Source organism: Girardinichthys multiradiatus, chromosome 23 (genome assembly GCF_021462225.1).
Source record: "Girardinichthys multiradiatus isolate DD_20200921_A chromosome 23, DD_fGirMul_XY1, whole genome shotgun sequence".
NCBI lineage: Eukaryota > Metazoa > Chordata > Actinopteri > Cyprinodontiformes > Goodeidae > Girardinichthys > Girardinichthys multiradiatus.
The window spans coordinates 48,053,300-48,114,247 of NC_061815.1; the positions used below are offsets into that span (position 1 = coordinate 48,053,300).

General features: G+C 39.1%; 4 protein-coding genes across 7 annotated transcripts; 3 read left to right on the forward strand and 1 right to left on the reverse strand.

Annotated features, from left to right (window-relative positions):
• Positions 1–6,832: 6,832 nt before the first annotated feature.
• Positions 6,833–12,633, forward strand: tdo2a (tryptophan 2,3-dioxygenase a). Its single transcript, XM_047354501.1, has 12 exons — positions 6,833–6,960; positions 7,089–7,188; positions 7,288–7,378; positions 7,559–7,629; positions 7,956–8,083; positions 8,164–8,350; positions 8,501–8,608; positions 8,719–8,830; positions 8,995–9,052; positions 9,588–9,667; positions 11,069–11,159; positions 11,416–12,633. Exons 1-12 carry the CDS (start codon positions 6,926–6,928, stop codon positions 11,567–11,569), a joined length of 1,215 nt encoding a protein of 404 aa, XP_047210457.1. The 5' UTR covers positions 6,833–6,925; the 3' UTR covers positions 11,570–12,633.
• ctso (cathepsin O) lies at positions 12,555–27,257 on the reverse strand. Of its 4 annotated transcripts, XM_047354503.1 has the most exons (8): positions 27,007–27,257; positions 25,895–26,000; positions 25,518–25,642; positions 22,257–22,424; positions 21,916–22,037; positions 13,599–13,762; positions 12,836–12,928; positions 12,555–12,748 (listed from the first exon to the last, which is right to left on the reverse strand). In XM_047354503.1, exons 1-8 carry the CDS (start codon positions 27,175–27,177, stop codon positions 12,714–12,716), a joined length of 984 nt encoding a protein of 327 aa, XP_047210459.1. In that variant the 5' UTR covers positions 27,178–27,257; the 3' UTR covers positions 12,555–12,713. The 4 variants fall into 4 exon arrangements, with proteins under 4 accessions (XP_047210459.1, XP_047210461.1, XP_047210458.1 ...); XM_047354505.1 differs by having other exon boundaries at positions 12,555–12,928; positions 25,895–25,907; XM_047354502.1 differs by having other exon boundaries at positions 12,555–12,928.
• An 895-nt stretch (positions 27,258–28,152) lies between these two features.
• On the forward strand, positions 28,153–36,728 carry asb5a (ankyrin repeat and SOCS box containing 5a). The gene is made up of 7 exons (XM_047352813.1): positions 28,153–28,526; positions 29,668–29,747; positions 32,011–32,118; positions 32,358–32,508; positions 32,911–33,045; positions 34,386–34,577; positions 34,683–36,728. Exons 1-7 carry the CDS (start codon positions 28,322–28,324, stop codon positions 34,808–34,810), a joined length of 999 nt encoding a protein of 332 aa, XP_047208769.1. The 5' UTR covers positions 28,153–28,321; the 3' UTR covers positions 34,811–36,728.
• Positions 36,729–36,849: 121 nt separating this feature from the next.
• spata4 (spermatogenesis associated 4) lies at positions 36,850–41,700 on the forward strand. The gene is made up of 5 exons (XM_047352814.1): positions 36,850–37,075; positions 38,335–38,464; positions 38,692–38,810; positions 39,025–39,245; positions 40,726–41,700. The coding sequence occupies exons 1-5, from the start codon at positions 36,978–36,980 to the stop codon at positions 40,812–40,814; spliced, it is 657 nt and encodes a 218-aa protein (XP_047208770.1). The 5' UTR covers positions 36,850–36,977; the 3' UTR covers positions 40,815–41,700.
• The last annotated feature ends 19,248 nt before the right edge of the window (positions 41,701–60,948 follow it).

A 60,948-nucleotide genomic window follows, 5' to 3' on the forward strand; every position in this document is an offset into this window, starting at 1 on the left:
GCACGTGGAGGCCACACACAATACTGAGCCTCATTTTGACTTGTTTTAAGGACATTACATCAAATATTTCTTTCTTTCTTTCAGATCTAGGATGTGTTATTTGAGTGTTCCCTTTATTTTTTTGAGCAGTATACTGATCCAACCATTTCATTCTAGCTATGAGGCTCATTCTCCTATAGTAAGGTGAACCTCCACCCCAGCCTCAACTTTTTGCGGTCTCCATGAAGCGACTCCAGCTAGTTTCAGCACAGTTTTCCATGTTGCTCTCAGAGTTTTATTTTGGTTTGGTCTTACCAGACCACCTTTTCCATGTGTTTGCTGTGTCCCCTGCATGGCCTGACGGAGATGAGGTGTCTCAGCTTACTTTCAACCATTCAACAATGTTTTCCCACTTCCATAAAAGCCAAATATTTGGAGGGACCAACTAAGTCGTCATGTCAACAGATTCTCCCACCTGAGCTGTGGATCTCTGCAGCTCCTCTGGCCCTTCCCACTGGCCTTCTGACAGCCTCTTTGATTGATAGTCTTCTTTCCAGGCCTGTCAGGTTGAGGCCATGTCTTGGTAGGTTTGTAATGTTTGGGTTTTTAAAGCAGGGTTTTAACCTATCCCTGCTTTATGCATCCATACCAGGCCTATACAGAATAGCTATATTAGAACGGAGATTAAATTACACACACATGTGGACTATTATTAGGGGACTTTTGAAGGTAATTATTGGATTTTATTCAGGATTAAAAGTAAAGGTTCTAATACTTGGTGTCAGTCTATTAGATGAAATCCCAATAAAATATATTAAAACGTGTGGTTGTGTATTGACAGAAAGTGACAAAGTTTTAGGAATATAAATACTTTTGCAAGGCGCCATAAGTCCATACAAAGAGTTTTAAATCATACCAAAGCCCCACAGGGAAATGCTCTCATTCACGCCAAGCCTTGCCAAATACGAAGCCCTGAAATATTACATTTAAGCCCTCTGATGCTCTCTAGTGGTACAAAGTGCATAGATCAGACAGTCATCCAGCAGGCTCTTTATCTACATATCACATCCTAACTCACCTGTAACGGCTGCCAAAACTACACTCTCAGAAAGGTCAGAAAACGGCGCTGCTTTGAGCTTCAACTTCAAACAATCACGTCAACTTCTTGTGATTAAAGAGCCAGATGTTTGGAGCTAAACAATCACTTCTGGAAACTTCAGGTTAATTTAAAGAGACATCAAATGGAATAGCTAAGCCGGTGATATTAGAATAAACCGCAGTGCTGCTGCAGTATCTCGCTGTGACCACACTAAGTACGGCCAAGAAACAGCGGGCTAAATATCACCATGCACTGCAACTAGACCTACTTCAAAGGCATGGCACTTCTTTACAAAAACATCAAAGAACCCAGAGAATTGTGCAATAACCACAGCAGAGCAACTTGAAAAAACCTAGCATGTTCATGCTTCAACTGAGCCAGTTTTTTAAATAAAGGGTAGCCACATAGAATCACACTTCTGAACATGTAAATGATTTTACATCTTTTTATTTTGTGGAGTTACCACAGGACTCAACCTGAAGCTATTCGTGGTGTCATAAAGGCTTAACTCACAAGATAAAAAGCTTGCATTTATTTAGGAAACTGATTTGGACGGGTTGGTCGCAGTGTCACGCAAGTTAGAAGCAAAGCAAATAAGACTTTTCATTGATGCCATTCGAAAACTTGGAAGTTATAATTATAAGAAAAGTAAGAGTAAGCAAAGCTATGTGTTATTTAAAGTGAAGCAGAAATTACAGCTCTACAGGACTCATTAATGTGAGGCTGGAAATATTTCATTATGAGCAAGAAATCTCCAGTTATATGAAATCAGAAAAGAAAACAGATTGAGTTTTTTTTTTTTTATAAAACAATATTCAGATCTCAAAAACAACTAAAACATCCTAATATTAAATCCAAATTTATTTCAAAAACTCGATGTCAAACTTGTGCATGTTTTAATGGAGCTTTATGGTACTTATGTGACAGATTTATTATTTTATTTTGTTAGCTTTCTGCTTGCAACTGATGGTTTTACAGTTCAACAAGCAGCCAATGCAAGTGTGATTTCATTGTTCATTCACTTTTATGGGACAGATTGTGGACCCACTCCTTTGCACACACTTTCAGGAAAAATTATTCATTTAGGTGTAATAATTGGATCTAAAATGTTTTTTTTAAATATTGGAAATATTTCATTTACTTAAAAGAAAAAATCTACAGAGCTACACCCACTACATATTTTTGCAAATGTTTTCCGAAGAGGTGACAAAAAGCAGGAAAAAACCAGCACAAACTTCGCCTCACGCACAGACTGTGCGAACAACAGATGTTCAGAGAAAATCCAGCTTTGTTTACTTGTGATCACAAGCTTTCTGTTAGTCTTTGTTGCCCACATGGTAAGATAACATTATACTTTTACAATACATATTCATAGATAATTAAACCTTAAAATATGCAGATCTAAATATCTTATTTTTTAGGAAACAATAATATTATCATAACAGACAGTTTCTTATAATACAAAGCAGTGAAAGAGTATTTGAACCTTTACTGATTATAATTATTCAAACTTAAATGTTTCAGATCATCAAACAACCTGAGTAAATTAAAAAAGCCATTTTTGAAACATGATATGATTTATAAAAGGGAAAACTTTGTTCAATTTCCCTAGCCACGCCCAGGGCTGATTAACACCTGACCTATAGATTCAAAGAATCACTTACACAGAACCTTACTGGAAACATGAAGTATGAACACGTCTTGTCCTGATCTAAAGGCAGAAGAGAAACAAAGTTAGCAACATCCATCAGTCTGGAAAGGCTTGGAGGACTATTTCTAAAGCTCTGGGAATCCACCTAACCACAGTACGAGCCATAACCCACAAACAGTGATGGACCATCAAAATTTCTCCACAAGAACATCAACAACTCTTATAGGAGGTCACAAAAGGACCCAGAAGAACATCTACAGCACAGCAGGCCTCAGGTAAGATCAGTGATTTTTATTTAATGAAATTAGTGCCAAGGCCAAAACCACCACTGGACAAAAACAATATAATTTATAATTTGCCTAAAAACATCTATTTAGAAGATATGTGTCCCATTACGCTTGCCATAAACCTAGTACAGCATTTTAGAAAAAGAACAACCCACCATTAATCAAACATGGTAGTGGTAGTGTGATGCTGTGGGGCTGTTTTGTCATAATTTAAGGATCATAAATTCTGCTCTCAAAAAGTAAATGCTGAAGGCAAACATCCAACAGTTTGTGACCTTGGGACCAAGCATACTTTCACAGAACTATGACCCACATCCCACCAACCTGACTACCTAGGAATAGCTACAACGAATAATAACAATAATAATAATAGATTATAGGCTACTAAAATCTTAGCATGTTGTTGCAGGCTGTTCATGCTTGGAAACCCTCCAGTGTGGCTGAATGAAATAGTCTGCAAAGGAGAATGGGCAAAAGTCCCTTCACATTGATCTAGAACACCAACTACCAATTATTGCAACTCTTTACATTGCCACAACAACCTCTAGGGGCAATTGCTTTTTTTTTTTTTTTACTTTCAGGTTGGTTTCCTCATTATTTGAAAACTGCATTTAGTATTTACGCGGGTTATCTACAAGGGGTTAAATACTTTTGCAAAGCAGTGGATGTAGCACTCCCCTTCAGCATAATGACTCCTAACAGAGTGGAAAACGTGCAGAATGAACATGCAGGTCACATGCTGACACATTTGTTTTTTTATTTTTTCTGTTTTATTTTCACGGATAAGATTGTTGACATTTAAAATGATGGGCTGAGAGCTGAAAAATGATTAAAAGTTATATTAAGATCACAAATCATAGCTCAAGGCAAGGTGCGCCGCTTGATAAAAACATCCCCACAGCAGGAAATTATGACTGCGGAGTTCAAAGACACGGAGGGGAGACGAGTTATACGAGTAAACTTTCACAGGAAGAGTTCACATGGCAGGGAGAACAAAAACAGGACATTTCCCCCAAGTCCATTTCATCTGTCTTACTCAGACCTCATCGATAACTCATGCAGACACCTATGTCCTTCCAGCATGATGGACGGGATTGTTAAGGCTCAGAAAATCTACAGTGATGGTTTCATGTCATCTCAAAGACTTCCTCTATCATAACCCGTCTCCAGTAGAGTCCTATTTATCCCAGCTAAATGGGAACAAGAACAAAGCATTTTGGGGCTGCCACTGCTCCTCATGCTAGGCTGGTACTTTGTCCCAATTCAGAAATAGCTGCTTATTACCATCCCTCTGATCTCCTTAGGACTGCTGCACACACGGATGGGACTCAACTCGCTAAGTCCACAAACAGCAGCAAAAAAAACCCAAAAAAAACACACCAAAGCTAAGGATCTAGGAGGTTTAGAATGCGGACCCAGAAATCTTAGTTTATTGCCGATGAAACTGGCTGAACAGTTCTTCAAAAGGATTCTGCCAGTTGTGACTGGTGGTGTGTGGTGGTGCAGCTCAGGCGTCGGAGGGCAACAAGCTTGTTATTATTTTCAACAGAACCTGCCACCTGTGACTGAAGGCAAACAAACAGTTCCCATGGACTTTGTATGACAGCTGATGTTGCAGGTGTAACAAGGCTGTGTTTCCAACACACGGCGCTCAGCAGCACTTTCTATAAAACAGCCACCCAGTTAATACAAAACAAAGAAGAATTTTTCTTGGAAACTGTCAGCAGTCCACGGAATAATGTTAGAGCCACTGAGCTCTAGTGATGAGCTCAATTAAATATTAACCAACGTGCAAATATTTACAGATGAATGACCTGCAGACTGGCAGCAGTGATTTTCAGAATGCCTGTGGATGTGTTTATTAAAGATTTAAAACACACACACATGAAAAACTTCTAAAATTGCACCCGGTTCAATGTTAAGTCCTGAATGAAAATGATTTAAAAACTGATTTTTTCCAAGAAGAAATTAGATTACAATCACAGTTAAGACCCGTAGACGAGGCATTTCTGTAACATCTGGATCTGTGCAGACTGGTAGGTCTTACTGAGTGATATGTACAAGAGAAGGTCTTTCTAACTTATGTAACCCCGATCATCACGAGATAACAGCAAACAGTAAAGACACCCTTTGACCGGCTCAGAGATTTCCAGATGGAGGTTTACTGGTTGCTATAAAACAGCTTTACTCAACTGTAAAGCTGCTGTCATCTTGTTCAGGACACTGTGAGAAATCAGACTGATGAGTTTTCTTCTGGGTAAATAAAGTATAATGAAATAAAGTTAATGTATATGATTTGCAAAGGAAATAGATTTCATATTTGGTGTAAATGTGCTCACATTGTGTTACATCACAGGTATATTCTGAAATAGATTCCAGCAACATACATCATAATCACAAGGCAAAAACTGCTTTTTAAAAAGATCTGCCATTTTATCATCCCCAAAGTTTTATTAATGTAGTGTTTCAAACCTGCAGCTTGATATGATATTGAAGCACCTTTGGCCACACAGCTTAGCAAACCTGTTTTATGTATTTTCTCACATTGTTCTCTGCAGAACCTCTGAAGCTGAGTCAGGTTGGTTGGGCAGCGTCCGTAGACAGGAATTTTTAGATTCAAGTCCAGGTTCTGGCTGGACTTGACAACGTATGTCGTCTGAAGGCACTTCTGCAAAAAAGTTAATTCAAGCGAATCATACAGATTCCAAGTTAATACAGTACACGCATTCCGAAATGTTCCTTATTGATCCATTGATCAATCTTGATATTCTTCAAAGTTTCTATCTTAGGAAACCCAGCAGAGTCGCTGACTTGCAGCATTCACTCTTCCTGGATGAGCATGTAGCGACAGTGGAGAGGAAAACTCCCCTTTAACAGGAAAAAACCTCCAGCAGAACCAGAAACTGGCTGACTGTGAGCGGCCATCTGCCATAACCACCCAGGGGTTTGAGAAGACAGAGAATACATAAAAAATTAACACAGAAGCACTGATCCAGGAGTACTTTCTATATTCTATATTACAAAAAGGAAAAAGGTAACGACACTAACAGACTCCTTCTGAAGACACTGTTATTATGGCCGTGTGCTTTGGATCATCACTGTGTTCAAAGATGAACTGTCGGCCACCACTAAGATTTTCCATGGTTGCAAAATCTCTAAGTTGCTTTTTGGCAAAAACCAGGAGGTGCCTCTTAATGATGGATGAGTCTCCACACCAGAACACTGGCACTATATGCAAAACAATCTTGAAACATGTCACTACCAGATAAATCAGAAACCTACACTCCAATTGGTTTTAGAATACATGTGTAACATAAGAAAATGTGGAAAAAGTAAGGTGTAAATACTTTTTGGTGGAGTACTTTTTGCTCTATTAGGAACCAAACCCACCACCAAAACAACCAGGAGTTAAACAGAGGACAGAAGGCGGGAGGTTTTTAACAGGCCAGATCCATCTCCAGACTGAAAGCCTAACAAGCTACATTTGACCTGCTGAAGAAACACATTTGGAAGAAAAATGCAAAAATATGATATACCTTTTGTTTTCTGTTGCAGACAACTAAGCTGCATAGCAAAAAAAAACCTTGTTTCTTCCTCAGCTTTTAATGTCAAACCTAAAGGTTTTCAGTGAGCAGAAAAATAATCCAGTTCAATTTTGGAAAAAAAAAAGCAGACCCCATGAACCTTTGCAATTTTTTTTTTTTTTTAAGTTAGTAACACAAAGTCCAGAATGTAACCACAGTTTAAGATAAACACTGACTGCATGGGACAAATAGAGGTGGGTCGGATGTGACTGTATCCTCGTGACTGATTGGATGAGTTACATCTTTAAAAGTTCAGACTGCGTTGATGACAGTTTTAGTAAATTTTAGTAAAACGAAGGAGAGCCCATACTGACTCGGATAAGCCATGAGTCAATGCCCGTACTTTGAGAAGAGGCATTTGTACGTTCCAATTATCACATTCAAGGACTTTTTATTATTTTTCCCCATATACGTTAAAATGCAAGCCTTTTCAGTTCTGTTGATAAAAAACTCTAGTTGACTAAGGGCTGCCTTCTTTCATATTGCAGGTTATTCAAAAACAAACCTATTGAAGAAAAAGACGATGCCTCACAGGCAGGGGTAAACAAGGCCAGTAAAGGAGGAATCATCTATGGAGACTACCTGCAGGTAACAGAACAACAAAGACTTATATTTTATCTTTAGGACTTATCAAGCAATTTTAAGAGTCTCAACAACATATTTGCTTTATTTCATTCGAACTCTCAGCTGGACAAAATAACCTCAGCTCAGGTGTTGCAAAGTGAACTGAAAGGCAATAAGATCCATGATGAGCATCTTTTCATTGTCACCCATCAAGGTACGATTTTATTTCTGTTTTACTTGTGTTAAATCAGACAGAAAAAGACAGATTACACTGGATTTTGAGGACTTATACCTGAAAGTTGATAACCTAATTCACTGTTGACAGATTAACGTCTTAACTTTCTAATATGACACAGAAGCATTCATGATGTTTAAACCTTTGATTTTATTTTAGCCTATGAACTGTGGTTCAAACAGATTCTATTTGAGCTCGATTCAGTGCGGGAGATCTTCGTCAGCGGGCATGTAAGTCACACAGAAAAGAACATTTTGTACCAATAGGTTTAGATCCTCAAGTGTTTAGGATTTAAAACTGTTCACAAGACTCTGATCTTTTAGTGCCGCTGATTAAATGAAAGATACATTTAAATTTGGAGCTCAGTCGGGTGAAGATCAGAAAGTCATCTGATCAGCCAGGTTCACGTTCTAGATTAAAAGTAGAGTGGTCATACCTTCTCTATAAGTCTTTGATCAAAAACAGACACATCTCATTACTACCATTGTTTCTTTGTCTTAGGATGTTCTTTATTGGAATTATGGGTTATTTCATTTTTTTTGTTTTGTTCCCTCAGGTCAGAGATGAACGCAACATGCTCAAAGTCAACACTCGGATCCACAGGATCGTAATGATCTTTAGACTGTTGGCCGAACAATTCGCAGTTCTGGAAACAATGACAGCCCTGGATTTTTTTGACTTCAGGTAAACTCATGAATAACTTATAACATGTTTATAACATTCTCGTGTTACGAGTGGATGTGTATTCGATCTTGTGTCTGCAGGGAGTACCTGTCTCCCGCCTCTGGGTTCCAAAGCCTTCAGTTTCGGCTTCTTGAGAACAAAATCGGGGTGCCAGACAACATGAGGGTTCCTTACAACAGACGTCATTACAGGGACAACTTTAAGGGACATGATAGTGAGATGCTTCTAGAGACAGAACAAGAGCCAACGCTTCTGAAGCTGGTTGAGGTTTGTCTCAGTGCCTCTTGCATAATACTACTGATTTAGCCACCAAGTTAATGGACATGAGTTTACTGTGTGGTTGGACCTGCTTTGGAGTAGCTTAAGTGCAACTGTGCAGGGAACAAATGGCATAAAATCTTTGGGCCATTCTTTCAGGAGTGGCTGGAGAGAACGCCTGGCTTGGAAGAGGATGGATTCAATTTCTGGAAAAGGCTGAAAGTAAATATATTTGATGGGCTGAATCTCGAGGAGAAGAAAATCGAGGTAAGAAATTACTTCAACTCCCTGAACAAACTTTTCCAGCTTCGCCCCAGAGTGCATGGATGATTGACAGAACTTGGATTTTTGTTTGCGGGCATTGTTTATTTTTGCAGAAAATGCCAGAGTCGGAGGAGAAAGACGAACTGATGGCTGAGCTCGTCAAACAGAGAGAGCTCTTCACGTCCCTGTTTGATGAAAAGCGTCATGACCACCTGGTCAGCAAAGGTAGCTGTTTAATCAGACGTCACAACAGTTAGAGATGCTCTGTTTGTTCACAGCTTCCTCTGAATGGCGTCCTGTGGAGTCTGAACTTTTACTCATAATGCAGCACAAATAAAGATAAGTAACGTTGCTTTAAAATTAATGTATTTTTTACTTTTGCAACCAAGGAGAAAGGCGGCTGTCGTACAAAGCTTTACAAGGCGCTCTGATGATCTACTTCTATAGGTGAGATAAGCTCTTCTTTGTGTTTCTCCACATTTCTGGTGAAACTGCAGCATTTATTCCGTATTATTGCAATTCATACATTTTATATGAGGAACGTGTTGGCACCTCCAAAGGGACATCTAACTTAAGAACATCTCAGTGCAAGTTCCAGAGGCAGGGGTGCTCATTAATTCCACCCATATAACATTTCCATATCACAAGCCCGGTTCTGAAGCCTTGTCAGCCAGGCGACACCTACAGCAGTTGTAAAGAGGTCTTCAGGAGGCTTCAACAGTCTGAGCATGTCTGTCAGTTTTTTCTAAAGATGTCGTAGCTACGTAACACATGTGATAAGGACAGAATGTCACATGAGGCTCATTAAGGCTTCAGCAGAGCTAACAAAGTCCTCCGGCAGCAACTGGAAAGTGATAATTAGTGCAAAACTGCCGGGGTGGTTGGTAGTGCACAGGTGACAGCCGCTCCCATTTTACACCCATTAAAATTTAGAAGGATTTTCATGAGATGTTTAAGACATCAAACCTTCCCTGCCTTACAGGGAAGAGCCAAGGTTCCAGGTTCCGTTCCAGCTGCTCACATCCCTCATGGACATCGACACCCTCATGACAAAATGGAGATGTAAGTATTATAACCGTTTCTGGGACTTTCTGCATTTACCGAGACAGCAACAGAGTGTTTGAGTTTACTTAAAGCCAGAGCTAGACTACCAGAGACTACACAAAGTTAAACAGTGAGTTAGATCTCACTTAGTCATCATCATATTACCACCACAAACTTTTAAGTGTAAAGAAAAAACAAAAAGTAGAAAAATGGTGTTAAAAGGAAAATGAAATAAGGTTTCAAGATGCTTTTAACAAAAGATTTGGTATGCTGTGCATTTGTATTCAACCCTCTTTACTGAGATACCCCTCATTAAAATCCAGAGTCACCAACTGCTGTCAGAAGACACCCAATTAGTAAATAAAGTCCATCTGCTCCGTTCCTGGCCTCAGTGGTTTGTTGGAGAACATTAATGAACAAACAGCATCGTGACCAAGGAACACAACAGTCAGGTTAGCCGTGGAGAACTTTAAAGCAGGGTTAGGTTCTAAAACAATATCCCAAGCTTTAAACATCTCACACAGCTTTGCTCAATCCATCATCTGAACATGGAGAGAGGATGAACCAACTGCAGACCTACCGAGTACCAAGACGCATGGATGTCCACCTAAACTAACAGGATGGGGAAATCAGAGAAGTAGTTGAGAGGTCCATGATAGGAGAGACCCACAGCTCATGTGGGAAAAGCTGTTGACAGGACAACTATCAGTAAAAAAAAAAAAAATAAATAAAAATCTGACTTTTATGAGTTTCAGTTGAAAGATTTCATTAAAAGAAGGTCGTGAAAAGTTTGTAACAAGCCACACAGCAAACATGGTGGTCTGCTCAGATGGGTCCAAAGTTGTACCCACAGCAAAATGTTATGTATGACAGAAACGTAATAATATTAATTACCCTGAACACATTAAACATGGTGGTGGCAGCATCATGCCATTGGCATGCTTTCCTTCAGCAGGAACAGGGAAGTGGATAAATCCTGGAAGAAAACTTGGTGGATAAAGCTTGAGGCTGAGGTGAAGGTTTACCTTCCATCAAAACAGCAACCCTAATGAAACACAGCTACAGCTAGAATTGAATAATTTAGTGCAAAGTACTGGAGCTGAAATTTTCTATTTTGCAAAAAGGAACAGGCAAACTGTTAGTGTCTAGTTGTGCAAACATGGTGGAGACAAAATATCTGTAAATATTTAATACAGTGTTCTTTTCTTTGTAAAATAATTTTAAAATTGATTCATTCTTTACAGTTATGCACTGCTTTGTGTTGTTGTGTTGGTCTCCCAATAAAATATACACAAGTTTGTGGTTGTAATGGGAAAAGTTCAGGAGATATAAATACTTTAGCAATGAACTGTAAGCGGCAACTTAAATGAAACCAAATATAACCAAAGATGTTTAACTTTTTTCTCCTGTCTCTTCAAGACAACCATGTGTGCATGGTACATCGAATGATTGGCAGCAAAGCAGGCACAGGGGGCTCATCTGGCTACCAGTACTTAAGATCCACTGTCAGGTATTGTTTCATTCCAACTTCAGTCTCATGATTGCAAACAACACTCTGCAAAGCCTATCCAAGCTAATTTAGATAAGGACAGCGCAATGATGCTCTGCCTAAGATGAACCTGTCACTCGGGTATTGTTTCCTGGAAAACCTAGAAACAAAACTTTAAAAGTTATTTTCGGAATAACTTTTAAAGCAGCTTTTTTAAGCGATTTAAGTTATGCTTGAGCACCTAACTTCTAACCTACATGATGTTCTTTCCCTGTAGTGACCGCTACAAAGTGTTTGTGGATCTGTTTAACCTGGCCACATTCCTGGTGCCTCGTCACTGGGTGCCCAAACTGAACCCCAACGTTCACACCTTCCTGTACATGGCTGAGTGCTGCGACAGCTCCTACTGCAGCAGCGAGGACTCGGACTAGGAGAGCAACTCCGCCGTCTGTTCTGGCTTCTCATCGCTGTGACAAATGTCATAGCCATGAATTATTTGCCCAGTGTGTAGGTGTAGAGCAGCCTCCTTGTTGGGCCAATAGATGCAAGAGTCAGAGTAACACTTTGACATAAAATATATCCAACTTTACTCAAGTCAAGCCAAGTCGAGTTTATTTATATAGCGCTTTTCAGCAACAAGGCACTCAAAGCGCCCAATAAACACTGTAGTAAACTTCATGTAAGAAAATAAAATGATGAATTTTAATATTTTTTACCAGGTGATTTCCTGGATGTATAAAGAAAAGCTTAAAGAGCATAATTAGGCTTATAAATACTAAAGTTTAACAAGTGTAAGAAATAAACCATAAAAATAAAAATAATTTCAGTTGCAGGGCTTGTGACATAATGTCTGACATTAAATATTTCCCGATGCCGTATCAAGCCATTTTACTTTAATCTTGTCTCTGAGTCACAAAGTGCCGCAGACGGCTGCTTGAGAAGACCTGCTTAGATGTTGCCTCAATAACTCTATGTAAATGAAAAGGAACTAACCTGGAGACAAGCAGATCATTGGGTGGAATGATCAAACCTTGCACAAAGGGACAATGCTGCTGGGATTTTAAATAACGGCTTTCATATCGGACTGTCACAGTGGGCCACTTCAGACAACGGAGATGCACCTTAAGTGGAAGAAAGTGTAAATAAGATGAAATCTGAAGCATAAAAATGTCAACGTGTAAAGCAGGAAGATTCGCACTGCTTAAATATACATAATGTTAATGATGTAGATCTTTTAGAAATATTTTGTAAAGTATTCTACATAATTTTGGAATGTATTTATGGACTAATTAATGAGATTTTTGTATAGAAGAATTATAAATCCTGATATATGTTATGTATTTAATAAGATGTCTATTTTGTACAGTGAAAATACTTGAAATGTGTTGCAGTTTGTTGCTCTGTTACAATGCCACATTTGCAAACATATGAAGGGATTTATTTGTTTTAGTGACACAAGATGGCTACATTTTAATAAAAGCATTATCCACAGTGACACTGACGTTGAATAGATTAGTTATTTCATTCTGGCAAAGGGAAGCACACACACACAGAGCTGACTCAAACAAGCTGCTGTCACAGAAAAACAGCTGCAACAGAGTCTGCAATACCTGGGAAGAAACCCAAAAGAAGAGTGGTTAACAACCAACAGGACACTCTAATAATGCATAAAAATGCATTAAAGTGGATGAACTCACCACAGAGGTTGCTATCAATTTTTATATAAACATAACCCTGATCCCCCCATGTAGTTCCCCAGGAGTTCTGCACAATCCAGTAAGGTAAATCCCCTATGAGAGAAAACATGCATTACATGAGCTTAATTGTGTGTTTGTGTTTACCCTTTCACATAATCACTTTTTCCTTCATGACACACTGAAAACAGGACTGTGTGAAATTATAAATGTTGAGAAATATGAACTGGTGTTGGGAGTCACCTATGTTATGGGTGTAATATTGGGATAAATGGCTGCAGGTAAAAAAAAAAAAAGAAAAACCTTCAAACTGCAATAAATGTAAAGACAATGATTTTATGTAATAAAGTAACATTTAACCATAAATCAGACAAACTTGCTCTTTCAGGAGTCAAATGCATCAACTGGCCGACTGGATGGATATGGAACTAGATCCATACTCAAGTATAAATGATTAAAAATCTTGGTAAAAATACTGTCTGAAATAAAAGAAAAATAACATTCCCTTCATTTCTCCCCAAAACCATTTTTCAAAACCATCCGTTTCATAAACATTTTAGATCCACGATCTCTGGCCACTGCTTGCTTATGATGACACGATCGAAATGAAACCCAATATTTCAGTAGACAATAATTAGCAAATGGTCTTAATTAGCACTTAATATTTATAGCTTTCACAGCCCACAATGGAAGGTACTAAAACAGCATTTATAAAGTAGAATACAAAATCACATGTTCTCATTCAACATTGTGTAGGAGTTTGTACCAGTCGTGTCGTATCCAACAACCAGAACAGCATGGTTGGACCATTGGCTGGAGCAGTGGTGCTGGATAATGCCTCCAAGGTAATCCTGCCAACTGACAGCATCCACAATAGCAGCCAAAGGACCAAACTGCACCAGCTGACCCATCATCGCCTCCTCTTGACCACTGCGGAGAAAGAATTACAGAAACATGTTCTCTCTCGGTGGCTTCTTTGACCCTTAGATTAACTTATGTGTAGAACAAAGTTAAGTTAAAGATATGAACAAGGATATGTGCTGAAAGCTTTAAAGATTCTTCGAACACTTTAAAGACACACGTTTCTATCCATTAAAGTCAATCTACTATCCATATTTCTCATTAGCACATCTGCTTTTGAACAAATATGACATATATTCATCTTTTCTTTTATGGTGAACATATGCAGGCCCCCTTCTGTTACCCCTTCCTGTCAACCTGCCATATGATACCCACTGGGGGTATCTGTGATGCCCTCGGCTGCCGGGCTCATTATATATCATCCATAGGGTCTCTTCCTATGAGCCGAACTATTTTGAAAAGCCACTTTGACTTTGTGATCGTGTTTGTCTTTCTTTATGCTGCAGTAAAGATCTGACCTCCTGATGACACCACTTCTAGGAGACATCTGACTCCTGAAAAAAGAGACATTTTCATGCTGGATCAGAGGATGGTTGAAAAGGGTAAAACAAGTAATTCAAGTGGTACCAAGTCATTGACATTTACTCAGACTAAAGATCATCTTCACTGTGCTTCACTTTAAAGTTGTGCTCAACAAGTTGAGGCTGTATTTCAATTTCAAATTTCAAAGTCAGAGGAATACAAACAATAACTTGCATCAGGAAAAAAATCTAAAATAAAATTAAAACATAAATCTTAATAAATTCGATTCTCATGCTTACTGTAAAAACTGTAATGACCTTGTAGCAAATTACAAAAAGACCGAAATAAATCACAGACATACAGAAGTGGGATTTAATAAAGTTTGACTTTAAGCAGCCTTGGCCTGTTTGAGTTAGATTTAAAGTACTCTGCTTCCATTGGGGCTCAGAAACATATCCTGCTATTATTTAAGAACCTGAAGTTCAATTATTACTTGAAATTACGCCCTCGGTTTCCCTTAATCTTCTCTCAGCATGAGATCTCTAAATCTTTCTAGTTATTATAATAGGAGAGCTCTTAATGTGCCTTGGAAAAGTAGAATAAAATAAAAAAAACCTTCATTGTCCCTCAGTGGGGAAATTCAGGTATACCAGCAGCAAGTAACAGGAAAGTTGAAGCATGCAGATGCACACAAAGGTAAAGATATAAAAGCAGAAAGTAACAGTAAGGGCAAATTTACCACATAAGGAAAAACACTGTGCCGTTATTAAAAATAGTATAGTCAGATTCAAAGAATTCTAAGACTGAGTAGGATGATTAAACAAAAATGTATAACATTTATATTTGTGCATAAAAAACATCACCAGACTATTTACAAGAATATGGAAAAACTATGCAAATAACAGCAGGGATGTTACATTATACCGCTAAACACTTGTTGAGTTTGTTTGGACCAGTGATGATTAGAAAGTCTAACAGCAGCTGGGAGGAAGGACCTGTGATAATGCTCCTTTGTGCAACTAGGATGCAGCAGTCTGTCGCTGAAGGAGCTCTCCACTTCGGCAACAGCTTCATGCATGAGGTGGGGGACATTGTCCAGCAGTGATGTTATTTTTGCTAGAGTCCTTCTGTCTACCACCACCTGGACTGAGCTGAGGGGCCATCCTCGGACAGAGCTGCCCTCCCTGATGAGCTTATCTAACCACTTCCTCCCAACTCTAGATAACTGCTGCTTCAACAGACAACACCATACAGTACCTACAGTAGAGGTACTGTATGAATAAAATGACTGAATGTCCTCACATGTTGTCACATTAAAAACACAAAGTGTGATAGATGAACACAAAGTGGTGCGTCAATGTAAAGCAGAAGCAAAATTACACATTCTTTTTGAAATGTTTCACAAAGATCTGAAAAATGCGCAGTGCATTATTCAGCCCCCCTGGATACTTTGTAGAACCACATTTTGCTGCATTAACAGGTTCAAGTCTTTTGTTTTATTTTTCTACCACCATATCTACAGACTTAAATGTTTGCCCTTTTTTCTCTGCATAACAGCTCAAGCTCAGTCAGACTGAATAGAGACCACCTTGAAACATCAGTCCAGTCTTGCCACAGATTCTCAATAGAATTTTGGTCTTGACTTTAACTAGGCCATTCTAACACATGAATATGCATTGGTCTAAACCATTACATTGTAGTCAGGCTGTATCTATCTATCACCCTGTTTTTCAAACATTCCCCACAGCATGATGCTGCCACCACCATGGGGAGAGTGTGTTTCAGGTGATGTGAAGCATCGCCTTTTTTGAAGCACAAAACATTTTAAATGAAACCCAAAAGTTCACTCGGACTCATTTGACCAGACCACCTTCTTTCACATGTTTGTAGCGCCCCTACATGGCTTGTGTTTTTCTCTAAATAATACTGTTCTTGTCAGGTGGATGGCTGTGTCTTGGTATGTTTGCAGTTATGCTATGGTATTACCCTTGGATCAGAGCTCTGTGAGATGTTCAAAGCTTGGGATATTGTTTGAGAACCTAACCCTGTTTTAAACTTCTCCCCAACGTTCTCCCTGACCTGCTGTCTGCTGTCTTCCCTGGTCTTGATGAAGCTTTTTATTCTCTAATGTCCTCTAGCAAACCTCTGATGCCAGAAACAGAACAGCTGCATTCATGTCAGGATTCAATCAAACACAGACAGACTACTTACCAATTTGGTGACTTCTGAAGGTAACTGGTTGCTCTGGGTTTTATTTCAGGGTATCAGAGTGAAGGGGGTTGGATACATATGCACAGTGCACTGCTCAGATTTATTTGTCATAAAAAAGTGCCTTCCACTTCACAATCATATGCTTTGCTTCTTTGTGTTGGTCAAGATCCAGAATAAAACACATAGACGTTTGCAGTCCAGTGAGGAAATCTGAAAAGGTTAAGGAGGTATTTTACTTACGTAGATTTTAAATTGTGTTATTAACCATTTTCCTCCAGATGTTGGGACCACAGCCATGGTTACAACGTGAAAGGCCAGTACAGACTTTCCTGGAACTTTCAAAATAAATTGCATTAACCTACTTCCGGCACAGCCAGGAAACGGGGTAACTGCAGACTTCCTGTGACATCACTGTCCAAATAAAGGGACCACTCTTGTTACATCCTGCCTCTTCCACCCGGACTCTGTGCGAGGCTGGCCGGAGAGGCAGCGCGCTAATGTTTCTTTGCTGGCAAAAAGACAAACTCTTCAAACTGGATCCAAGGGTGTCATAAGATCACGCGATCATATGCACAGGTTAAGTACTGATGAATTACTGTTGAAAGAATACGTTATTAAGGTATAAGCATTGCGTTACTTTCTCTCTGAGGCCTGCAGAAGCAAACTGTGTTCCAGAGAGTTCCCTGCAGAGACGCGGTCTCTACAAGCCGAGTCTGAAGAAAGGACAACGGCCCTGCATCACCGTGGTTACGGTAACGTGCAATTGGTTGGTGGACAGAACGAGCAGTCTTTCATCCACAGCTATGGAGGTTAGCTGGAAGCTAACCCTTTGTTCACAGAGCTTTCTTCAAACTTCGTCGTCGCCCGGACAACTCCTCAACACATTCATACGAGGTTTGGTGTTTGGGCAGACTAAAAGAGAAAGATTTATGATCTGAACGTTTTTCATTTTATCAAGTTTGGTTTTGTTTGTGTGAAACTCAGCTATCTTAGTGCTAGCAGAATATCTGCAGCACACGTGCTCAGGTTGTGTTCTGTGTTTGTGTGTTTTTAAAGTTAAGACAAACTTTATTTAAAGGGTGATTTTAAACACAGAAGATCGGCCATAACGCGCTCATGCATTTTAACCTTTTTATTAACGGTATTTTAAAGGTGTGTGTTTGATTCTGGTGCTAAGCTATCAGCTTGCTTTGTTAGCTTTCACTGCTAACAAGCTAAGAACACGTGCTTGCTACTAAAGAGTATTTAACAGAAAGGTTGTTAGTTTTCAAGCTAGTGAATAATAGTCCCTGAACATCATTTACTAGATTTGATAACTAAGTAAATACAATTAAGCCCCATTTCTCCAGAATGAATTGGGTCTTTTCCAAAATATTCCCTTAATAATATTTCTTTAAATATTATTTTAATAAATAAAGGCAGCTAATGAGACCCTGTTGAGAATGAGTCATCCAGAAGGTTGGTTTTATTCAGCAGATCAATGCAAGATCAGATAAAACATTATTTTATTAAAATAATATTTTATCTGATCTTACATTGTGAATGGTTGTCTAAACGTTTGCTGATTATTGTCTAAGTTGGTTCCAAGACTAACTTAACTTCATTTCCAGATTCTTCAAGATAATCCTTGGTTCTCAAACATAAACATTGCATGGTAATGTTGCATCACTCTTTTTGGTCATAATTTCCAATCATCTTTAATCAACTTGTTTATATTGTACATAGTCCATTAGTCTTCATTATTCTTTAATTCTGATTGGTAGTTTAGTTGTATTGTTTTAGCAAAGTAAAGAGTTTGTTGATTGAAATATGTTTGACTTTGAGTTGACTTTTTTTTGTTAATAAATTCTTGTATTTTAAGAAATTGTGTGAATTCATTCCATATATGTGCAGAGTTTATGCTGTTCAATAATGTCAGAGCTCGTCTCACACCTTTCTATTCTGTCCTAATACCATCGCCTTAATGGGCTGGTATTCACAGGACAATCCTCAACAGACCCAAATATTATTTCATAAAATATTAAAATATTGATATTAAATATTAAATAATATTCTCAGATTCATAATCACAACACAAATATAAAGGAAATTCTGTCCACAGATCTGTTTATCCTGACCATCCTCGACAAACACGGCTGTTGATAAACCCCACAGTGAACTATGCTCAGAACTATGAACAGATCAATATAAATTCTAGAAAATCTGATTGTTGCTTGGCGATGTCATCAGTCTCTGTGTGCACATGCTGGTTTTTTGAGCTCAGACTGTAGCCGTAGAAGATGTATGAAGATTTCTTTGACATCTAACAGAACACACCCCTTGAAAAGGGGAACAACTTTCTAGTTTTGAATGTTTATCCTTTTTATTTTTTGCAGCAAGCTCACACATTTTCTGAATATTTGAGTTTTTCTTGAATCATTTTGCTATCTGAACACAGATGAGAGGTGAACATGTCATCTGATGGAGAGCCAGGGTGCTGCAGTAGCAGTGCAAATCTGCTCACATGTGAAACACTTGAACTCTCCCTTTTTAGCTGCCAATTGCCGTGTTCTGCTTTGCAGAGGCTTATAAGACTCTTTGCCTGGTTGACAGTACAGGCCAGCTGGTAGCAACACAAACCAGTGGGCATTTGGCTGCGGTCATCACTCATCCTCCCATTTCCATGGTAAGTAATTTATGCATCACTCCTTGTTGTATGTGAGATGATTACAACTTGCAGCTTTATTACTATTTATTACTATTGTTGCTTTTTCACTAAATGTTACCGTTGTTTTTATTTTACATCTACAGTGTTTTTACATACTTTATCTATGATAAAATATGTAAAGTCATATCAAAATATGTCCAGGATCTTTGAGTTCAGATGTCGTCACCGTCAGTGAAAATTATCATTCAACATAGATGTTTTGAACACATAAACTTCAAACTACAGTTGAGGAAAGATGTGCTAAAGAACATGTCAAATGAAGTTAGAAGATATACGATGCCTAAAAGCTCAACTCGATGTAGCATTTGATCTCAGTTTCTATGGTGGAGGTTCAATTACAACCATCTTACATATTCATGAGTAAAATCTTATTCAAAATATTACGTCCATGTGACAGTTCCCCTCTTGGCCATAACCAGACAGAAATACCTTTGTTCTACTGAGCTGTCCGAATGTTTGTTGACCAAGTGAACATGGTGGTCCGTCATTGGACAGGACAATGACACCCACCGCCCTCTGTACTTGTTCCTCTTTGACAATCAAGTTAAAACTCCTATTATTACAGTTAAATACAACATTCATGTTTAGCTTTAAGTACATTAAATCATACTAAGTTTTTTCTTTTTTTAGGTCAGTTAGGGTTACCTAGAATTAGAATTTTTGTTTGCTAAATGCCAGAATAATGAGATAATTGTTATTATTTTCTACCTGGGTCAGAGGTTTACATACAGTTCTTCAGTACATTGTAGAATTTAAACTATGAGTTGGATCAAATGTTTTAGGTTTCCTTCCATAACCTTTCTTGTCATCATATCTAGATGGATATCTTTTTTTTCTATGATGTCACAGAAGGAAGAAGTGTGTTTGATGGGAAGCCTTAAAATGCATCTCCAGGCGTGCCTCCATTTAACTCAGATGTTCTGTCAGAAGCTTACAGAGGCATGATGTCATCATAAAGGTTAATCAAATTATTTAAAAGGCACGGTAATCTAAGCAATCTGAATGTAAGTAAACATCTGAATGTGATGAAAGTAATACAAATATTCTGGCATTTTCCAAACAGAAATGATTTTGGTCTTTCTAACTGACCCAAAGCAGAAAATGTTTAGTCTGATTTACTGTGAGAAATAAAAAAGGTCATGTGTGTTTAATATAGTACAGGTCCTTCTCAAAAAATTAGCGTATTGTGATAAAGTTCATTATTTTCTATAATGTAATGATGAAAATTTAACATTCATATATTTTAGATTCATTGCACACTAACTGAAATATTTCAGGTCTTTTATTGTCTTAATACGGATGATTTTGGCATACAGCTCATGAAAACCCAAAATTCCTATCTCACAAAATTAGCATATTTCATCCAACCAATAAAAGGAAAGTGTTTTTAATACAAAAAACGTCAACCTTCAAATAATCATGTATAGTTATGCACTCAATACTTGGTCGGGAATCCTTTGGCAGAAATGACTGCTTCAATGCGGCGTGGCATGGAGGCAATCAGCCTGTGGCACTGCTGAGGTCTTATGGAGGCCCAGGATGCTTCGATAGCGGTCTTTAGCTCATCCAGAGTGTTGGGTCTTGAGTCTCTCAACGTTCTCTTCACAATATCCCACAGATTCTCTATGGGGTTCAGGTCAGGAGAGTTGGCAGGTCAATTGAGCACAGTGATACCATGGTCAGTAAACCATTTACCAGTGGTTTTGGCACTGTGAGCAGGTGCCAGGTCTTGCTGAAAAATGAAATCTTCATCTCCATAAAGCTTTTCAGCAGATGGAAGCATGAAGTGCTCCAAAATCTCCTGATAGCTAGCTGCATTGACCCTGCCCTTGATAAAACACAGTGGACCAACACCAGCAGCTGACACGGCACCCCAGACCATCACTGACTGTGGGTACTTGACACTGGACTTCTGGCATTTTGGCATTTCCTTCTCCCCAGTCTTCCTCCAGACTCTGGCACCTTGATTTCCGAATGACATGCAGAATTTGCTTTCATCCGAAAAAAGTACTTTGGACCACTGAGCAACAGTCCAGTGCTGCTTCTCTGTAGCCCAGGACTGGGGAACACGGCACCTGTAGCCCATTTCCAGCACACGCCTGTGCACGGTGGCTCTGGATGTTTCTACTCCAGACTCAGTCCACTGCTTCCGCAGGTCCCCCAAGGTCTGGAATCGGCCCTTCTCCACAATCTTCCTCAGGGTCCGGTCACCTCTTCTCGTTGTGCAGCGTTTTCTGCCACACTTTTTCCTTCCCACAAACTTCCCACTGAGGTGCCTTGATACAGCACTCTGGGAACAGCCTATTCGTTCAGAAATTTCTTTCTGTGTCTTACCCTCTTGCTTGAGGTGTCAATAGTGGCCTTCTGGACAGCAGTCAGGTCAGCAGTCTTACCCATGATTGGGGTTTTGAGTGATGAACCAGGCTGGGAGTTTTAAAGGCCTCAGGAATCTTTTGCAGGTGTTTAGAGTTAACTCGTTGATTCAGATGATTAGGTTCATAGCTCGTTTAGAGACCCTTTTAATGATATGCTAATTTTGTGAGATAGGAATTTTGGGTTTTCATGAGCTGTATGCCAAAATCATCCGTATTAAGATGATAAAAGACCTGAAATATTTCAGTTAGTGTGCAATGAATCTAAAATATATGAATGTTAAATTTTCATCATGACATTATGGAAAATAATGAACTTTATCACAATATGCTAATATTTTGAGAAGGACCTGTATGTTTAAGTATCTGGTTTCAACTGCATATTGTACTTTTAAAGATTTTCCTTTTACCTGAAGCTATGCAGGGTAAAGTTCTTCACAGCAACACCCTCATGAGACTGGGAGAAGAAATGACAGATTCCTGTTTTGGCCTCATATGGATACTCTGAGTGCCTCACCAGCTTCACTCTGCTCTAGATTATAAAGAAAATATCCATAAAAACAGATAAATGAATGGATATAAGATTCATTTACATTTGATTATTATACAGCTCGTAATTATGGTTGCTTACTCTAAAATACATCAACACTCACCTGATAAAACTATACTAATATTTCTTTTTACATTAAGCCTTTAACCATCACGTTAGGTTGAACTTTTAACGTAGCGCCAACCTCAAACATCAACACACCTGTTCTAACCAAGCAAAGGCGAGGGAGGGGGAGCCTCCATTGCAGCCCTCATTTTTATAGGAGCAGTCCAGAACCTGCTGCACGCTGAGCCGCTCCAGTTGCGAGCCTCCCATAGCATGGACAGACTGTATGGCACCGACTGTGCTAAACGCCCAGCAGCTCCCACACTACAAAACACAAAGACAAGGAAAAATAGAAAAAAGGGAAAGAGCTCAGCTTAAATGAGAAAAGTAGCTTTTATTTATGTTCTCCAGAATCTATGTAAGTAGGAAAGCATTTATCTTCCAAATAATTATGGAGTCTTAATGCAAAAATCAGTCCCACAACCTTACACTTCAACTAGGTTTTGATATAAAGTCTAAACATTTAATCTGTTTGTAGCAGAGAATATTTATTTCAAATTACAATAAATTAATATTAATAATAATGCATTTTAAAATCTAATTATATTGTTATTTTGCATGATAAAGACGAATGAAATGACTAAATGAAATGAACTGTGTCTAATTGCTTTCTGCTGCCACCTACTGACAGAAACACTTTATGCCTAAATTCTAAATTTCTATGAATAAATTTACTCTCATCCATTAGCATTAGCATTAACATGATGAAGAAATACAAAGGACCAGCTGTTACTCAAGCCTTAGAGAGACAATTATTTCTAATATTCATCAAAAATGGCATATAATTCTTGCAATTAAAAGGACAGAGACCAGTATCTATTTCATTCAGAACATGCAACGCTTTATTATGTAGTAGAATAGATCTATTTTTCTCTCTCTAATATTTTAGCTAATTTTATCTTGACATTGCATCGGTAAACTGTGTTCTCTCCCTCACCATAAATTCTCATAAATATGATGAACATCTGAGTTTGCTGTCTGAAACACTTTTTTTTTTAATCAAAATGGTTCCATGGCTTAAAATCAATACAGAAACAAAATTCAGTCATGATTGCCTGGACTGGAGATAAGTATGCACCAAACATACTAAATATTAAAGCCATCTGTGGGCACTGAAATGCACCCAAGCTATAAATGAGGAATCAAGACAGGGAAATCGACAAGTTTATCTGATGTAATTGACTTGATATTTTGTGTCTCTGTGCATGGCATCTCGTATCATCTTCTGTCTATCCATTAATCTTCTGTGGGAACCCAGCCCAGGAAGGTCCACAGACCAGCCAGACAATAAGAAATGTGAGCAGATAAACTGCAGCCGAGCTGAGGTAGGTGAATGCCGAGACTCCGGTCGTTTATGGACTCTCCCAGGAGCACTAAACTTTCCCTGTACTCAAAAGGATGAAATACACACCATGTTATCATGCTGCGTTCTCCTGTACCCCTTAGGAGAAGTGCTTTAGAGTGAAAATATCATCCCCTGCAGCAAATTGACTTACTAAAGAGATAAAGGACAAAAAGAGCAAAAAGTGAACCTTCATAAAGGACATGGAACAGCTCCATTTCACTAAGCCTCGTTCTTTTGTAGCCCAGGTTCCTCGTGCTCGTTGAGTTTAAGTCTCAAAGGCTTGGTTTGTCATCGTTTCATTGGTTTTCCGTAACGATTGGACTCCCCCGCCACTCAAATATGTATTCTGTCCATTACTACTTCAGATGATTGTTTGACCTCCAGCTGAACTCTCCGAGACTAAAATTGATTTGCAGAAGGGAGAATTCTCTCTGCACCCATTGTAAATCTGAGCTGGAGACTATATTTCCAAGATGCAATAAATGTTATTTGGTGTGAAAATGTGAGGTTTTCAGCACATATTCATTTGAGGAGAACTATTCAGATGACTGAGTCTAAACAGTAATTATTTAAATGAGCAACATTAGTTTTTTTCTAAAGAATCTAAGACTACGTGGAACTCGGGTTTTTGAAAAGCGGAACTATACTTAACAGTGAAGCTGTCAGAGTGTTTAAGTTATTTCTCATGACAATTATGGGACGTCTGGAGCCTTCTTCAGTATGATCAAAGCAAACATCATCCTTACTGTGGGAGCTATGGGTGCCTTATAAATAGCTGCATATCAGATATTTGCAGGTTTATCATGGGCCCTCCTGATATTGAAATGGACACACAAATCTGGGGCTGAGAAATACAATCCCTGTTTCTCACATGATATATAAATACAGACTTAATATGCGAGAATGCGTGCACCTGTACAGAACCACTGACCTACGAATTGATCTGCATTTTGAAGACAGGAGGAGCTGGCGAGGCAGATGGTGAGGGGATGAACTGTAGCCAGATTGTAGAAATTAAATGTGTGAACCTTTCACACAGTTATTTTCATTTCATACTTGTTAAAAGATCTACCTTTTTTTATAAGTGTTCAAACTTGTGCTTTGTTTTGTGTTTGTGTGATGATTCCCTATCTGCTTTTCATTTACAAAAACCAAAAGCTAAAATCTCAGAAGAAACTTTCCACTAGACCTTAACACAAGCCGTTTTCTAGCTGCAGAGAGGCAGAGTTGAACTTTGCTGCTACTGAGAGTTGCTGGAAGCTGAGGAATGTGTAGATGATGCTGGGATGTGGCAGGTGGTGGCTTTCAGAAAGTCAACCTCGTCTTTTTTTCTGATATTAACTGAGCAAAAACTGAAACCCTTTCACTCCTCCCACATTAACCAGAAGCGACTGATGCAGTTATTACCATCTGTTTGAAAAATCTAATAAAACCCAAAAGTCATTTAGAACATGGGAATTTTTCCCATATCCCATTTGGGTCTAGATGAAAAGTACAAACATTTTATTGTGTGGAAACAAAGATGTTGTACAGATCATGTTTTTATTTATGAAATTAAAATGCTTTGCAAATGTATTCATACCTCCTGCATGTATGTACATTTTGTCAAACTGAAAACCAAAAAAATCCAATTTATTTTATTGAGATTTGATGAGACACAATGTAGTGCAACATTGTGAAGAGGAAGAAAATATGTTCCAACCTTCTCACAAATAAAACCTGAAAAGTGCAGGTGGAGTTTGTCTGAACAACAATTATCCAGTCAACAGATTCTCCGTTGGATTTAAGTCTGAACTTTGACTGGGCCATTCTTACACATAAATATACATTGATCTAACCCGCTGTAGCTCTAGCTGTATGATTGGGGTCCTATTTTACAGTCACGTTAAAAGGTGCAAAAAATGTATTATTATTATTATTATCATGATAACCAATGATGTTTATTTCTCCTGACAGTGATTTGAGTGTTACAGCCATTCAGTATATCCATCATCTGTCTGTGGTAACCTTACTGCTAATTGGTTCTGGACCGGTGCCACCACTCCCTTATCCCTCCAGTCAAATTTGGCCGGGAGCCCCGTTCTAGTCAATCCAGTGAAGCCTGGAGCTCTGCTGCTTTCTGCTCGAAGGTAAACATCTGCAGACAAAGATCCAATCCAAAGTCATTCCTGGATACAAAGATGCATTGAAACAATGGCTCGGCCTTCCAGAGCTACCCCAGAGCTCCGAGAAGAACAGTCAGAACTCGTCAGAAAACATTCAGAATAACTGATTTAAGTAACTCAATAAAGAACTTTTTACAACACTTTCAGCATGTCTTAACTCGCAAGTTCACATACATTCAGCACATGCAACTAATTCAATTCTGCACAATGAAATTTTCACTCACCTCTGAATTCCATCTGTGAAAGGTCAGAGAACTGGTTAATGCCGTACGTGGCAGCCTGTGACTCTGTGGAAAATGAGTTCAGGTATTTATGTCGCATTGCAGCATTCTGTAATAACACAAGCAACAAAAGTTGTATTATAGTTAACAAGAAAGTAAGAAAAAGGGAGCAGATCTGAGCATGAAAGTGAAGTGTTCATGTTGAAATGGTCTCATAAGATTAATAAAGGAAAACAAAGGATGTACATAATAACGGCCAAAGTAAAATTGTTCCATTTACCTCATATTTGACAATATTTGCTTTGTGTTACAGTAGAATAAAGGACGGGTAAAGCCCATAAATAAACACCAAGTTTCTTGCAAAAGTTTCCCATGATCCTTTTCACATTTTGTTATGTTACAACCAGAAACTTTAATGTATTTTATCAGGATATTTTTGTGACAAATAAGTAAATAAATTTAATCTGAAACAAAAACGTTGGTTTTTTTTATATAATATTAAGAATTAGATTAAAATTATATGACAGTATAACTAAAGAGCGCCATGCATTCGTGATCTGATACCAAAGACAAAAACAGTGCAACATGTTGCCCTCAGAAAGCACCTAATTATAGTGAACTTGTGTGTAATTTAACCTGAGTCTAACTGCTGCTGTTCTGTGAAGACCTCAGAGGTTTGTCCGAGAACATCCAGCATTATGAAGACAAAGGAACGCAGCAGACAGGTCAGGGAGAAAGTTCTGAAGAAGTTTAAAGCTGGGTTGGGTTCTACAACAACATCCCAGGCTTTGAACATCTCCCAGAGTTCTGTTCAATCCAAGATCTGGACATGGAGAGAGGATGGAGCAACTGCAGACCTACCAGGACATGGACGTCCCCCCGAGCTGGCAGTCCAGTAAAGATAGATTTGATTATAATTCAGAAACAAACAGCCGAACCTTGATTAGACAAAGATCTCAGATTTATGAATAACTAACCTCTGCTACAGCACATCCATATTTGCACCTGCAGGACCTTCATTTAATGATCTAGTTTAGAGCACACAACACACTAGATGCAAGGTTTTATGGTGGTCCACGCATGTTACAGCTCTACTACCTCCTCCAGTCTCTTACCTGAAAATAGATTTGACGACGGCTAAATTCCTCGCTGTTGACTTCATACAGACGGTGAAACTTTTTCCTGAACGAGTCGAAATCTATCGAAGAGCCATTCAAGTTAGCAAGACTTTCACCAAAATAGGCAACTATGATTAAAATAACCGTAAACATCAGGAAAAGCTCCATTAGAGAAGGAAACACAGCTAGAAACACGGAGGTAAACACAGGAAGCAGGGCCGTTTAATGTTCGCGGAAAAGGTGTTGAATAAGGCTCTGCGCACGCGCAGTACACCGGAGGCGTTACTGTGGAAACGCTGATAATTTTCGCCCCTGAGAAAAACCAACGTAAAAAAAAAAAAGCTACCTGTGAAATATGACATTACAAATAAAACCAAACCCTGGTACACAGGTACAATATCACTTTATATCAGTCTTTATGATGTTTTATTCGCAACACAAAGTGCTTCCGATTAAAAAGAAAAAAGTCTGACTGAGTGAGAAACGTAGTTACGCCAATGATGATGAAAAGATGCTAAAATCCTGATGAGAGCAACAAAACTAAAATAAAAAGGACGAATAGAAACTAGTATCTACATTTGATTCAAATAGCTGTTATAAGAAGTTCATTAATCACAACCAGAACATTAAATCGAGTAAATTACATTTCAAATAGATTTAAAGACAAACAAAAATATCAATGCAACAGGTATAATTATGTTAAGGTTAAATTGGGACAAAAATAGTTTAGTTACTAATAATCAGTTATAAGCTAAATCAAAGACATTTCTTTTGCTTTTAAATACATTAGAAGTGCCATAAAACATATCAGTTTATTTAGACTTTGTTCTTTTTCCCATAGATTTTGAATTACTTTTACCCACATATACATATTTATTGAGAAGGTGCATTAAAAAAGTTGTATTGTTTTTTATTTATTTTATTAAAAGATGTTTTGCCTAGTAGATTTTTTACATATAAAAACACAAATGCACATTATTTTAATTACCTTATTAAATGTGTTGGAATTAAATGCATACAGACATATTTATGAAGCATATATTTATAATTTATTTTTATTAAATGTCAGGTTGTCATGTTTGTGACTAAAGCAGGCACTTTTGTCATTTTCATAACCTGTGAACACCCACAGCAGTAGCTTCTTCCAGGCCCAGTAGCAGCTGCAGGGCATTTTTTTCCAGGCTGCACTTTGTCAGGACCGGTCGACCAGAGACAACAGTGAAAGATAAGTGGGCGACTCTGGTGCCTTCTAGAGTGGCATCTGTTCCTGCCTTCATCATACCCGAAGCTCTTTTGTAGCGTGCCAGAGGAAATGTCAGACCCAGCGGTGGAACTCACCAGCAAACCCTTCACAGTCCAGTTGTCCAATGTTTATCTGAGCATTTTGGCACTGTTCTGCTTTAAGCTCTTTGTAAAGATTTCTCTTAATTTGCTCACATACTTCTATATAGTCCGTGGGAACCGTAAAGAAGCTGCCCGGATATCAGCAGAGTTCTATGACTATGGTCAACAACACAGTGAGTATCAGGAGAAAACCCTTTTGAACTTTTTATTATTTCTTGAAGTAGTTTCCTGTTTAAAACTGGGTTATTTGATGCACAAAAGCTTGTGAAATACAACCCAACTACCTAGCTGTGATTAAGGGACACACATGGGGACATGTTTGACATCACCTGTAAGGTCACATGTAAGAAGTCCTCATAGTTATAAATCAAGGGCACATACACCATATTTACACACATGATTCCTGTATTCACACATGAGCTATAAATACAGTTTCACTTATCCATTAACTATAAAAACCATAAATTATTGCAGCATTTATAAATTAGTTGCCCACTTTTCTTTCATTTCATGCTTAATAGTCTGTTATAAGTCCTGATGTTGGATTTTAAGCGAAGACTCGATTGGTCCAGCAGCTTTCTCCCTCTCTAATATAATAATAGAACACAGTCATGATATCCTCCTTGTCCCTCCCCCACACCTCATCCTGCCCTACTTTCCATTCCCAGCTATGCAGTGCACCCTGTCACACTCACACAGCAACCAAAACAACACTCCATATTCTCGGGGACAAGCACTGCGGAGACACATTCTGGGGCGAGACAGACACGACAACAACATAATCTGCAGCTATCGCTCAAAGGGAATACCAATTAGCTGAAGTCAGGGTATTAGTCATGCTCCTGTAGATACGATCTTCCTTGTTAGGAGAAATCTGTTTGATGTCTCTCTTTATGTCTGTATTTCAAATTAATGTCAGTTGAGGAAAAGACGCAGCATGAATAAAAGAGGAAACTTAGTTGATCATTATCCATAATTTATGAAGAAAATGGAGGAGGAGAATAACAAAAATGATAGTGTGTGGAATGCATCAGCTGTTATTCTGGATATTGACTCAGGTGTGCCTGATTGGGCGGGGGGGTGTAATTTACATGACACAGTACTTACAAATGGACTCTCGTAGTTCTGTCTTGAATATATCAAAAGGTTTCGAAAACCAATGCTGCTAAAACAGTATGTTCAGATGTATTAAATGTCACAGGGACATGTTCTTGTATAGTTCATAAAGCTTGTGTTTCTGTTCTGGAGAACATAACGCACTAAGCAAGGAATAAATGTGGGTAGAAAGCCACTGAATTTATATTCCTGTTGCAGGATCCTGGGCGGACCGCTCACCCCTTCACGACGCTGCCAATCAGGGCCGCCTCCTCGCCCTGAAGACCCTCATTTTACAGGTGAAGAGAACACAATCTCTCAGAGAGTAATGTGTCCCCTTATCTGCAAGCATGTAGGTCTTTTGTTGCCATCTCTTGTGCTGTTAAATTGCACTCAGTACCTTTCCAGACTCTCTGTCTGATAAAGAGATAGAGGAGTAGAAAGTGTCTATCAGTATAAGTCACAATGAGCTACATACACAGCCCCTTGCAAAAGTAATCACATCCCTGAAATTTTAGCAGTTTCTGTTACATTAAAACCAACTTAATTACATTTTGTTGAGATTTTATGTGATAGACCAAAACAAAAATAGCACATATTGGTGAAAATGAAAGAAAACAGATGCCTTTTTTAACACTTGTTTTTACAAATAAGAACCTTAAAATTGCCTTGCATATTTTTGGCAACCTTTACTCTCATACTACTAATTAAAATGCAGTGTAAGCAATTAAAAAAAGAGAAACACAGCAAATAAGGTGAGGGACAAAGTCAACAGAATCCCAGAGCTGCATGTGGCTCTTTAGGCCCTCCACTTTGGCTCAAAACTTTAGGCCAAAAATGCTAAAGAGTAGAACAATGTTTTAAAATGTAAAGGTAATTATTCTAAAATTGCTAGCTTTCCCAGGTATTTTCAAACAAAATATGCATAACATTTCCACAAAGAAGGACACTAATGGTTTTTTTTATGAAGTTATTTTTTTGTCAATAGGTTGGCAAAAAAATTAATATCCCATTGAAGAAAATGTATTTAACCTGAAAAGGACAATAAAATTGTTGTTCTTTATTTTTAAAATCTAAATGACTTTCAAATAAACAAGCTATTTTGTTACGAAGAGTCATGTTGCTATTATGGCTCTAAACTAATTTTGTTTAGCTGGACGAAGGTCAAAAATGGTTTTTGGGGCTGAAAATGATGCTGACCTCTGGTCTTCACTGACAGGCTAGGCAAGGGAAGCATTAATAAAAGAAGAATCCAGTGGTAACTCTGGAGGAGCTGCAGAGATCAAGGATTCTGGTGGGAGACTCTTTTGATAGGACAATCATCAGCTGTTCACCTTTACACATATTTGCTTTATAAAAGAGTGGAAACAGAAGCCATTGTTTTAAGAAAGCCTTAAGTAATGCAATTTGAGAATTGTTATATTCCATGTAGGGAGCACAGAAAACATGTGGGAGAAGGTGCTCTGATCAGATCAGAACAAAATGGAACTTGCATAATGTTGTGTGAGGTAGCAAACTAACACATCACCATAAACACACCATCCCCACAGTGAAACATGGTGGTGGCAGCATCATGCTGTGAGGATGTTTGTCTTCAGTGTGGACATGGAGGCTGGTCAGAGCTGATGGAAAGATGGATGGAGCTAAATACAACCAGAACCGTAATGGAAGAGTTTAGATCAACACATATGCAAGTGTTCAAATGGTCCAGTTTTTAACCAGACCAAAATCCAATTGAGAATCAGGGGAATTAGTTTGCAAAACTGTGATTGCTGGGAAAGGTAGTCCTACAAAGTGTTGACTCAGGAGGTCTAAAGACTAAGGTTTGCCAAATTTTTATGTTTTTGTTTACAAGCAATGTTAAAAAGTATGCATAATTTTCCCTCCACTTCTATTTCTTCCTACTTTGTGTTGGTCTATTACAAAAATATCCCAAAACCTCTGGTTGTAATGTGACAAAATGTGAAAACTTCTTGTATATGAAAAAGAAAAACATATTTTCTAATTGCTCCAGGAACTGCATAGGTCTCAGGTTCACCAGATGTTAAAGGTTGAAGCTGTCAAAGGAGGAGACAAAATACAATATAAAACATTCCTGTTTGTTTAACATAATTTACAGTATCTTCACCATTCTCAAAGAAATACTGGTTGGACTGGTAGAAAAATTGCAGTCTTGTTTTTCTACTGCTCACACACAGAGGACTGTGCTCCAAAGTGTAAGATGCTTTGCTCAAGTCAGACACATCAATGACAAATCCGTGACAACATTCTCATGCTAAATTATTAGTATTTTAACCAGCCTTCAGTTTGATCTTAACTTTAATTAGCAGACCTATTAATCTCTGGAGCTGAAGTGGGGCTTTGCAGTACAGTTCAGTAATCACTGAAAGCCATAATTGAGGATGATGGCTCTGTCTTGTATGAGGAGATAAGCTTTGATAATGTTCTTGTAATTCCCGTTGTTCACCAGCAGAGATTGACAAAGCGCGTCTGATGCTGGGTGCTTCTTAAAACTAATTTTCCCACTAAATCTCTTTGACTGCAGCTGTGCTCTGTTTCCAGGGTCATAATGTGAATGTTCTGACTATAGACCATGTGACACCCCTTCATGAGGCCTGTCTCGCAGACCATGTTGCCTGTGCCAGGGCGCTCATTGATGCAGGAGCGAATGTAAGTCACATTTTGGCCTCTTTAATATTGTCATTTTGTTGAGGTCAAATGTAATTTCCATGGATGGGAAACTCCAGGAGGGGATAACAAATGAGAGATGTGCTGCTCTCCATCTACAGACACTGTGGAGCGATTAAATCCCCCCCCCCCTCCTTCATTTGTTCCCCCTGGCGTTTGCTATTAGTCAACCTGCATTGTTAAAGATGAGCTAAAAATAACAGTAACAAATGTTTTTACAGGTCAATGCATCTACGATTGATGGAGTAACCCCGCTGTTCAACGCCTGTACAGTGGGAAGTGTGGTTTGCACTGAAATCCTTTTGGAAAATGGAGCAAAACCCCAGAGCCTTGTATACCAACCTTCACCGATACATGAAGCAACCAGCAAAGGTGTAACATGACAGAATACTGTGCATTTGAAAGAGAGCCTAAATCCATTATTACAGGGTAAAAAACTACTTTAGCAGGTCATAAGTTGTTTACAATCCATCAAAAATAAAATAAAAAAAATTCTGTTTTCTAGCTGAGAAACAGCACAAGAGTCAGCTTAATTTCCTTGATGGTCTGCAATGTTTACCATATCAATATTTCTCCTAATTGGCACTTACACTCACTTCCTTCTTTCAAGTTAGATTTATATCTCCTGCTCTGCTACAATACCCTTTCTAAACAACCTACAGTGTAAAAAATCCCAGCTTTAAAAATAAATGAACCTGACCAGAGAAGACAGCTTGGAGAATCATCTCCCACTGTCGCATACTGATTACTGTCTTCATGCTCCATTACTTCCAGGTCATTATGGTTGTGTTGAGGCCCTGGTGACTTGGGGTGCTGATGTGGACATGGACATTCCTCACCTGGGCACAGCGCTCTACACTGCCTGCGTCTGCCAGGAGCTGGAGTGTGCCAGGAAACTCCTGAGGGAAGGTTAGCTCATTTACATGTCCTCAGAGACAAACACAAGTCCTACGCATGGACACAATTAAAAGTACAACATAAAGGTGAGGATGTAAATCCTTACCCTGCGTAAACGTATTCTTCCAGAATAAAAAAAAGCCCCTGAATAAAGCTTTAATATGTAATGTGCTGAAACCTTCATTAAAAAAACCATTAAACTGCACATTTTTAATGCAGCTATTTTCACAGCTGTGATAGAAAAATGCTATTCAGTGTTTTCAAAAAGTATTTTATTATCTGACAAATCTGCTGACATGACAACTTTTAGTTCTGTACTTTACATATCTGGGCTTTATGGAGGTAAGGCAAGAAGAAAATACTTGTTAAAAGAAAGACACAAAATGTCTATTATGTCAATTATTTGTAATTTTCTCCAAGGCATGTAGGACGTGTGGAAGAAGGCGGTTTGGCTAGATGAGACTAAAATTTTACTTTTTGGTCTACATGCAAAACTTAACAGTGCCCTTTATTTTGAGTACATCTTCTCCAAAATTAAACATGGTGGTGGCAGCATCATGCTGTGGGTACACTCTTCTTCAGTAGGGAAACTGGTTAGAGTTGTTTGATGGAGATAAATAAAGGAAAAAATGGAAGAAAAAATAACTGGGGTGGAGGTTCACCTTCTAGCAGGACAACATTAAACATACAGCCAGAGGTATTATGGGATAATTTAGAGTTAAATGAGATCACATATCCAGCAACACTCCTGAGAAGCAAATTTTATTTACCGATCAACACTGGCTAGGCCATGGGTTTGTCTGTTAATAAAGTCCATTTCTCAATACTTCAAGTGTCACTGCATCCTTCATCTGACCACAGCTTTGTGCCTTTCCAGCCAACTTGGAAGAAGATAAAGTCCAGTCAGAAACTTGTGGATCTCTAGGGTTTAGATCACAGGATGTGTCATAAAGGTCCAGTCAAAGTTCACGCTTAAATTTAAACAATAATCTATGCAAAACTGTAATGTGATAAAATATAAATAGGTTTAAGCGGGATGAGTAAGAGAGACTCGTTAGTTATTCTAACTAATCAGTAACATAATGCAAACACAACGTATTGAGCAGTTTGATTTAAGAGTAACATCACATCGTCTATTAGCCAACTGCTCATGCCTTTAAAACTTGTTATCCTTGATTAAAAATTACAAGCTGAATAAGTTCTCAGGATTAAAGGATTTTGATGTTTAATGTAATGAATTTCTAACTGTACATAAAAAGACACAAAGACTTTTGAAGCTTAAAACCTAATGATTATTAGGGAAAATGATATACATGACCTTGTTTCTTATAATTATTTTGTGCTCCATACAGGTGCAAACGTGCAGAAAGGAAAATCCCTGGATTCTCCTTTACATGCAGCAGCAGAAAAGGACTGCACAGCTGTGGTGAAGCTGCTACTGGATTTTGGTGCAGATATTAATGCCAGAAACACAGAGTTTCAGAGGCCAGTAGATGTGGCTCCACCCAGCAGTCTAACAGAAGGCTTCCTGCTGCTTTACGAAGGTATGACTCATCCTTGATCTGTTGTTTAACTTGGTTTCAGATAAAAGATTCATGATTCTCTCATCTTGGTTACTTTTTATGAAGCTGTCATTTTTTTTGTCATAGCCACGCCACGCCTGCTGAGCCAGTTGTGTCGTCAGTGCATTAGGAGCTGTGTTGGCCGAGACAGACTGCACCTCCTTTCCCACCTTCCTCTTCCTAACAGGCTCAAGAACTACCTGCAGTACCAATGACCGGCACAACCAACAAACCCGAATGGACTCAATGAAAGATGCATTTAACTAAAAAGCACATCAGCACCACAAAAACTATTTTGGCTGTAATGCTATGGTCCCAACCCAGTATGAGGGATTCTTTAAACCAGCTACACTAAACTGACCCGGTCCTCAGCTACAGATACACCTCGGCTCTGAACTTCACATCCACTCATCATAATCATACATTTAATGTAAATTTGGGGCTTTTAATGAGGCAGTTTTATTGGAATGATTCGACTTCAACAGATTTCTAAGGTGCCCAAATTTGTACTTTATGTGGGTTTTCTCTAATCTACACAGGATCACAATTATACATACAGGCTGAGACATACATACAGCGGCCCTGATATTAGGATAAATGCCTGTTACAAAGTTGGAGTTGTGTTTGATGCTCAATATTTGACCACTCTTCACTCTAATGAGAAATGATAAATCTTATTTAAAACGGTTAATTTCCTGACACAGACCTGTCTTTTAGGTATATTTTTAGGTAGATTTCATGGTCTTTTCTTTCAATACACCAGTACCACTGGCAGCCAATCAGACCCTCAGAATGATGCTACCACTACCATGCTTGACAGTCGATACTATGTTCTTAGGTTTGAAAGCCTCAGCTTGACTCTTCCAAACGTTCTTCTTTTTATTGTAACCAAACAGCTCAGTCATTGTCTCATCTGAGCATACAGCTTTTCTCCACAACACATTTTGCTTGTCCATGCAGATAGCTGCAGATTTGGGTCCAGCTTGGAGGTATGGATTTTGGAGCAGACACTCCTTTGCTGGTGAGCCCCCTCTCAGTCCATGTTGATGCCAAGCTTGCTTCTCTCTAGACGGTGACACTCCTGTTTCAGTGTCTTCCACTTCACAATAGGGATGATTCTCGGTGGTTACTGCACTGTTCTTGTACATCTGTACCAACTTCCTTTCATTTAGGAGGGCAGTGTGAGTGAGGTTAGAGAAAGTTGGACACAAGTGGCTGTTCCAATGGGACAGTGACCCAAAACACACATCAACACCAGCTTTGAAATGAATAAAACAGGCTGATCATAACCTTCTAAAATAACTCAACTTCAGCTCTATTAATAATTCATAGACAATGTTTAAAAGCAAGGTCCATACAAGGAAACCAACCAAAACCAACCCATTTAAATGAGATCTTCAATTTCTAATAATAAGACTGGTTAAATACCCATCCAGAATTATGCCAGAACCTTGTTAATGGTTTGGAGTTTTCCTGCAACTTGCTATGGGACATTTATCCAAATTATTGGGTGAATATATTTAAGCCTGTGAGAATAATTCTGACCCCGAGTGGATTAGAGAAAATCCATAATAAATTTAAGCATGTGCTCCCAGTTCAACCTTTTTAAAACCACTGAGGTTTTATGTGTGTAAAATAAGAATGGTTGAAACGCTTCATTAAAAGGTCTAAATGACTGTGACATTCATGGCCATGATGAATGGATGTTAACTTCTGACTGGAAGTGTGCATATAGCGTACTGTAAGGAGGTTACTGAATGGAAAGAAGCTGCTGCTTGAACCAATTTTTAGGGGGTTCCTGGCCTATTAGTGTAACCCAACCTAATGGCCTTGGAAAGTAAATATTCATTTCTGTTCTGCGCATGTTTGATGCCTTGTTAGTTAAAGCAGCTAAAACCACAAGAGCACTTTATATTGGAAAATATGATTTTGAAAGTCTTTCATGTAAAAACACACTACAGTATACATGAATAGCTTTACTTTATTTAATATTTTAAGCACTCAACACTACTTGATGATTTAAAGTTGTTTTTAATTTTTTTGCATTCATAATTTCATGTTTATGTTGCCTAAAGGAATAGCCTTTATATAATACTGATTGAAGAATAAACATTTAACTGAATAATCTCATTAGTTTCTAGTCAGTCATAGATTTAAGAAATATGTGCTTTTGTATATCTGCTAGTCTTTAGAAGCAGTATACTTCATGCTGTTAACCTTTGATCCACCAGATGGCAGCAGAGGTTGAACCCCAGAACAGGGAAGTGCTTCGGTTGCCACGGAAACGGAAAAATATAAACGGCTGATTGAGGAGATGTTTGAGCTTTCTAAGACCTCAACGTGATTCTATGACGAACTTCATTTCATTTTCATCTAAGAAAAATGTCTTGCCCACAGAGTCATAAGACAGGACTGGGCAGAGAAGTTATGAAGTGGCTCCAAGCGCTGGAGCTGTCATTTTACCCGAAGAACCTGCGCAGGTACATATCTGTCGCCACACCTTTATAGTAACACCACAAAAATATGTGGATATATATGGATAGAATGTAAATCTACATTTATAAAACCAACTTTCCCATTGAAAGCTCAATAACCTTTCTAAGCAGAACATTTCTCTTTTGATCGGCTCTGATCGGAAAAAATCTGATTCATTTAGTGTGTAAAAACTAAGATCTCCCACAATGTTCAGTCCCTGAACACATCAATTAACAGTAGATACTTTTAATTTAATAGAAATTAAATATAGCCAAATTAAATATAGATTTTGAGGACATATACTTTCATGCATAAATTAGAATAATCTCTTGTAATTCCGTAATTCTCTGTTGGATTAAGAAGATTTATCTTTTTCAAGGCAGCTGGAGCGTATATTTCTTTTTCTCTTTTATGTGTTATAGGCTTAATATAATAAAACAGTCTGAATTGGTCAAAATCAGATATGGAAGTTCTAACCTCAAATAAAACCAGAACAGGTTATAACCAGTAAAAACCTGATCTGTGCATCTTGTCTTAAATTTCAACCAACCTTTAAAATGAACCTGTCCAATTTCGGCTCATTTTCAAGATTTTAATTTATGACCAGAATATTTAATCACTTTATTGATCAGGCTAAACCAATTCTGTTTTAATACAATAGCCAACATTTGTCCATTTCTATTATATTAATCAAACTAAATTTCAAAACATCTCCATGTCCAGAACCTTCTTCCCTAATTAACATTTAGAACCTACAAACTCAAGTCAGGCAATACCCAATACATCCAATAATCTGGTTGGTCCTCCAGAAACAGTAATAGACTTTTTGAAACTACTTAACTATTTAAACTGTTTCCCTGACGACCACAGATAAGATGTGCAGTTGATCAGCATCGATTGCCTCTGGTTATGCAGCTTGGCTTGTTTGCACATTTGACTTTAATAATCTTCAGTTCTTGCTCCCATACAGAAATAATCTCAACCACAAAACTGATGACAGTTTCTACTCATTCATAATACAACCCATAAACACATATCAACTCTATCGTTTCCTCTTGCACTTCTAACACGTAAAAAGACAACGAGGATGTCTCAAGCAGAATCTTCATTTAAACTCTAATTAAAACGTTTAGGTAGGATTTGGTATAAAGTAGTTATTGTTGTTAATATTTTACCATCAAAGAACATTTCATTTACAAATAAATGTGCTCAACCTTTACCTGGATTATTTTAATGGCTAATACTTAATTCCTTCCCTTTCCAGGGATTTTTCCAACGGTTACCTCGTCGCAGAGATATTTTCTCATTATTACCCCCAAGACTTTTCAATGTATTTATATCACAAAGGGGTATCATTTTATGCCAAGCAGCAGAACTGGAGCCGCATACAGCAGGTAAGAGTAAGTAAATATCCAGAAATATAACGAGCTCTTTTTCAGTTGGCAGGTGGCTGAAAGGTCAAACCTACATGCCAATATCTTGCTCATACTGCAATACACCAGAGATACAAAAAGACCATAAAATAGGAAAATTATAAATATGAAGCAACCTAAAAAAATGTTTAATGAGAACTTAATTTGACATTCTTATGGACTTCAGCTTGAAATTGTGATTGTTACAGTTTTTACAAAAGCACAAAATGAACCTAAAGAAGGAAACAGTTGATGGAACAATGCACAGTAAACCAGGAGCAGCTGAGCTGTTGCTGCTAGACATTTACGCCATTTTAACTAATCAAAGGTAAGATAAGTCATAATTAATTACAATGTTGCTCTTTAAATTTACAAGAACAATTGTTAAAATGTTGGAAATGTAATGCATGATTAGCTGTACTTGTTATCTTAAATGTTTGACTTTTAAAGATGCAATTTATAATCTTATCAGCCACAGAATCTTTGCTTGGTAAAGTAAAAACAGCAGATAACAGCAGACCAACAGTTTAATCTCTTTTCAGTGTCACTGACATTCAGCGTCTGGTGTCACATTTCACTGATCAGGGGTACCAGGAGCTGCTGCCCTCGCTGGCTCGTTCCACGGCGTCAAGGGCCGTCAAGAACAATTTGACAACAGCAAAGATCATGGCTCAGCCAGACATGAGCACAAACCCAAGGAAGGCACAAATCATCGTCAGCAGGCACATGGAGCACAGAGCTGCAGAGAGGTCTCTCATCCCCGGTGGGTCATTCAGGGGTCATCAAGTCTTTCTCAATCTTTTAGATAAGATTTAAGGTTTTGTAGCTTTACCAGGAGAGTAACACAAAGTGAAGTTTTCATAAGGTTTTCTTAAATATACGACACCGCACACAAAACTACAGCCCCAAAAACCAAGATTCTTCTCTGCATGAAAAAGCAAAGTTTTATCCTGAAAAATCCTGTTTGCAGCAGCAGATCCGTGGCCTTTATTCTCATGAATACAACACCAAACAGCACATTTTCTTAGCCAAGAAAGTTCAGTGACAGTCACCACTATCTGGATGGTCTGGCTGTTGATCTCCTGGTTGAGATATTTAATGTAGCCAATGCTTGAACTGTGGGGCATGCTCCACCTCTCGTTCTGCAACACAACTAATTATTAATAACAAGAACTAGGTCAGTGCTGCAGATGTGGGTACTAACTTGTTACATTTACTTGGTTACATTTACTTGAGTAAACTTTTTAAAACAAATGAACTTCTATAAACAGTTTTACTGCACCATACTTTGTACTTTTACTTGAGATGTATTATTTTGAAGTTCCCTGACTCTTAAAATTGTTGGCCAATCTGCCATGCCTTAATTTGTTATTTTGAAATCTTGTTATCTTGTTATTTATTTCTGTTGTTTCTGTTTTTAAATTTGTGTCTTTGAAATGCAAGAATTTGCAGATAATGTTGTATTTTTGTCTGTCTGAGTACATATTTTTTACAAATTTAATCAGATCTTACGATCAGTTACTCAGTACTTGAGTTGCCTATTGGCCGAAGACATTGAATACTACTCTGCCCACCATCTGTCAGTATGAACATATGCTTATTATATTTACATTACCGGTCCAACGTTTTAGACACACTTTCTTATTTGATGGTTTTCTTTCTGTTTATGCCTACTTGCATTGTAGGTAGATTATCACTGAAGGCATCAAAACTGTGAATGAACACATATAGAATTATGTAGCAAACGTAAAATTGTAAAATAACTTTAAATATGTTTGTATTTTAGATTTGTTTAAGTAGCAGTGATGTTTGCTGTGATGGCTGAAATATTAACCTTTGACCATCTCTCAATGAACCTCTGAAAAATTCTTTCAAGACTCTTCGGAAAACCATTTTAGGTGACTACCTCATGAAGCTCATGGAGAAAACACCAAGAGAGCAAAGCAGCAATCAAAGCAAAGGGAGGCTATTTGGAAGAATCTAAGACATAAAAATGTTTAGAGTTATTTCACACTTTTTGTTTACTACATAATTCCATGTGTGTTCATTCATAGCTTTGTGGCCTTTGGTGAGAATCTAAATCTCCCTAAATAGTCATAAAAATAAAGAGACCCATTAAGTGAGAAAGTGTATCTGAAACTTCTGACCGGTAGTGTATATGCTTAGTAAGTGTTTCATTAACTGATAAAATATATTTACTTCATTGGACAGATCTAGTTTCTTTTTTTTTCTTTCTTTTCCAGATTCGTCAACATGGGGAAGAGCTTCCATTTCCTTTAAGGAGATAAAAGTGAACCAGCCTGTCAAATGTTCACTGGTGAACCACCAGTAAATAGAAAACCTTTCTCAATCACCGCATTACAACATGAACATTAATTAATGAATGTGTTGTCATAGCCTCTTTCCACACTTATGTTGAAGAATGGTTGTTTTAGTTGTAAAATAGTCAAAAAATATACGATTGCATGTTTTGGTTATCTTGTTATATTCGTGTTTGAGGTGTCGTTTGTACCAGTAGATGGCAGCATTGTGCTATACGTGAAACTTTGAGAACAGCCGAAAGAAAACAACTGGACATAAAACAGTGCATGTTGTCTATACATTAATCTGCACTTTTGCTCTTCTTATTGAGCCATGGGAGTTTATGCAAAACACTTTATTCATAATTGTCATTTTAAAAAGGATTAATTGAATATTTGGCAGTTAATTTTATACACTTCACCCACCCAGCTACACCCACCTAAATCAGACAATCAGTTACTTAATTGGTGTACATAAAATAAAAAATATTGCTAATGCTTTTCTTTTTTGTACAAAATTCTGACTTTTAATCCAATTCATGTTAAATTGTATACTATCCAATCCAGTCCAGATTCATTCAGTGCAATTCCCATGAAATTCATTACTGCACAGTTACATTTAGAATCTGGTCTAGCAGTTATATGCAGTCCATCCAATTATAATGCAATGCAGTTATTTTTAGTACATCAGAATGCCAACTATTACAAAACTTTCTGAGGAAACCAGCAAATTTCATTGAAGGTTTTGTGCAGTAATCCCCCGTCCTAAGCCCGAACAGGCCAGCATGGAGGAAAACAACAAGAAGAAACCTCCACGAGATCCAGGCTCATCAACTGCTAAACCAAACTTAAGACTAAAAAGCATTTAATGTTATTTAGTCTACGTACTAATAAAAGATTTCTCATTGCAACTTATCACATGTTTTGACAAATCTCTGTGTTTCATATAAGGCTGTGATTTAAGCTAATAACCTTTGCACTATTTAAATTTTGTCACATTATAATATCCAAATCTTTGAATACCTCCTAGAGCAATGCATAATCCAAAAATAAAAAGAGATATGGCACAACTGCAAACCTACCAACACATGGCCATTCATCTAAAGCCCAATGGTAACTCTGTAGGAGCTGCAGATTTACACAGCTTAGGTGAGTGGGTCTGTCAACAGCAAAATTGTGCACTCCATAATCTATGCAAGAGTGGTAAAAAAAAAAAAAAACACAGTTGAAAAAAAGCTATCAGACATCTTGTTTGTCACAAGCCATGGAGGGGACACACTGTAAGAAGGTACTCAGCTCAGACGAGACCAAACTGAACGTTTTGATGTTCACATAGAATTCTATGTGTGCAGGAAAACTAGAATTAAACATTACTTTGAGCATTCCCTTTCTCTGGTGAAACATGGTAGTGGTAGCATCATGCTTTGGGAATGTTATTCTTCAGCAGGTACAGGGAAACTGGTCAGATTTGGTGGAAAGATAAATGGAGCTAAATGCAGGACAATCTTGGAAGAAAACTTGGTAGAGGCTGCAGAAGACTTGAGACTGGGTCAGAAATTGTCCTTCCAGCAAGACAGCAGCCCTAAACAAACAGCTACAGATGCAATCAAATTGTTTTGTTAAAATCATATGAATGTCTTAGAAGCTAAAATTTAAAAATAAATAGTCAAATGAATAGACTCATCACATAAGAACTTGTATGTAGTTTAACACTCCTCTCTGCAGCTTCTGTACTGCTACCCACCCATTACCCTATTAAGACAGTGTCTCGCCTATGGCCAAAATTGAATAGATTAAAAAATAATCTGAAAGGAGGAAATCAGGAAAATCTAATAAAAATAAACAGAACTCAGACCGAAAAGAAAAATAAAACAATTAAATGTTGCTTACTGAACATAAGATCTCTCTCTTCAAAGACATTGCTAGATAGTGACCTGATTTGTGACAATCAGATTGATTTATTTTGCCTCACAGAAACCTGGCTGCAGCAAGAGGATTATGTTACTATAAATGAGTTAACTCCTACTAATTATTTAAATTTTCACATTCCTCAAAATACTGGGCGAGGAGGAGGAGTAGCAACCATCTTTCAGTCCGATTTATTGATTAGCCCCAGACCAATCAATAGCTACAACTCTTTTGAATATTTAATCCTTAGTTTTCCTCATCCAAATTGCAAAGCACTAAAACCTCTTCTGTTTGTTTTTTTGTACCGTCCACCAGGCCCTTACTCTCAATTTTTAGATCAGTTTTCAGACCTTTTATCTGGTTTAGTGTTAAATACAGATAAAGTTATTATAGTGGGGGATTTTAACATTCATGTTGACACTGAAAGTGATAGCCTACATATAGCCTTTAATGCTATCTTAGACTCAATTGGCTTTGATCAAAACATTAACAAACCTACCCACCTTTGTCTTCATTCTCTGGACCTTGTGCTGACATATGGCATTGAGTGTAAAGACATAACAATATTTTCTCATAACCCTGTCTTGTCTGACCATTTCTTAATAACCTTTGAGTTTAATTTAACCGAGTACTCCACACCTGAAAGAAAATTTCATTATAGTAGATCATTATCAGACGATGCTGTAACAACCTTTAAAGAATCTGTTTCACTTTTAATTTCCTCATTATCACTGAAAAGCACAGTAGAGGGCAATAATTCTGTTTCTTCCCCTTCACAAATTGATTCTTTTGTTCATAGTGTTTCTTCATCATTGCGTGATGCATTAGACAATGCAGCCCCCTTGAAAAATAAGGTAATCATTAATAGGAGGCAGGCACCTTGGTTTAATTCAGAGCTGTGTACTTTAAAGCACAATGTTAGAAAATTGGAGAGAAAATGGCGCTCTACACACCTAGAGGATTCCTACTTAATCTGGAAAAATAGCCTACTGTTGTATAAAAAGACACTTCGCCAAGCTAGAACAGCTTATTTCTCATCATTAATAGAAGAGAACAAGAATAATCCTAGGTTTCTCTTTAGTACAGTTGCTAAACTTACACAGAGTCATAGCTCTGTTGAGCCATCCATTCCCTTAGCTCTCAGCAGCCATGACTTTATGGGATTCTTCTTAAATAAAATTGATTCTATTAAAAAGAAAATCTTTGACATACTCCCGAAGATGATTACTTCATCCTCAGCAAGTGAGACAACATTGGAAATAACTGCAGAACCTGATTTGTGTTTGGACTGTTTTGATCTTGTGAAGCTTCCTGAGTTATCAGAAATATTAGCTTCATCTATACCTTCAACTTGTATGTTAGACCCAATCCCAACCAAATTATCTAAGGAAGTGTTCCCTCTGATTACCAGCCCCATTTTAGATATGATTAATCTATCCTTAGTAAATGGATATGTACCACAGGCTTTTAAGGTAGCTGTAATTAAACCTTTACTTAGGAAATCTTCGCTTGATCGAGATGACTTAATAAATTACAGACCTATATCCAATCTTCCATTCTCATCTAAAATTCTTGAGAAAATAGTTGCTAATCAAATGTGTGAGCATTTACACAGCAATGACCTGTTTGAAGAGAATCAGTCAGGCTTCAGAGCTCATCATAGCACTGAAACAGCTCTGCTGAAAGTCACTAATGATATTCTTATGGCCTCAGATAATGGACTTGTGTCTGTTCTGGTTCTGTTAGATCTCAGTGCTGCATTTGATACAGTCGACCATAATATTGTCTTAGAAAGGCTGGAATATGCTGTAGGGATCAGGGGAACAGCGCTAGGCTGGTTTAAATCTTATCTGTCTGACAGATTCCAGTTTGTTCGTGTAAATGATAAATCATCTTTAAACTCCAGGGTTAATTGTGGAGTACCACAGGGTTCAGTACTTGGGCCAATTCTCTTTACTATATATGTGCTTCCAATAAGTCAAATTATCAGGCAGCATAGGATACATTTTCACTGTAACGCTGATGATACTGTTGGAAAATATTTAAAATACTTAATAGGGTCTGCATTGCTAAGCTCAAGTTAGGTTTAATAATGTGTGAAATGAAATGTACTGTGTAACTTAGTGGATTGCTCAAAACAGGTGTGTGTGTTTGTGTGTCTGACTTGGCTGTGGTCAGCCTGGCACCAGTGAAGATTTTTCTGTACATGTCTCAGATAACAGCCAAAAGTAGAATAACAGGAATGTTGTGAAGGTCTGAACAGACAGCTGAATGCCAGGTGTAAGAGTTCAACCAGACACTCAGCTAAAAATATGTGTTATTTCTTTGTAATTGTACACGCCTTGCTTTTGAATAAAAACCCTGTCTTTGGGGAGGAAAAGTCAGAAGTGTTCTGGTGACTTAGCTGGAACATCTCTCCTCCGGTGTGGGCAAAAGAAACTGTGCAGACTCTGTGTTATGTAGCTTTACCAAAACAAACGAGCACGCAGGAGTTTCTGGGGAGCAACTCCAACAACTTGGTGACTCCCGACGTGATTTGGGAAAAGCGAGGACTTTCGGCTAAATTAGAACTTCACCAAAAGACTCTGACACCGGGTACCCCCGCACTTCTTACGAGGTAAGCAGAAACCTGTTTAAACGAACTCTGCACTTTTGGCATTGTCGATAGGCCTAAATTATTGATGTCAGATGTCTGAGTAAGTGAAATGTTCTGCTACATTTAAAACATGTAAAGTAATGCATTATGGTACCGTAAAAGAGGTCACGAAAAGCAAAATGAGAAGTGTTTTGTGAAATAAGGGTTCGAGGCCCAAAGGGTTAGAGGCCCTCTAGATAAGGGTTCAAGGCCCGAGTGTGTTTCCTGAGTTTGGCAACTCCACATGTTTTCTGACGAGAATTCATGATTTTGCTGGGTTGAAGTCTCAGAGGGTGGGGGACCTCCGAAGTGTAAACAGTTTTCTTAAAGTTTGAGTCCTTTATAAAATAGGGTTAGAGTCCCTAGGAAGGTTGTTAGTTGTATAAAGGAGTCAGAAGCTGAGACCAGGCAAAAACACAAGGGTGTGAATGCTGTGTTTTATGCCTCGATAAAACCAGATTACAGATGTAATAATACATAAAGCACATACTATAAGTCCTGTGAAGCAAATAAGTTACTGTGAACAGTTTGTATGAATCTATAAGACCAGTAACAGTGAGAGCATGACTGTGAGTTATAAATGACATTTGTAACAAGACCAGCATGAGAAAACTATGAGCTGGAATAGGATAATTCAGCAAGAATAGTTAGACTTGGAGGACATTTAGTGGACTCCAGAGAAACGTACATAATACACAAACACATAAAATACATGAGCTGTTCACAGAAGAAATAATCTGTGAAAACAGACGTTTTCAGGCGGAGTGGGTGAAAGTGTGTAAGGGGAGACGCCCTGCAGACAGTTGGTGCCGTGTCCCTCCCTGAGGGACTGAGGACGCCTCAAAGTGGCCAGGGATAGGACCCCGAGACCCTGAACTGGCAGGTGAGGGAAGACAGTTGAGATACTTAAATGGTGAAACTGTAATAATAAGATTAAGTAAAAGGAATTCCAGGGAGTCAACGGAGAGTTGATTCCTAGGAATCAAAAGTGCATGATTTATATGAGAAAGCTTCTCAACAGATGACAGAAAAACAGTCTAAAGATTCTGGAAGAACACACACCATGACTACTTGTAGCCAGAGCGGTACATCCAGATTTCAATGTCCGTTGTTGACCTCATCAGTTGGAATGACAAAATATGTCCCTTTTTCATTGGGAGATGTACAGGCATTAGTGGATAAGTTGCCACCTATTGCAGGATGCGGACGTGTCTGGTTACAGGAATTAGATACATTGACTAAAGGCATGACACTGGCCTTGGGTGACTTTAGATCAATTTTGGGACAATCTGTGCGTCCCTCGGTGGCTAGGGAGATAGAACAGAATGCTGATTGCATAAGGACCCTGATGACACACCCCTGACACGTGTAATGACAGCCCTAGGGAAAGCCATAAGAAATCAGTATCCGCCCCCGTTGCAATCCCTCAATTCGATGGGGACCTTAATCAGCATCCTAAAGAGCACATTAGTGCTGCAGTGGACACGTGGATGAGACACACAGGAGTTAATCCTAAGGGTGACAAGACAGGAATGGGACAGCTGTTTAAAAAGCCATATTAAAAGGAGTTCCTGTTGACATGTGTCAAAAGATGAAAAATAATCCTGATTTGCAGGGAGCAGACTTCACAAAGTGGGAAAAACATTTAATTCACCATTTACATACAGCTCAGGAGGCAGTGAAAAAGTAAAGAGGAGAAAGAGCGCAGCTCAACCTGTTCCTCCTGCAGCACACACCCCTATGTTTATGTTACCACCTGTGACTGATCAGTGCCAAGGAGGGGGTTACCCCCTCCTCCACCCTATTTATTTTATAATTACAGGTACAGTGGCTCCAGTCGTGGAGGCGGATGGCATGTTGGTGGTCAGCTGGTCGTGGTGGATGGAAACAGCGGGGCACTGGAAGATGCGTGCTACAACTGCGGTCAGTCTGGATATTGGGCACGCACCGGCCCCACCTGGGGGTAACAGCAGGGAGTAACGGTCCCTCCTAATGCAGGCATGGCACCTCTACCACCCCAGCAGGGCCAGTATCCACAGATGGGTGGACACCCGTCTTACAGCCCATACTGACGCCCCTGAGGAGGACCAAGGCAGCGTGGGCACAGCAGATCCCATGTTGCCTGCAAAGGTGGGAGAGAACTGTCTGAATTTTTAGTGGACACTGGAGCTACTTATTCCACCATAACACAGCAACCTCCTAAACCACTGCTCCCTACCAAGACTGTTTCTGTGATGGGCTTATCAGGGGCTGCACAAATTCTTCCTGTTCAGATTGGGACTCAGAGAGTAACTCACCCTTTTGTGTGTTCACCCAGCACACCTGTTAAGCTGGGAGCATCAGTGTTGTGTGGTAAACCTTTCCAGATGGTTTCTCTTTGGCATGTGGACAAATGCTTCAGCATGGACAATATTTTTTACAGCCAGTTGAAGAGGAATCTTCTGGGGACTGTTGACCGCACCTTCTTCTCCAAGCAGCATCTTCTCTGTGTATCAGATGTGGAAACCCTGGATTCAAAGTCTCTGCCCCTACACCTCTCCGCCTGACCTGCCCCATGTCACTCTGTCACACTGAATGGTACCAGGACTTGTTTAATGAAACAGTAGAAGGTAGGACATGGTTTATTTCATCCAAAAATATTTATGTGGCTCCTGAGGGTGTGGCTGCAGCAGTTGATTTAACACCTGACCAAGCAGAATGGTATTTAATGTCAGATGAAGCTCTTCCTCATGTTTCTCTTTCTTTGCGTCTTGAGCATCAAGCTAAGGAATTGGGAGGAGTGGTAAAGCGCTCTCTGGCAGCTGGGGACTGGCAGGCCACCTCAGTCACCAACTTAAGGTATCCTAAAAGCACAGACACATAATGTATAAATGTACAGCTACTGATGAAGTTCTGTTGCAGCAAGAGATGCTCATACATCATCCTGGAAGAGAAAAAACAGATCATCCCAAAGCTGCACCTCTCCTCCGGCCGGGGCAAAAGAAACGGTGCAGACTCTGTGTTATTTAGCTTTACCAAAACAAACGAGCACGCAGGAGTTTCTGGGGAGCAACTCCAACAATACTCAGCTTTACTTATCCATGAATCCTGATGAGCCCAACCAGTTAGAAAGACTACAAGCATGTCTTGAAGACATAAAAAGTTGGATGACTTTACATTTTTTGCTTCTAAATTCAGACAAGACAGAAGTTGTCGTCTTTGGACCAGAGTCTTTGAAAAATAACTGATTAATCAATCATTTAACCTGGATGGCATTAAATTGACCTCCGGTAATAAAGTAAAAAACCTTGGTGTTATTTTTGACCAGGACATGTCATTTAAATCCCATATTAAACAGGTTTCTAGGATTTCCTTCAGCGTAACAGTGAAAATGTATCCTATCCTGCCTGATAATTTTAGCTATTGGAAGCATATATATATAGTAAAGAGAACTGGCCCGAGTACTGAACCCTGTGGTACTCCACAATTAACCTTGGAATTTAAAGATGACTTATCATTTACATGAACAAACTGGAATCTGTCAGACAAATAGGATTTAAACCAGCCTAGCGCTGTTCCCATGATCCCTACAGCATATTCCAGCCTTTCTAAGAGAATATTGTGTTCAACTGTATCAAATGCAGCACTGAGATCTCAGAGGACAAGTACAGACACAAGTCCATTATCTGAGGCCTTAAGAATATCATTAGTGACTTTCAGCAGAGCTGTTTCAGTGCTATGATGAGCTCTGAAGCCTGACTGAAACTCTTCAAACAGGTCATTGCTGTGTAAATGATCACACATTTGATTAGCAACTATTTTCTCAAGAATTTTAGATAAGAATGGAAGATTGGATATAGGTCTGTAATTTTTCAAGTCATCTCAATCAAGTGGAGATTTCCTAAGTAAAGGTTTAATTACAGCTGTCTTAAAAGCCTGTGGTACATATCCTGATAACTCAGGAAGCTCCACAGGATCAAAACAGTCCAAACACAAATCAGGTTCTGCAGTTATTTCCAACGTTGTCTCACTTGCTGAAGATGAAGTAATCATCTTCGGGAGTATGTCTATGATTTTCTTTTTAATAGAATCAATTTTATTTAAGAAGAATCCCATAAAGTCATGACTGCTGAGAGCTAAGAGAATGGATGGCTCAACAGAGCTATGACTCTGTGTAAGTTTAGCAACTGTACTAAAGAGAAACCTAGTATTACTCTTGTTCTTTTCTATTAATGATGAGGTGTGGAATACTCGGTTAAATTAAACTCAAAGGTTATTAAAAAATGGTCAGACAGGACAGGGCTATGAAAGAATATTGTTATGTCTTTACATTCAATGCCATATGTCAGCACAAGGTCCAGAGAATGAAGACAAAGGTGGGTAGGTTTGTTAATGTTTTGAGTAAAGCCAATTGAGTCTAAGATAGCATTAAAGGCTATATTTAGGCTATCACTTTCAGTGTCAAAATGAATGGTAAAATCCCCCACTATAATAACATTATCTGTATTTAACACAAAATCAGACAAAAAGGTCTGAAAACTGATCTAAAAATTGAGAGTAAGGACCTGGTGGACGGTCCAAAACAACAAATAAAAGCTTTGCAATTTGGATGAGGAAAACTAAGGATTGTTAATTGATAATTGTTTTATTTTTATTTTTAGTCTGAGTTGTGTTTATATTTAAGAGATTTTCCTGATTTCCTCCTTTTAGATTATTTTTTAATCTATTCAATTTTAGCCGTGGGCAGGGTGAAAGTAGTTTTAAAATATATATATATATATCAGTGGCGATTGCTCTAAGATTGTAAGGGAAGCTCAGCTTCCCCTAAAATGTCAAAAAATAAGTGATGAAATATATACTGTTGTGTGTACATGTCATTGACTAAATTTGCGCTACAACGCGCTCAACCTTTGTTCAGAATCAGCTTGTTATCACTGGTAACGACGCGGCTTTCCTCTCACTCATTCCCACAGCTTCACAGTGCTTTAAACAGTGAGTTCAATTACGAAGCAAAAATGCTGGGCTTTGTCCCACCCATCGGACACTCAGCGTCTCTGGGGGTCTATGGGGCAGTGGGCTGGCCTCGGCTGGCCCGGATGATCAGCTTCTGCATGATGATTGGATGATCTATCTGAGGCTGAATCCCTTTTTGATTGACAGCGAAATGAGTGAATCAGCGATACACACACACACACACACACACACACACACACACACACACACACACACACACACACACACACACACACACACACACACACACACACACACACACTGTGTTGTTGTAATTCAGCAAAATAACCTGAAACACAACTAGTTACTCTCCCTTTGCTTTTAACTGGGGTATTTAGCAGCGAGCAGACAGACATTAAACGTAGCGGTGCTCGTTTTAAAGGCTGGTCGTTCACAAGAGCCTCGAGCTCCGAGGAGAGAGAAGCAAAGCAAGAGCATTGAGGCTCCAGCATAGCAGAACTGTTCAGAAACTATTTGGAATGAGGGGAAAAAAGCTATATTTATAAACAGATTAAGTCGTGTTTTAGACTGCCTATTGGTAGCGGATCTGATATTTGTGTGTTCGTGAGTTTTTGCAGCCGTAACTGGTTCTGGATGACGGCTTCATAGCAGACAGCCGTTCTTCTCTCTTCCCGGTACCGCGTACCGGCACAGGATCTTTTAGTGGTACGCAGTACCGGACCGTACCGGCTCACTTTCACCCCTGGCTGTCGGCGAGACACTATCTTAATAGGGTAATGGGTGAGTAGCAGTACAGAAGCTGCAGAGAGGAGTGTTAAAGTACGACCATGCTTCCTGGTCTGAACCCTGATTTATCAGAGTTTTGGAGAACTAATAAATTCGGCCAGATTCCTAGAAAGAAGAGATGCTCCATCCAAAGTGGGATGGATGCCGTCTCTCCGGATCAGACCAGGTTTTCACCAAAATGTTCGCCAATTATCAATGTAGCCCACATCGTTTTCAATTCAATTCAATTCAGTTTTATTCATATAGCGCCAATTCACAACACATGTTGTCTCAAGGCACTTCACAACAGTCAGGTTCATACATTCCAATTAATCCTAACCATTGAACAGTGCAGTCGGAATTAGCTTTTTATTCAAATTGGATAAAAAGTTTTTCTATCTAAGGAAACCCAGCAGATTGCATCCAGTCAGTGACTTGCAGCATTCCCTTCTCCCGGATGAGCATGTAGAGACAGTGGACAGTCACTGGCGTTGACTTTGCAGCAATCCCTCATACTGAGCATGCATGTAGCGACAGCGGAGAGGAAAAACTCCATTTTAACAGGAAGAAACCTCCAGCAGAACCAGGCTCAGTGTGAGCGGCCATCTGCCACGACCGACTGGGGGTTAGAGAGAACAGAGCAGAGACACAAAGAGAACACAGAAGCACTGATCCAGGAGTACTTTCTATGGGAATGAAAAGTAAATGTTAATGGATGTAGCTCCTTTAGTCGTTTCAGCTAGAAAGAAAGAACAGATAAACTCTGAGCCAGTTTTCAAGGTTAGCGTCTGAAAGAGAGCACATATAATTAGTTACAGTAAAAGCTCAGTCAATTTCCATGTCTAGGAGAGAGAAAGGGTTAAACACTAAAAGACAGGGCTATGTGGATCATCGGTAGAGGGTGAGCATTAAGTTGTTGCCAGTGAAAGCTCGGACGATGCCCCTCTCCAGAAAGGTGTCACAGGCAGACACAGAGCTAGGCCAGGTGTAGCTTATAGGAAGAGAAAAGAGAGAACAAGGTTAAACAAGGTTAAACAAGGTTTTTTCTTTTTTCCTTTTCCTGCTCTCGGTGGAGGTGGATGCTTTTCCTCTGTCTCCGCACCCCTCCCATGTCTGCCCTGCTTCAGCTCTGTGTCTTGTCTGTTTTTGGAGCCTCTTTTTGCACATCTTCCAAATTCTTCCAAAATATGGATTTGGTCAGCTGGTCTCTCAATGCAATTGATAAAATATTCTCAACGAGAAGACAGGGGTCGGGAGAGCCCGCTTGCCCGGACGGGACATTTTTCTCCAGATACACAATGGACTCCTGGCAGAAGTGGAGGGTTGTGTGTTTGTCGATAATGTCAGTCGGGGATGTGGAAGATGTGTATATAATTGGATGTTTGATATCAGGATTTCTGCTTTTTGGAGTCAGCGGTTACCTGACATATCGAGAAATTCGGAGAATGTCAGCAGCTGTTCTGGCCATTGTAAGGCTGCCTGGCATGTGTGATGGGATCTTCAGAGCGATCAGCACTCAGACTGAGATGTTACGTGAGCTGAATCGCAGACTGGATGTGACCCTTATACAGGATCGCAGGCAGGTTGCGGTTCCTGGACTCAGGGGTGAAATGGTATAAATCTTTGACAAAGTTCTTCGCTTGGATCTGGCAGAAAGACCAGGAATTTGGCTGTTTGGATTCGCCTTTGAGAAGCACCAGTGAGACTCTCAAGGCTGACGGAAAATTAAGAGTCAGCCTAACCCAAATAATTATTGTTTTTCTGAATCTGGCTCCCCTGCGCGGCCTTGATGGCTGGCTATCTTCAACTTCTCCTGGAAGTTATGTAAACATGACGCTCTGCTCCCTCTGCCCCCTCCCTTCCATGAGGACACTGTGGACTTGCTCAGAACTTGGCCAGTTGATGAACATTCCAACGAACCATCAAGGATAATGGCCTCTGTGACAGTGCTTCATGGACTTACTTGCACACATTCACTCGCACACACACACGTGCTCAAGATAAACATATGCACCCCCTCACACCACCTTCACTGTTCCCGGCATGATTTTGTTTTGTCAACTTGTTGCTTCTTTGTGCTGAGGTTTTTTGCAATCTCAAACTGTATCCTGCTAAGGATAAAGTGTGACATATGATTTTTTTTCCCTCTACTTACCTAATGTGGTCTCTTTTCTCATCTAACAAGGGCAGCGCCTGTGAGTGGGCAGCAAAGCCTCGGTGACCCGTCTCCCTTGTCTTGTGTCATTATGTATGTTTGGATGGGTTGTGCTGGAATTCTAATTTTCCCTCGGGGATCAATAAAGTATCTTTGAATTGAATTGAATTGAATAAAAGCTGAAATAACAGCAAACAATGCAAAATTGGAGAGTAGTGTGAGAATGTAGCGAAGAGGGTGAAAGTGGTCGTTGTGTCCTCCAGCAGCCTAAGCCTATAGCAGCATAACTACACAGATAGTTTCAGTTCAGATTATTTAGTTAAACGGGGCTTATTTACAACAATGTCGTCTCAAGGCACCTCACAAAGGGTCCCACTGATGGTCATTGTTATACTAAAAACCACAAGGATTGGAATACCTCTCTCTGTCAGACTGATCACAACCATCGGAAAAGAGAAGGGGTCAGACAGGTAGCAGAAATGGAGGGTGTGTTTGCACCTCAACCATAACTGAGCCGGTTTAGAGTAAACCTGACTCCTCCTTACTCCATCCAACAGGGAGGGAGGAAGGCTCTCTCCCTGGTAAACTAAGCGACTCTAACTATAAGCTTTATCAAAAAGGAAAGTTTTAAGCCTAGCCTTAAAAGTAGACAGGGTGTCTGCCTCACGGACTAAAGCTGGGAGTTGGTTCCACAGGAGAGGAGCCTGATAACTAAAGGATCTGCCTCCCATTCTACTTCTAGAGACTCTAGGAACCACCAGTAAACTTGCAGTCTGAGAACAAAGTGCTCTGTTAGGAACATATGGAACAATCAGATCTCTGATGTATGATGGAGCTAGATCATTAAGGGCTTCATATGTGAGGAGGAGAATTTTAAATTCTATTCTGGACTTAACAGGGAGCCAATGAAGGGAAGCTAAAATAGGAGAAATATGATCTCTCTTTTTAATTTTCATCAGAACTCTTGCTCCAGCATTTTGAATCAGCTGAAGGCTTTTAACTGCATTTTGTGGACATCCTAATAGTAACGAATTACAATAGTCCAGCCTTGAAGTAACAAATGCATGGACTAGTTTTTCAGCGTCACTCCTGGATAGTATATTTCTAATTTTGGCAATGTTCCGGAGGTGAAACAAGGAAATCCTAGAAACCTGTTTAATATGGGATTTAAATGACATGTCCTGGTCAAAAATAACACCAAGGTTTTTTACTTTATTATCAGAGGTCAATTTAATGCCATCCAGGTTAAGTGATTGACTAAGCAGTTTCTTTTTTAAAGACTCCGGTCCAAAGACGACAACTTCTGTCTTGTCTGAATTTAGAAGCAAAACATTTAACGTCATCCAAGTTTTTATATTTTCAAGACATGCTTGTAGTCTATCTAACTGGTTGGGCTCATCAGGATTTATGGATAAGTAAAGCTGAGTATCATCAGCGTAACAGTGAAAATGTATCCCATGCTGCCTAATAATTTGACCTATTGGAAGCATATATATAGTAAAGAGAAGTGGCCCAAGTACTGAACCCTGTGGTACTCCACAATTAACCCTGGAGTTTAAAGATGATTTATCATTTACATGAACAAACTGGAATGTGTCAGACAGATATTTAAACCAGCCTAGCGCTGTTCCCCTGATCCCTGCAGGATATTCCAGCCTTTCTAAGAGAATATTGTGATCGACTGTATCAAATGCAGCACTAAGATCTAACAGAACCAGAACCGACACAAGTCCATTATCTGAGGCCATAAGAATATCATTAGTGACGTTCAGCAGAGCTGTTTCAGTGCTATGATGAGCTCTGAAACCTGACTGAAACTCTTCAAACAGGTCGTTGCTGTATAAATGCTCACACATTTGATTAGCAACAATTTTCTCAAGAATTTTAGATAATAATGGAAGATTGGATATAGGTCTGTAATTTTCAAGTCATCTCGATCAAGCGAAGGTTTCTTAAGTAAAGGTTTAATTACAGCTAACTTAAAAGCCTGTGGTACATATCCATTTACTAAAGAGAGATTAATCATATCTAAAATGGGGCTGGTAATCAGAGGGAACACTTCCTTAAATAATTTGGTTGGGATTGGGTCTAACATACAAGTTGAAGGTTTAGATGAAGCAAATATTTCTGATAACTCAGGAAGCTTCACAGGATCAAAACAGTCCAAACACAAATCAGGTTCTGCAGTTATTTCCAATGTTGTCTCACTTGCTGAGGATGAAGTAATCATCTTCAGGAGTATGTCAAAGATTTTCTTTTTAATAGAATCAATTTTATTTAAGAAGAATCCCATAAAGTCATGGCTGCTGAGAGCTAAGGGAATGGATGGCTCAACAGAGCTATGACTCTGTGTAAGTTTAGCAACTGTACTAAAGAGAAACCTAGGATTATTCTTGTTCTCTTCTATTAATGATGAGAAATAAGCTGCTCTAGCTTGGCGAAGTGTCTTTTTATACAACAGTAGGCTATTTTTCCTACTGTTGTAGGAAAAATAGCCTACAACACTTCCTGTTTTCACCAACAGCGAAAACAGGAAGTGACGTTACCCAGAGCAACAGAGCAAGATGTTTCTGGGCACCACCTAGACAGCCAGCGGTTGAATGACAGCATGCGGCTAAACATGTCGTCACTGGTCAGATCGGGGAGGGGACCAGAGAAAATTACGACATTGTCCGACATTGTTTTGGCAAACTTACACACTGAAGCAACACTAACTTTGGTGACCTCCGATTGACGTAATCGGGTGTCATTACCGCCAGCGTGAATAACAATTTTACTGTATTTACGCTTATCCTTAGCCAGACATTTGACTTTGGTCGTTAGTGTCTCTAGGGCCGCGTTTCTGACTATGGAGCTGCCAATTACCAGAGTTGGTGTGTCACTGAGCGGGGAAAATCTGTTAGAAACGCAGACAGGTTGGTGGTGACCTGTGGGCTGGGATCTAGGACTATGCTTTCTACGTATCGTCACCCAGCCGGCCTGAGGCGCCGGCTGCGCGGGCTCTGCTGGAGGACTGCTACGGGGAGCTACCCTCGGTGGCTCCGCGCTGGCTAAGGGGCCTCAGCTATCTGCTGGTTTTTCAACAGCGCGGATCCGGGCCTCCAATTCCGACACCCTCACCTCCAAATCTACAAAAATGCTACATTTATTACACGTACCATTATCACTAAAGGAGGCAGAGGAGTAACTGAACATCTGACACAGAGAGAAGGAGAGAGGAGGAGACTCAGAGAGAAACAGCAGAACGGGTAACCATGGTGGAGCTAAAGCTAAGCTAGCAACCCTTTACCACTACTAGAAAAAACCGTGTAAGACACAAGGAGTCCCCAAACGGTAAATGCAGCAACAGAAAGTATGTGTTTTAACATGCTTATGTATTAGAACAAGTAAGAGATATCACAGTAGAGAGAAATCAGATCAAACGAGAGAGCCTTCACACACCAAACAATCCACCGAGTGCAACAGCAAAAACAGGAAGTGACAAATACGCTTTACCACACCTTCCCTTTTTTTTGTTCATGTAAGTAAAATTTTTTGACTTCAATATTTGCTTTCCCATGTATTTCTAGCCCTTAATCGTTGCAGTGATTTGTTTAGATGTTTAGATATTTCCGATTTCCAGGAACAGTCCCTGTTTTCGATGATTTGTCCCTTGCTAAAGTGGGCCTGGAAATGTCCCAGATTGTAGCGTTTTACGAAAGAGACAAAAATCTTGCATGTTTAAAAGTGGAAAGCATGAGTTTCGCACATGAGCACCTATTACGGTAGCTGGTCACGCTGTTGTTAACTAATTAAATAATAAAAAAACATTAATATTTACAATTCCATTATACTAGGATGACACCAGTATCTCATCTTAAAATGACCAATTTTATAAGAGTATTATTTTATTTGTTAAAGTTTTTTGGGTGACAAGATAAAATAAGTGGAAGAGCAAATAAAAAGAAAATAATAGTCATGTAAGCATATCACTAAGTTGTGTCTAATTTCTTGTGTTCTAAGAATTTCCCTTCACTATTAGCCTACCTGTGTTCTTTCAATAACCTTGATTAATTGATTCCTAATGTTTTAATAAGTCACCATAATGAAGACAGATTCATATTTAAGAACATATTGCTGAATTAATGTTATTTTAGCCATCACATGGAGTAAGGAGTGGTATGTTTAAACCCTAACCCCAACCTGCTCAAGTTTGTTGTAACTTTAAAACAAAACACAGAACAAATAGGCTAACCTCAAGGCTTAGATGCCTGTTTGCATTAGCTTCATCAGGCAGCCGTTCTACCACCACAAACAAAGCAAAACACAGTGCTCGTACTCTTACTCGTACTCGTCATCTTCCACTTATCGCAGGGGCAGCAGACTCAGCAGACTCAGCAGAGACACCCAGGCGTCCCTCTCCCCAGACCCCTCCCCCAGCTCCTCCGGGGGGAGCCCAAGGCGTTCCCAGGCCAGCCGAGAGACATAGTCCCTCCAGCGTGTCCTGGGCCTCCTCCCGGTGGGACGTGCCTGGAACACCTCCCGAGGGAGGCGTCCAGGAGGCATCCGGTATAGATGCCCGATCCACCTCAACTGTCTCCTCTCGATGTGGAGGAGCAGCGGTTCTACTCCGAGCCCCTCCTGGATGGCCAAGCTCCTCACCCTATCTCTCAAAACACCATGCAATTAATAATATTTAGATTGTTTCTTCCTAAACTAATTTTGAACAAAAAGTTAAAGTAATTCAGGTCATAGGGGTGATCCCGAAATAGGATTTACATTTGGCCAAGTTGATACCTTCCTCTAATGTTCTTGTAATATCCACTCAGTTGATTTTCTGATGAAATTATTATTTTTTTTTATATACATTCTTTTTTTAATGTGTGTTAATTTTAAACCGTTAAACAAACACTAAAGTTGGGACTTGTACATTCAAATCATTGCATCTGAGTCTCATTTCAAAATTCCCCGGTGCTCCAGCAGCAAACCTACTGCCCCATATATCAGCTGAAACATTCATCCTGGAAGGTTAACAGTTGTCATCCTCTTCCTTTAAGTGTTGTCTATTAATTTCTAGCTTACGTATCTTAGTGACATACAAGGTTTACTCAGGTATGGTGGATGAATGAATGAATACCTTTAAAACACCCACACTTTTTGTTGGAGTATAGACTTGGTATTACCACTCAAAGCATGCTGCACAATCAATCTAATCAGTTTTCATTAATTGTTATCAACTTGTTAATGACTCAGCAGCTTTTCAAGAGAGAAATAATAGCTTTGACAAAAGAGGGTTTTTTTGTACACTCACCGAATCAGATTGAATTGTTTCTGGTGCCAAACCCTGTAACAGTCACTTGGATTAAAATGCCTTCCAAACCTTAGAGCTCTCATGAAAGCTTGGTGTAAAGTACTGTAGCTGTGAAGCCAGTGAAAAATAGATGTGAAGATGATGAGTGTTTCTGACTGCATGCTTAGCCCCTCATGTGGTCTAAGAACCTACGCTTTCAAGAGATAGAAATATGCCCCTTTTTCTATTGGGTCGATTTGGCCCGGCTCCACTCCACTTGGTCCACTTAGCGAGAGTTTCCATTACTGTTTTTTCCATACTGGTACATACTTTTTTGGGCCCTGCTTCTAAGCAGGTACGATTGGGGCTGAGTAGAGACTACATGTGACGTGAACAGACTGCTGTTCACCGATTGGTCATGCACTGTATTTAATAACATCCTAAATCAGCTGATCACGCATAAAATCAGCTGTTCAGACGCATAAACACGTCCCACAAAACACAAAAATAATACCACCATGAAACAGCGTGTTTGGTTCTGACATTTATTGACGGTCCTTAAGAGAACCAGCGTCTGCAGGAGGAGGAAGCAGGCAGTAAGCAGCTGCTTGTAATCAGACTGGCTGCATCTGCTGAATGCAAGGAGCACAAAAATTCAATGTCCAAACTAAAACTAACTTTACCACGATCAGAAGTCTGCAGTTTTGCTCTTTAAAGTCCTTGTCCTCATTAGTGCCATGGCTGAAACAAAAACTTACTCATAAAGGACCAAATTGTAACTTCATCAGGCAATCTTTAGAGCTTCACCAGTCCAGACAGCAGCAGCTCTCTTCTGGCTGGGCTGTGGTCCAGATAATTGTCCCTGTGGATCATTTTATACATGAAAAAAACACATGTTAGAAATTTGTAGATAACCTAGTGAGAAATCAATAGACCATAGGCCATATTGTTTTTGTCATTGTCTTTAAAACGACGAGATATCAATGTATTTTACAACCTCAAAAGCTAATCTTTCCTCCTCCATAAAATACTTTACAGTCATATTTAATAAATTAGAATATGTTTTCTGATGAGGCTCATTAAGGCAGATTAAACATATATTTAAACCCAATCTTCCAGATATCTTGACTGATTTATTTTGATTATTCCATGATGTCAACAAGACAGCAGGTTGTTCAAGAAGTGTCCACAGTTGTGCCTCCATTTAACTCAGATGTTGTGAATTAGCTTATGAGAAGCGTTTAAGGCCATGACATCATCTTTCCAAGGTTGTTTAAATGCATAGAAATCTTAGTGCATGTAAACTTCTGAAATTAGTTTCAAATAAGTTCTCTCTTTCATTATTCTGGCATTTACCAAATGCAAATCCTTTTGGCAATCCTAACTGACCTAAAGCAGTTAAAGTTTAATTTGATTTAATGTTAGATAATGAGAAAAAAGGGTGACTTGTCTTTTTATCAGTGCCCGTAAATATCTGATTTTAACTGTGTGACCCATAGCGGCCCATTCTGGCTTAATGACACTGAATGGGTGGCAAGGCTTCTTTTTTACAGCCTCCTCCAGAATAGCTGAAATTCTGACCTTCTTAATCTTTCAGTGGCTTTTGATTTCTCTCAGCTTGACTGGGCGTGAACATGCATCAGCACTTAAGATGGAGGACTCTGCTGCTTTTTGACTTCTGGAGATGTGGGGCGATGAACATCTGAATACGGATCCTTGGTGTCAAACTTGGCTTCAGAAAACAATTATATTGTAAAAATTAACAATGACAAATGAGATAATCTGCTTTGCACAACAGTTACAGCAAAGGGTTTATATTTATCCTGCACCAGCTTGTCTCTCCAACTAGGCAATATCTCAGGCCTGGTCGCTATGGCAACTGTAAAGCCCATACTGGAGAGCAACCAGGACACATTAATAAGCTTAGTGTGAAGTTCTTTGGTTCCTTCTGTTGGTAATAGGCACAAGCAGTAGCTTGGACCTTCAAGGAGCAAATGCCTCTTGTGAAGCACTATGTAAGCAAATTAATCCAACGTTATAAATATGGGCCTTAAATCTCATTAAAACATTCAAAAGAATTGCATCTGTGATGAAAAGAGAAAAAGACAAGTCCAATGCTAGAAACTAGCAGCGCCTTAAAATGCCCTCAGAAAGTGTTTCACCATCTGCTCATTTTTTCCATCAGCTTCATGGCACCCAGTGTTGAGGAATCTCTGCTAGGGAAGGGGTGTGTGTGTGTGTGGGGGGGGGGGATCGTTTGGTTAAAAGCACAGACGAGAACATGACTGGCCAAAGGGATATTATGGAGCTTTGGAAGCTTAGGATTCCCCCACAGACATACTGCCCTCCCCCATTTCCATGCAGTAAATCTCTCATCCCAATTAACAAAGCAACAATAAGCTGATCTGTGGTTATCCAGGACAAAGGTTGGCACTGCGTGTCTGTCTGTTTGCAAAGAAACAGCTGGGCGAAAACTCATGT

Coding starts and splice junctions, on each gene's coding strand:
- spata4 (XM_047352814.1), top strand. CDS start 36,978: ATGTCTTGCCCACAGAGTCATAAGACAGGACTGGGCAGAGAAGTTATG. Junction 37,076..38,334: donor TACCCGAAGAACCTGCGCAG/GTACATATCTGT, acceptor TTCCCTTTCCAG/GGATTTTTCCAACGGTTACC. Junction 38,465..38,691: donor ACTGGAGCCGCATACAGCAG/GTAAGAGTAAGT, acceptor TGATTGTTACAG/TTTTTACAAAAGCACAAAAT.
- ctso (XM_047354502.1), bottom strand. CDS start 27,177: ATGGAGCTTTTCCTGATGTTTACGGTTATTTTAATCATAGTTGCCTAT. Junction 25,643..25,894: donor TTCACAGATGGAATTCAGAG/GTGAGTGAAAAT, acceptor CTTTGTCTGCAG/ATGTTTACCTTCGAGCAGAA. Junction 12,929..13,598: donor TGTTGGATACGACACGACTG/GTACAAACTCCT, acceptor TTTCTCTCATAG/GGGATTTACCTTACTGGATT.
- tdo2a (XM_047354501.1), top strand. CDS start 6,926: ATGAGTCAATGCCCGTACTTTGAGAAGAGGCATTT. Junction 9,053..9,587: donor CTGATGATCTACTTCTATAG/GTGAGATAAGCT, acceptor CCTGCCTTACAG/GGAAGAGCCAAGGTTCCAGG. Junction 9,668..11,068: donor CCTCATGACAAAATGGAGAT/GTAAGTATTATA, acceptor TGTCTCTTCAAG/ACAACCATGTGTGCATGGTA.
- asb5a (XM_047352813.1), top strand. CDS start 28,322: ATGTCAGACCCAGCGGTGGAACTCACCAGCAAACCCTTCACAGTCCAG. Junction 28,527..29,667: donor TGACTATGGTCAACAACACA/GTGAGTATCAGG, acceptor TTCCTGTTGCAG/GATCCTGGGCGGACCGCTCA. Junction 32,119..32,357: donor TCATTGATGCAGGAGCGAAT/GTAAGTCACATT, acceptor ATGTTTTTACAG/GTCAATGCATCTACGATTGA.